The sequence below is a fragment of the Olea europaea genome, unplaced genomic scaffold, assembly GCF_002742605.1.
Source record: "Olea europaea var. sylvestris unplaced genomic scaffold, O_europaea_v1 scaffold1344, whole genome shotgun sequence".
In the NCBI taxonomy this organism is placed as follows: Eukaryota; Viridiplantae; Streptophyta; class Magnoliopsida; order Lamiales; family Oleaceae; genus Olea; species Olea europaea.
Genome location: NW_019230931.1, coordinates 190,205 through 262,293, shown reverse-complemented (window position 1 = coordinate 262,293; position 72,089 = coordinate 190,205). Strand labels below are relative to the sequence as shown.

The 72,089-nt window shown below is 34.0% G+C and overlaps 4 protein-coding genes across 12 annotated transcripts; 3 read left to right on the top strand and 1 right to left on the bottom strand.

The window, feature by feature from the left end:
- Positions 1 to 12,189: 12,189 nt before the first annotated feature.
- On the top strand, positions 12,190 to 16,720 carry LOC111375170 (fasciclin-like arabinogalactan protein 15). 5 transcript variants are annotated; one of them, XM_022997970.1, is made up of 3 exons: positions 12,190 to 13,642; positions 15,671 to 15,773; positions 16,528 to 16,720. In XM_022997970.1, the coding sequence occupies exons 1-2, from the start codon at positions 12,205 to 12,207 to the stop codon at positions 15,748 to 15,750; spliced, it is 1,518 nt and encodes a 505-aa protein (XP_022853738.1). In that variant the 5' UTR covers positions 12,190 to 12,204; the 3' UTR covers positions 15,751 to 15,773; positions 16,528 to 16,720. The 5 variants fall into 5 exon arrangements, with proteins under 5 accessions (XP_022853738.1, XP_022853737.1, XP_022853735.1 ...); XM_022997969.1 differs by having other exon boundaries at positions 16,476 to 16,720; XM_022997967.1 differs by having other exon boundaries at positions 16,472 to 16,720.
- A 23,881-nt stretch (positions 16,721 to 40,601) lies between these two features.
- On the top strand, positions 40,602 to 46,825 carry LOC111375168 (calcium-dependent protein kinase 1-like). Its single transcript, XM_022997966.1, has 7 exons — positions 40,602 to 42,193; positions 43,951 to 44,094; positions 44,333 to 44,485; positions 44,908 to 45,023; positions 45,182 to 45,349; positions 46,025 to 46,249; positions 46,469 to 46,825. The coding sequence occupies exons 1-7, from the start codon at positions 41,395 to 41,397 to the stop codon at positions 46,592 to 46,594; spliced, it is 1,731 nt and encodes a 576-aa protein (XP_022853734.1). The 5' UTR covers positions 40,602 to 41,394; the 3' UTR covers positions 46,595 to 46,825.
- Positions 46,826 to 57,761: 10,936 nt separating this feature from the next.
- On the top strand, positions 57,762 to 60,980 carry LOC111375167. 2 transcript variants are annotated; one of them, XM_022997964.1, is made up of 3 exons: positions 57,762 to 58,542; positions 58,788 to 59,432; positions 59,576 to 60,980. In XM_022997964.1, exons 1-3 carry the CDS (start codon positions 58,435 to 58,437, stop codon positions 60,650 to 60,652), a joined length of 1,830 nt encoding a protein of 609 aa, XP_022853732.1. In that variant the 5' UTR covers positions 57,762 to 58,434; the 3' UTR covers positions 60,653 to 60,980. The 2 variants fall into 2 exon arrangements, with proteins under 2 accessions (XP_022853732.1, XP_022853733.1); XM_022997965.1 differs by having other exon boundaries at positions 57,762 to 58,578.
- A 5,426-nt stretch (positions 60,981 to 66,406) lies between these two features.
- Positions 66,407 to 71,797, bottom strand: LOC111375166 (7-methylguanosine phosphate-specific 5'-nucleotidase A). Of its 4 annotated transcripts, none has more exons than XM_022997960.1 (10): positions 71,665 to 71,797; positions 71,387 to 71,549; positions 69,931 to 69,991; positions 69,635 to 69,767; positions 69,283 to 69,406; positions 69,066 to 69,122; positions 68,869 to 68,965; positions 68,448 to 68,655; positions 67,266 to 67,326; positions 66,407 to 66,809 (listed from the first exon to the last, which is right to left on the bottom strand). In XM_022997960.1, the coding sequence occupies exons 1-10, from the start codon at positions 71,742 to 71,744 to the stop codon at positions 66,753 to 66,755; spliced, it is 1,041 nt and encodes a 346-aa protein (XP_022853728.1). In that variant the 5' UTR covers positions 71,745 to 71,797; the 3' UTR covers positions 66,407 to 66,752. The 4 variants fall into 4 exon arrangements, with proteins under 4 accessions (XP_022853728.1, XP_022853730.1, XP_022853729.1 ...); XM_022997962.1 differs by having other exon boundaries at positions 71,387 to 71,525; positions 71,665 to 71,771; XM_022997961.1 differs by having other exon boundaries at positions 71,387 to 71,537; positions 71,665 to 71,770.
- Positions 71,798 to 72,089: the final 292 nt, after the last annotated feature.

The following is a 72,089-nucleotide window of genomic DNA, read 5'->3' as shown; positions in this document are numbered from 1 at the left end:
GATGATTGAACTCCCTATTTTGATGAACACGAACGGCCTTCGAATACCTGCAACAAAGGCAATGAGGTGTGTGCTCGTCCCCCCTGATGCTTAAGTCAGATAGGGAATTTAGTGTGTGAGACTATAAACTGGAAATAATGAAAAACGTACCTCAAGAATGAGCACGGGTTGTGTATTTATAGGTGTTAATGATAGAGTCCTAGAAGGATTTATCCTTTTGTGGTCCTTATCCTCGTAGGATAAGGAGTTGGTGTTTCATTCCAAGTGTTCAAACATTGTTTGAGTGGAAGAAGAAGTCAAACATGGTAAGGACTCTGGCTTAAGTAGAATTAGTGTACTCATAGGTCGTTAAGAAGTGCGTGGCGAGTTGACATACCCCGACCTCAAAGACCTGACCTTGATTTGGTAGTTTTGGGTGATATCAAGGTCGGGGTTAAGGGATCGAGTTCGAGGTTACAAGATTTGGGGTCATCACAGGCCTCCGTGTACCGAGGTAGTAGATTTTCTATCCAAGCATGATCTACGAGTAAAGATGTAAAGGCATAGACGTCCAGACGTCTTTCCACGTGTCAGGCGTTCAACGAGATGTCAGAGAATGACCTCAGATGGCTGCCACGCGCAATGTTAGGTCACGATCTTGGATGGCCGCCACGTGTCTTCGTTCAAAGGCTAGGATTAATAGACCGTTGACCTTCCAAAGTCCCCTATTAATAGTCACCACATTTCACTTTCACTCTCCAATAAAAGAAAGCTCGAGCTCGGGGATAGTGGGTTGGTAAGCGATCATCCAAAAAAGGTAAGAGTTCGGGCATTTAAGTTTTGATTATTTGATTTAGTATTATGTCAAGTAGTAGTAGCAATAGCACAGGGTCGAGTAAGAGCGATAGTAGCTGTCCATCCAGAACCTCGAACCGTAGTGATAAACCTGAGGACGTAGGTTCATCCCTGATCCCCATGGCCATTCCTGTTAGTTCTTATACTGACGACTTGGTCTATCCGAAAGAACCGACCAAGTATAAGGAACGTGTGATTATTAAGATAGCAAGAGCGTTCGGGGTTATGCCCATTTGAGATGTGAGAGCCCCAGGGTATACTGAGACCGTGTTAGGAGCTCGAAAGGGAGAGATGACCTTTTTTAGAGACGTTCTTAAGGTCGGGTTTAGGTGGCCCCTTCACCCATTCTTCATCCATTTTCCAACCTCGTACTATTTATGCCCTGGCCAACTAGCCCCGAACGGTTGGAGGTTACTGGTATACTTCTTTATATTATGTAGGTGTCTCGAGATCGAGCCTAGACTCGATCTCTTACGAATGGTCTATGATATGAAATTCTCCCTCGGGGTACAATTGTTTCGTTTACTTATCAACCAAGGGGGGGTTTAGAAAAACTGAAACACCGAGCTCACTTCGGGGTTGGAAGGAAAGATTCTTTTTTGTGAGGCCTCAGGATCCCGACCATCCTTTTAGCTTGAAGTGGGAAATTCCTAATAAGGATAGGTTTAGCGAAGGTCAAGCCTATTTCGAGCTTTTAGAGAGAGGTAGGTTGAGGTTAGTGAATCACGACCCTTTGGCAGAGAAGATCGAATATCTACTCGAGGATGACACCCTCGACCTTGTCAACGTGAAAGGCCTCGAGGGTATGATTTTTCTCTTCACTTTTTTTTTTTGGTAATGCTGTGATTTCTTGCCTGAGCATCGATCTATAGTTCAAGCTAATGTCTTTGTTATTACTATCTGCAGAACTTGAAATGTCTTTTGATCCATCTGCACTCTTGGACAACGTACATCAAAGGGCAAGGGGCCCGACGTCCAAAACCCCAACAAATGCCCCGTCCAAAGGGAAAAAAGGGACAAGGGAGACTGCCCAACCAACATAGGGCAGAGCTCAAAAAGCCCGAACCCTCCAAGCAAGCCCGTATCTCAACAACCAGCTCGAGCTCGTACTTCCTGTTATGGGTCGGACTTCCTTGCCAATGACGACAACCCGATGCCCACTAAGTCGCTCGAGGAGTATGCTGAGTGTGCTCTTATCTAGGGCATTGTCGACAAGTATGAGAAGGAGGTCGACTTTAATGAGGGAGTTCGGACCCTCGAGCTCCTTACCCTGAAGGTTTGCTTTTAATATGGCTGTTTCTACTATTGATAAGTTTTTGTCCTTGACCTGATTTCGGGTATAACACGTTTTTACAGACACTAAGCGTAGCTCAAGGTTTGGGGCTTAGGGGCTTGAATTCCTCGACACAGATAGCCGAGCTCGAGGCTAAAAGCGAGATGGCTTGCAAGAAGGCCTACGAGTTGGAAAGGGCCCTGAAGATGGCCAACGCGGACCTAAAGAAGGCCAAGAACGAGGTTGAGGTGGCAAGGGAAGATGCCGAGGAGGCTAAGCTTGAGCTCCTCCAATCCCGGAGTGCTTTTGAGGAGGAGCTAGTGAAAGCTTGGGCAGAGGCTAGAACTCAGGTCATTGAGGGGTTGAAGTAGTCTGACGAGTTCAAGACTCTTCTGGGCCAGTACGGGTCTGACTTATTACTACGGGCTTCGATTAGCTCGTTCATTTTTCCAGACCAAGCTCTCTGAGGACTTGAAGCCCGTGGTCGAGGAGCTGAAGACTGTGAACGAGCTCGCCAAGGATCTCGAGCTTTCTTCCTCAGAGGCCGATGGTGATGATGACGACGATGATGCTGTGACCCCTGACCATGGAGGCGGGAATGACCCCATCGATCTAGATTAGGCTCTCCCCCAACCCTGAGATAGACATTTTTGTAACTTTTTTCTTTTTGTTGATGTACTTTGCCCGTCCTAGGCTGATGGACTTGATTTTTTGCAATGTATATTGCTCAAACTGGGCTTTTTGTTATCAGTTCATGCATTTTATTATTATTATTATTATTTATTATTTATTTTTTTGCTATGAGATCGTGCGCGGATTTTGTGTTTGCATGTAAACACCATGATTTGGAATTTGAGCTGTTACAATTGTTAAGAGTTTGATCGTTAGTATAGATCGCGTATTGTAACCCATTAGCTCGAGTGTTGACATTCATTGCCCGAGGCTATGTAAGAGTTCGGGGGTATTGCATGTCTTAACAATACTGATTGTTGGTCGGCAATTTCTAAGTTCGAAGGTGTATGGTTATGTTCGGGGTCAACTAGTTCGTGTACTAGTGTTGGGTACTTATTTTTCAATTTGTTTATATCAAGGGGCGACCAATGGGTTGCTGACGAATTAAGGAAAAGGTCGGGCTTGTCCCTTGTAATTTAACATCACTCCTTTGAGGATAAGGGCAAGTGCAGTTACGTGAGGGCGGTTATAACATACCCCGATCTCGATCTCAAAATTCTTTGTTGGGTAAGCATTTTGGGATCAATGAGATCGGGCATTGATGCCCGATCAGGTAGGGCGTGGTTACATGAGGGGCAGTTATATCATTCCCCCGATCTCGATCTCGATCTCAAAATTCTTTGTTCGGTGAGGGTTTTGGGATTGATGAGCTCGGGGCATTTATGCCTGACCTGTTGCTATTTGAGGTCATGTGTTTGGTTCTATTGGTCGAGTGTTAGTTGCATGCGTGAAGCATGGCCTTATGCTAATTTTGTTAAGGTATTAGCTGCATGCGCGGAGCGCGGTCTTACGCTAATTTTGTCAAGGTATTAGCTGCATGCGCGGAGACGACCTTATGCTAATTTTGTTAAGGTATTAGCTGCATGCGCGGAGCATGACCTTACGCTAATTTGGTTAAGGTATTAGTTGCACGCGCAGAGCATGGCCTTATGCTAATTTCGTTTAATAGGAAAGCAACATCATAAAGAAAATCCCGTGTATTATTAGAAGGGTCCGAGGGCATTGATACCCGAGCTTATTCGAACATGTGCTCTCAGGGCATTAGAGCCCGAAAAGTAAAAAATGAAATTAAGCAAACATAAAGTGGGCATGCAAGCCTAAAAAGGGAAAAATTATAGCTACAGCTAGTTACTTGTAATAAATTTTTAGATTATCGACGTTCCATGGCCTTGGGAGCAGCTTCCCCGATGTGTCTCTGAGGCTATATACTCCACTTTTAAGTTTTCTTATGACCTTGAAGGGTCCTTCCCATGTTGGTCCGAGCTTTCCTGGTTGGTGTCCGGCGGCTTCTGGTTTTCTAAGGACAAGATCGCCAGTTTTAAACCTCCTCATATGGACCTTGCTGTTGAAGTGCTTCGCCATTCTGTTTTGGTAACTTGCATCTCTAAGTGAGGCTTGCTCCCTTACCTCTTCAAGCAAGTCAAGGTACGCAGTATTTTATCTCTTCCTATTCATCTCGAGTTTTCTTATTGTGGGGAGGCTAACCTCGATTAGGATGCTAACCTCAAGTCCAAAAGCAAGCATGAAGGGCATTTCACCAGTTGCTGTTTTGTGCGAAGTCCTGTATGCCCATAGTATAGAAGGCAGTTCATCAGGCCAGTCACCTTTGGCATCCCCTATCCTTGTTTGAAGGTCCTGCAATATGATCCGATTAGTTACTTCGACGAGCCCATTACTTTGTGGGTGTTATACCGAGGTCAAGCGATGATCAATCCCATTGTTGGCACAGAAGCTCCTGAACTGCGGATTGTCGAATTGCCTTCCGTTGTCTGTGATGAGGACTTTTGGTATCCCAAACCTGTATATGACAGACTTCCATATGAATGACCTGAGCTTTGGTTTCGAAATCGTTGTTAGTGGTTCGGCTTCTACCCATTTTGTGAAATACTCCACTACCATAGCTACAAATTTTAATTGTCCTCGAGCCAAAGGGAATGGCCCAAGAATATCAACTCTCCACTGTTCAAAATGAGCTAAGTAGTGAATGGATGTTAGTCCCTCAGCAGGAGCATATATGACGTGGCCAAACTTTTGGCACTTGTGGCACTTCCGAACGTAATCTGTGGCATCTTTCTTCAAACTTGGCCAGTAGTATCTATACCTTATCAGTTTACATGCAAGAGCTCGGGCTCCCTGGTGATTTCCACAAATGCCTTCATGAACTTCAGTCATGGCTTGAAGAGACTCGGAAGATTTGAGACATAGATAGGGGAGTGTGAAACTCCTGTGGAACAGGACTCCTTCGATTATACAATATCTAGTAGCTCTATACCGAATGCTTTTGGCAAGCTGAGGGTCTGCAGGTAGGTTGCCATTACTTATGTAATCAACTATTGGATACATCTAGGAGGGCTCATGATCGATGTCTATGACACTTGGCTTTTGAGTTATGCTGGGTTCTGCAACCATCTTAATGTGCACGGTTCTATCGAGTCGTCCACACCCATGAAGACGAGTTTGGATAATGCATCAGCTTTGGCATTATCGGCTCTGGCTACCTTCAGAATTTCACAACTTACGAACTGCCTCTGGAGGTCATGTACTTTCAAACAGTATAAGCTCATCTTCTCGTCCTTTCTTTCGAAAGACCCCTCAATTTGCCTGACAACTAGCTGTGAGTCACTGAAAACTTTGACATGCTCAAACTCAAGATTTTTCACAAGTTCCAGGGCTATGACAACGTCTTCATACTCTGCGTTGTTATTGGTAGCCTCAAATTCAAATCATAGAGCACACTGTATCTCCGTAGTCTTGTCCGGACTTGTGATGATGATGCCGGCCCCCGAGCCCGAGCTATTGGATGCTCCATCAACAAAGATCTCCCATGTTTTCAAGGTCGTGATCGTGCCCTTAGCCTGTGTTTCTGAGGATCTCGGAGTAAGCTCTGCTATGAAGTCGGCCGAAGCTTGGGCCTTGATTACAGGTCTTAGCTTGAACTCTATGTCAAATTCAGCGAGTTCAATTGCCCACTTCAACAATCTTCCTGAAACGTCCGGCTTCTGGAGTATGTCTTTAAGAGGTTGGTTAGTGAGCACAACAATTGGATGTGACTGAAAGTAAGACCTTAATTTTCTGGCAGCTATTACCAAAGCAAGGGCGAGCTGTTTTGCAAGCATGTATCGTGTTTCTGCATCGAGGAACACTTTACTTACATAGTAAATAGGTTGCTGAACTCTTCCTTTTTCCTTTACCAAGACACCCCTTACTGCATTCTCAGGAACAACCAAGTATAATAGTAGTGTGTCACCAGGTTCGGGTTTTGTAAGGACTAGAGGCGTTGATAATGTCTGCTTGAGCTCCTGAAAAGTTAAGTTGCATTCCTCGTTCCAGTCGAACCATTTATTTTCCCTAAGTAGTTTGAAAAAGAGGAAACACCTGTCCGCATCCCGGGAAACAAACATGTTCAGTGCTGCTACGCGACCTGTCAACTTCTGAATGTCCTTTTTGCACTTAGGGGCCTTCATACTTATCAGAGCTTGGATTTTATCAGGATTTGTCTCTATTCCTCTGTGCGTGATCATAAAACCCAAGAATTTTCCAGATGCCACCCCAAACGCACACTTTGCAAGGTTGAGCTTCATGTTGTACCTCCGTAACATAGCAAACACTTCTTCTAGATCAAAAAATGACTATTCATCTGTTTGCTCTTAACCACCATATCATCCAAATATGCTTTAACCATTTTCCCAATTAACTTGGCAAAGATCTTGTTCACCAACCTTTGATATGTTGCTCCAACATTCTTCAGTTCAAAGGGCATGACACTGTAGCAATAGATGGCTGAGTTTGCCATAAATGAGGTCTTCTCTTGATCTTCTTCCACCATGAGAATTTGGTAATACCCTGAAAATGCATCCAAGAAGCTGTACAGCATATGGCCTGACGTGCTGTCTACCAGATTATCAATTCGAGGTAGAGGATAACTGTCTTTGGGGCATGCTTTATTTAGATCTGTGAAGTCAATGCAAACTCGCCACTTTCCATTAGCCTTCTTGACAAGAACTATGTTAGCAAGCCATTTGGGATATTGTACTTCTCGAATGAACTGTGCGTTAACAAGTTTGACAATCTCCTCCTTTATGACTTCTCGTCTTTCTGGTGCAAACTGCCTCTTCCTTTACTTCACAGGTCTTGCTTCGAATTTACGTTGCGTCTATATACTGCAACCTCTGGATCAATTTCAGGCATGTCCTCGACATTTCAAGCGAATACATCAATGTTGTGGGAGAGACAACTTAGTAGTTCAGACATGACTGTTGTATCTAGCCCCCGACAAATTGTCACTTTCCTTCCAGGCTCGATCCCGACCTCTTCTAATCCTTCCATCAGAGCCAATCTCCCGTGATTTTCGTGCTCGAGCTCGAGCTCTACTTTCATGACGTCGTTCTTGATTTTTCGAACGCTAGTCACATAACACTGTCGGGCCACTGTTTGGTTGCCTCGGACTACTCCAATTCCATTAGTAGTTGGGAATTTCATAGCCAAATGGAAGGTTGAGACAATAGCTCGAATTCTGTTGAGCAGTGGTCTTCCCAATATGGCATTGTAAGCCATCGGCGTACAGACAACTTCAAAGGTGGTGATTTGCGTCACCTGTTTACCTTCTTTCCCTAATGTTAAGGGCAACCCGACGATACCTTTCGGGGTGATAACCTTACCTCTGAATCCTTAGAAGGGTGTTTTGACTAGCTTGAGCTGCTCTGTGAGATCCCCATTTGAACAAAGGTTTCATGAGACAGTACATTTGCTGCACTTCCGTTATCTACCAGAACTCTCTTGACTTCAAAGTTGGGGATGATGGCCGATATGACTAGAGCATCATCATGAGGGAATGCTATGCCTTTCAAGTCCTCCATTCTGAAAGTGATGTCCTCTGTAAATCTGGTCTTGAGATGACTGGAGGCTGCCTGGCATACTGTTTACGCCCGCTGCTAGAATCTCCTCCCGAGACTATTCCTCCGACAATAATATTGATAGTACCTGCAGTTGGTTGTTTGTTTCCTCGACCCTCTGGGCCTTTACCTCCGTTCTGATTATTCCTCGGGCGCTTGTCATTGCTAATGTAAGAGCCCAAAAATCCCCTTTTTATAAGAGCTTCAATTTCGCGCTTTAAGGCCAAACAGTGTTCCGTTGTATGTTTGTGATCTCTATGGAAATCACAGTACTTACTCTTGTAGCGAGTATCGAGGAAAGATCGCAATCTAGGAGGCCACTACAGTTCCCTCGAGCCCTTGATTTCCATTAGGATGTTGGACCTTGAGGTGTTCAAACGGGTAAAAGATGTTGAGGATGGGTCCTTCCTTGGCTTGACCCTAGGTGTATCTTGTCTCAAACTGGACTCATGCTGCCTTTTCTGATCTAACCTTCCTGGTAAGGAAACTTCTCTTTTCGGGGCCATAGTTACTTCCATATTGATGTACTTCTCAGTTCATGTGAGTAGCTCGGTGACTGACTTCGACGGGATCTTAGACAAGGACATCTTGAATGCTTTGCACTTAATGGCATATGTCAGAGCCGAGACTACAGCAATGATATGTAGATCGGGGATCTGAAGTCTTTCTTTATTGAACCTGGTCATGAAACTGCACAGTATTTCATTGGGTCCTTGACGATCTACATTAGTAATGCGACTGTCTTTCTGATTCACTTGCTGCTCGCAAAGAAAGCGGAGAACTTATTGGCCAAATCTGAGAAGGAGGCGATAGAATTCGATTCCAATATGGAAAACCAATCTCTAGCTGCGTTTGTGAGGGTCTAGGGGAATGCCTTGCACATTATTGCATCAGGTGCAACCTATAAGTTCATGATATCCGTGTACACATTGAGATGATTGATGGGGTCAGTTGTCCCATCGTACTCCTTTATCCGAGGATACTTGAACCTATCGGGGAGGGGATGCGAGAGGACTTCTGGAGTGAATGGCGTATTGGGGGTGAACCCTGTTGCTGCCCGAGTATTTTGTCGTATACCTGTTACTATCCTTTCTTGAATAATTCTAGCGAGTTCAGCGGAGTCCATTGTAACAGACATTGAACCTGAAGCCACTTGTGGTGCGCCTAAAGTTAAAACCCCGCCGTCATCATGGGCTGTACAATGGACTCAAGCCCGGGCGTATGCTATAAAGCCACCTTCAGGGGTTGGGGTATGCGACGGGTGCAAATTTCTCTAGCTTAACAATTGAGTTAATGCAGCCACGTGCTAACGAAGTTCCTCAAAAGCTCCGGCGGAAACAACAGTTTGAGGAGGTGCTGGCATCTCTGAGACTCCGACGATTCTTCTTGAGGGATATGGCACTCCTCAGGAGGAGGAGGGTTATCCGGGACGGATGAGCTTGTTGGAGGAAAACCTGAACGTGTATTGACCATGGCTTTTGTTAGCTCTTCCCACAGACAGCGTCAATGATGCTACTAAAAAATAGTACCGGAAAGATCTCGAACTCAATGATTGAACTCCGAACTTTGATGAACACGAACGACCTTCGAATACCTGCAACAAAGGCAACGAGGTGTGTGCTCGTCGCCCCTCCGATGCTTAAGTCAGATAGGAAATTTAGTGCGTGAGGCTATAAATTGGAAATAATGAAAAACGTACCTCAAGAATGAGCACGGGTTGTGTATTTATAGGTGTTAATGATAGAGTCCTAGAAGGACTTATCCTTTTATGGTCCTTATCCTCGTAGGATAAGGAGTTAGTATTTCATTCCAAGTGTTCAAACATTGTTTGAGTGGAAGAAGTCAAACATGGTAAGGACTGTGGCTTAAGAAGAATTAGTGTACTCATAGGTCGTTAAGAAGTGCATGGCTAGTTGACATACCTCGACCTCAAAGGAGCGACCTTGATTTGGTAGTTTTGGGTGATATCAAGGTCGAGGTCAAGGGATCGAGTTCGGGATTACAAGATTTGGGGTCATCTGGTTCAAATCTCATATCTTGCAACAATACCATGACAAAATCCAACATCGTTATATTCTGAGCAAGGACTTCAAAGACCAAAGATAAAATTCTAACAATTGATTAATTATTTGAACGTTATTCGATCTAATCACACACATTTATATATCTTATTTGTTAAAATGGGCTGCAAATAATAATATTATCAAAAAAGAACTAAAGAAAGGTCTATTGTATAATTAGATACAATCCAACTCGAGATGATGAGTATATATTTCTATGTATTTATAAACACGTTAGTTTAAAATATATTTTTGGTCAAACCATTTTTATTCACTCATTTCATAGAATTCGTGAGTATTATTTACTTCTTTGCCTCCAATTTATCCCTGTTTATAAACACTTTCCTAGACATACTCAATGAAATGTCCACCTAAATTAGTTTCCACATTTTCCGATAACAAAAAAATCAACTCAACCCACTTTACCCTCCATGCAATTTGGAGTGTTAAGTAGGTTGAGCCTCCTTCGCTTGCCTATCAAGAAACGAACTTGTGGGGTGAGTCAACTCGTGCTAGGCTAGCCACATAGACGACTACGTCGAACTCGTGAATTCAACATATCAACTCGCTTCATTTAACACCCGTAGCTATGATGTATTCCGATAAACTTAAGACTCAAAAAAAAAATAATAATAAAACCATTCACAAATAAATAAAAATATGAAAGAAAAATTAAAAGAAGAAGTCGAGAATTTCAAAGTGCAACACAAAAAAAAAAACACACACGCAAAACACGCCTGCTAACATACACACTCAGTTGGCCAATCTTCGACCATCTCCAGCGCTGCACCAAAATTTGCACAATTTTGCACCAAACCAAAATTATTGTCCAATCATTACATCAAAACTTGCACAAAATGAACAGTGCTTTATTATTTTATTCATTCTTTCGATTTTTGACAATTTATTTATTTAAAAAATTTATTTATTTATTTTATAACTATATAAATTACTAAATCATAACTTCGTTAAATTAACAAATATAATGATTACTAAATTATTCGCGTATTTTGTATATTATGTTAAATTGACAAAAATAATTGATTATATTATTAATTTACGATAAACAATTACGTTAAATTTACAAAAAATAATAAACTTAATAATATAAACTTTACATTGAATTAAACTTTATGTTAAATTAAACTTTAGACACAAACTTTACGATTTAAATTTTACGTTAAATTAACAATTACATTAATTATTATTGATTATATTATTAAAAATAATAAACTTTAATAATATAATTAATAGTGTAATTTATTAAGTAATTATTATTATTATTATTATCATCATCATTATTATTATAGAACGAAAATGACACAAATACCATTAATTATTATCTGTGAAAAATAAAAAATAGGGCAAAATGGACATTGCGCCATTTGGTGCAAAAAATGGTGTAATGAATAGTGTTGCACCAAATATGGTGCAATACTATTCATGTTAATGTTAGGGCATCTCCAACCACAATACCATTGCACCATTTTGCACCTTTTTTGGTGCAAAATTGCTCCAATTCAACACCAAACTTTGCACCATTTCGGTGAAAAATGGTGCAAAGTGTAAAATGTCAATTTTGTCTTTATTTAACATTTTTCAAATAAATTTGTTGAGGGTATTTATGTAATTTGTGCTATATATTTTTTAATAAAATAAATTATTATTATTATTTTATTAATATTAATATTATTTGTGTTTAAAATACATTTTAAATGTAAGATATAATAATTAATTAATTAAAAGACGAAAAAAATTTAAAATACATCAAACACGATTATTTATTAAAGTTAACACGAAATATATTAAATAGCAACATACCTATGAAAATCGACATTTCAGAAATTCATTGCTCGTCATAGACAAATCAAGGATAAATAAACTCACATTGCACTTCGAAATGCATTAATCGATCATTTGTGGGATAAACATATGAATTCTGAGAATTAAATTGCAAAAATTTAGCGACTTCGTAATATCATTTATCCAAATTCGAAATGCATTGTACTATTTTCTAATGGCATAATTTCATATTTTCGTTATTGCAGTATTTTTATTAATTGTTCTATGTTTTTTTATATTTATTAATGAATTTAATCTTTTCCGTAATTTAACGTACTTATTTATTTAGTAATTTATGTATTTATGAAATAATTAAATAAATAATATTTCAAATAAGTAGATTATAAAGAATAAAGAAAGGAAAGAAAATGGTTAAACACTGTTCATTTGGTGTAATTTTTGGTGTAATGATTGAAAATAAATTTTAGTTTGGTGCAAAATTTGATACAAAATGAATCAAAATTTGGTACAGGATTGGAGATGGCCTGTTATCTCATTTTGCACCAAAAATTTGGTGCGATGACCGAAGGAAGTTTGCACCAAATTTTGGTATAAGTGGGTGCAATAGGGCATGCATTGGAGATGCCCTCAGCGACCCATCTGGCCCTTCAATTTTCTTCTCGTCTTCAACACAAATCTCAACTCCAACTCCAAGTCATTCAACACAACTCTCAACTCCAGCTCCAAGTCATTCAATTCAATGGCAAATAATTTATTACTCCTTTTCTTTCTCCTTTTCTCCCGTAGGATTCAACTCGGTTCCACATTGCCGGAACAGCCGCGTCAAATCAACTCCAACTCTGTCCTTGTTGCCCTCTTGGACTCCCACTACACTGAACTCGCCGAGCTCGTGGAGAAGGCCCTTCTTTTACCAACACTAGAGCAAGCAGTGTACACCTATAATCTCACTATTTTTGCCCCCATAAATGAAGCCCTGGAGCGCGATCTCGACCCAGAATTCAATCGGTTCCTCCTCGAACCAGGCAATATCAAGTCGCTTCAGACCCTCATCCTCCATCATATCCTCCCCACTAAGCTCACTCTGGGAGATTGGCCCACAGAACCCACCGAGTCAACTCGGCACTCCGCTCTCTCTAACGACCGTATAGAATTTTCATGTAGTTTCAGTTCAAATCATTCTCGCAGTGCTAATAAATATGTAGGTGCTGTGAAGGTTGTATATCCTGACTCCATTGTTCGTCCTGATGGAATCATTCATGGAATTGAAAAGGTACTAATTCCAAAGTCCGTTGAGCACTCATTCAATAATCGGCGCAGCCTCAGATCAATTTCGGCAGTTAAACCAGAAGGAGCCCCAGAAATTGATCCAAGAACCACCCACAAATTGTTATCAAAGAAAAAGGCAAAGTCAGCAACAATCGATGCTCACACACCCTCCAAATTGTCGATATACGAAGCCATGGCACCGGCACCATCCTTGGCTCCTGCTCCGGCCCCTGGTCCAGGTGGGTCCCATCACCATTTTGACGGCGAGAGACAGGTGAAGGACTTCATTCAGACACTCCTCCACTACGGCGGGTATAATGAAATGGCCGACATTTTGGTTAATTTGACAAATCTCGCTACAGAAATGGGGAAACTAATCAGCGAAGGCTATGTTTTAACAGTTTTAGCTCCAAATGACGAGGCCATGGCGAAACTCACTACCGAACAATTGAGCGAACCCGGTGCTCCTGAACAGATAGTTTATTATCACATTGTACCAGAGTATCAGACCGAAGAGAGCATGTACAATGCCGTGAGGAGATTCGGGAAGGTAGCATATGATACATTGCATGTCCCACACAAGCTTTTTGCCAAAGAAGCTGATGGCTCGGTAAAATTCGGCGATGGAGAGGATGCAGCTTACTTGTTTGATCCAGATATTTACACAGATGGGCGAATTTCAGTACAGGGGATTGATGGGGTGTTGATTCCGCCAGAGGATAAGAAGAAGGAAGTGAAAATTGCGAATCAAAATGTTAAGAATTTAAACAAACCAAGAAGAGGTATGTTAAACTTTCAGTGATTATTTCTTTCAAGTTTTTTGGGTGGTGAAGCTAATGGCGGCCGGTAGATGGTAGTGGTGGCGCGATGAAGCGGTGAGGGGATGAGTGTTGTGACGTGTATGACTGTGTCGGTGTCGGTGGGTGAGGGCAAAATTGTCCATACTTGTTTTATTATGTGTTCGTTGCTACTGCTACACCACCTGATTCTTTTGTTAGGATGTGTAAGAAAATTTTAAAAACAAGAATAATTGCTGAAAAAATGAAAGAAAATATTTGTTGATCATTAAGGGGCTGTTTGGACCCGATTTTTTCACCCAAAAAATCAATTTTTTGACCGTTATTTCATTATTACAGCCGTCATATTTGACTTCTTCTCTCACAGGTGGACCCTATTTTTCTCCTAACGATCAAAAAATCAATTTTCAAAATCACTCCCAAACAGGCTCTTAGTCATGTCAAGTATTGTACGCTTTGTGACAAAAATCTTGATACACCCACGGTAAATAATAGAAATATAGGGCTGCAAATATTTTGTTACCTGTGTATGAGAAGTGTTCATAGAAGTTTTAAATTATAATAAATAGAAATAAGTGGTGGATACATTAGGTACATGTGAATCTCTTGAAATGTATGAGCCGAACCGAACATAGGCCCTAGACTCAATTCTGTTGTCAAATTGAAAATTGAGTTCAGCTAAGCCCCTGGACGGTTGATGGCCCCCAACCGTCCCTGGGCTAAGTTCTCATGAGTAGGTAAACCGTCTTCTAACGGTAAAAGTAAAAACTAGAAATTTTTATATTTCCTTTTTTAACGTTTAAAGTGTCTTTTTGCAGCAAATTGAATTTAACCTTATAAAAAACGACATTTACATTCCCTTTGTTATTTTATTAAAGATGAAAATATAGATCAATTTATAAGAATTTGAGTCACTCATCTTAACAATGTTGACCTTTTAAGATGAAATATCAAATCTTAATATGGTATCAGAGCATATTAAACTCTAACGAGCAATTCGATCCAATTAAAACTCAAAATGAGCAGACGAATTTCAAAATTAATCTGCTCTAACGAGCCACCATCTTACAAGGATATGTTAAGAGATAAAATTTCACATTGATAAAGATAAAAATAAAGGTCAACTTATAAGTTATTAGGTTACTCCTTTTAATAAGGTTGATATTTTAAGATAGACCCTCAAGTCTTGACATTTTCTACCTCACCTCTTCCCCTTTCCGTGCGTGTGCACCTTATGCTTTACTAGTTGAGGGATTCAGATATGCAGCCAAAAAGGTTAGGTTCCGCGGTTCCACTTGTGGAATTAGTTATGTTCAAATGGTGGTTAGATTGTCTCCCTTTTGGTATATATGAGTGAATGTGAATTGTTTACAATAGAGAAAATGGGTACTCCAAATATAGAATTGACCACAAAGGGCTGGAACCAACCACCCTAAACAGTAAGGAATTGGTGTTGTCCAACCAAATCACAGATCATTAGTATCTCTCAAGCTGTCGTACTCTCTTACCGATTTGCATGTCTACCATTGTATTTATTTGTTATACCATCACTCCATGCATGTAGGGTATGATGCAATTTCTTTAATCATATTGTCTTTTTATATACATATAATGTATTAATAGTATTTGCAAGCCTGCAATAATTCTTCGGTCCTTGTCCCATTATTAGATCCAAAAATTGAGTCAGAAACAACTTGTTTCAGAACAAGTTGGATATAAATAACTACTAGATCTCAAGCTAAAACCTTTCACAATTGTGCTGTTGGACAACCGTCCAATCAACTGTCTAGACCGTGATGAAGGATTCAAAGGAGTTTACTTTGTATGTTGTTGTTAGTTATGCTTATTTTTGACATCTTTTCATTACATACATGACTGATAATGGTTGACTTTTCACAAGATATCTTCATCTTATTTTTTTAGGTCAGTGCTTTTGATGAAGTTATGACATTTTTTAAAATCAGGGTTGACTCACATGATGAATAATGCACTCATGTAGCTCTTACTATGCAGGGAAATTGCTTGAAGTAGCATGCGGACTGCTTGGGGCATTCGGCCATGATTCCCAGTTTATCACATGCCGGGAAAAGTAAGCTGGTCGCACCAACGGGAAAAGGTAAATGTATGTCCCGATTTCTTCGTACGTGCCTGAACTTAATTCAAAATTTCCATCCGTTTTAACAGATAATAAATATCATACAACGCTTCTTGATGGTAAAATAAAATACATATATTTGAATGCTGTGTCTAATGTGGGATGGCCCTCATTCTGATGAAATTCGCAATAGGCTTTTGGATTCTGGGAAGAGGTTTTTCTTTGGTGGCTGACACTTAGGAAGGAGCTGAACTAAACCCTGCTTTTTATGTTGCAGAAATCAGCTTAATTTCTAAATGCACCAATATCATGTGGTCGTTGTCACTTCCTTTGTCCCACCCCTTAAATTCACACAATGCTATTCTTCATCAAATTCCTGAATTTCGTCAATGAGTGGCAATGAAACTTGAAATCATTTCTGTAAACTCATACTTTGCTTAATAATTTCTATACACTACAAGAAAAGTGATCTTTTGCAACATGTAAAAGACAACATTTATTAATTGCTATAAGGGTCTATCACAATGTTGTTGTTGGTTAACATAATTGAAATTTGACGATGTTGTTTTAATGCTTGATGCTAAAATACATATACCACTTCACCTAAACTTTTAAGGTGCTGGCGGAAGGGACAAACTTATTAGTATACAATAATTGCTAGTCTTTGAGCTTCATATTCATACTTTATTTAATCATAAACGTGTATTCATTGCGGGCAGGCAGATGAATAATGTACAGAATCCTACTTCAGTATTCTCTTTCTTCTTCATGGTAGATTTCGCGAGGTATACTGCAGCTGGAATGGAAAAAAGAAAAAGAAAAAGACAAGATTTTGTTACCCTCCCTGTATTTTGTGTATGGTCAATAATGCTGGGTTGGAGAAAGAAAGATATATATGTGTTTAGTGCTTTGGATTCATTTTGTGCGTTTTTCGATGGACTCTATATAAAAATGGATAATCAAATAAATATCTTTTCTTTTGGATTGGTCAGTCAAATCAAGTTAAATCATGTTTTTTGTAAAAACAAAAATTGTATCTTTTCTTTAAAAAAAAAAAAAAAGGTTAAACCCTAACCTTAAGGGTCCCCCACCACTCCTGCACTGGAGCATTGTGAGGGAGGTAAATCGCAGGTTATGCCTCCAAAGGTACAGGGCGGAAGACTGCTTGTACACTTGCACTTACCCAAGAACCAAATTCATATTTCAGGATTCGAACCCTTGACGCAGCAACCTCAAGTAAAGTTGAATTTATCCACCCTCCCCTTTTACCACTTGGAGATGTGCCCTGAGAGCAAAAATTGTATCTTTTCTTCTTGTACAAGGGAACGGTCAATTATTCATGTTTTTCCCCCGATTTAGGTATGTATAACTTTTAACATAAAACCAGAGGGACAGATTTTTGGGTTTTCTTGACATTATTTCTTTTTCAAGTTATTAAGATTTTTTATTTTTTGCCTGATATATATTTAGTTTGCCTCTTCAAAAATAATTTTAAAATATCTATTTTACGATTCAAAAATAAATGTGAATAATAAAATTAAAATTTCAAATAACATAAAAAAATTGCCTTGTTTGTTGAAATTATGTACATCATTTTTATGCACCAGAACTATGTCAATTTGTAGTGTATTATAGATGTTAGGTTTAAAGCAATATGAGCTAACAATGGCAGAAAAGTGCGTTTTCGTATTTTGTATTGAGGCTAATCCTAACAATATCAGAGCTATTACCACCATGGAGTCGCTTAAAATCACGAAAAAGGTTCAAAGATTGGCAAGTCAGATGGCAGCACTTGGTCCATGTTATGTTCAGCACATAAGTCCCACCATTTCTTCCAGAAGTATTGATACATGTAGAATGATGATTGACAAGTTTTGTTGACAATTATGATTTATCAACGTCACATTCATCAATTTCAAAATATTTTAAAAATTACTTTTTCAATTCAGATTTTGTTATATCAAACATTGTCAACCTACCTTGTCAACCATCATTGTACAAGTATATTAATTGTTTTTCCATATAATTATCATATGATGGTTTTTGGGTGCCATAGGTGCCATTGATCCAGAAAAAATTTAACACGAGCCAATACGTATAAAAAAATATTGCACATAAAAAAATAATTTTTTTTACTTAAATTTTTTTTAATGGTCATTTGGGTTCGAAGGAATGGGCTGTAACACGACCCAGTCCGTCCCTGGATCTGCCCATGCCACCATGGACTCATTGGGCTCGGTTAATTGGATTTTGTTTGGGTGTTTTCTCTAATGGAGATTTTAGTGATTGGGTCTAGCCTTGGGCTAGGGTAAGCATTTCATGTGGCTGATGTGTTTGTGGGCTAAGGGAGATAGTGAGCTGCATGATGAAGTTATAGGCTTTCAGTAGCTTGGTTCTTTGGCTGAATTCTAACGTCGCTGCAATTGTAGAATCTCCACTTAATTTTTTCTTGGACCAAGCTCCACGTATAGGAGCTCGATTCACAGGGGCCTCACAGACCCCTCACTGTAGGGGTCACGCCCCCATACGCATTAAAAAATATGTGGGGCTTGTACCTCCATCTTTTTCCTTTTCTCTTTTCATATGAATAGTAAATCATGCACAATAATCTCGTAAGCAGTATGGATAAACAGTACGTGCTCATGAGCAGTAATTTGTTGAAGAACTTGCGAATTTTAATGCATGATAAACAGTCTAGTAAGTGCAAATAGTAATATCTAATACCAAATTCGTATAGAATAATGTTATGTAGTCTTGTTGGGATTGCAACCCCAATTTAAATAACTCTAAATGATAGATTAAATGAAAAGTGAAATTATATAAGTCATTTAATTTAACTTATCATTTAATATCACATTAGCGCCACGTAGACTGAAATTATAATTCTAGTTGGACTAAGTAGCATTACTTATTGATATAAGATGCAATGAATAAGAATGAGACTTGAAAAGACGGAGAAAGAGAGTATAACTAGAGAAATTAGAGTGAGAAACACCAATTTATTCAATAATCAAGTTTAACTATTACTGTGCATAATCCCTCTTCATATAGGGTCTAAAGCAACCTAATTTAAGCAAGAAAATAACTAAAATACTATAAAATCTTAATTAAGTTTCCTAAAACAAGCATCTAAATTAAAAAGTATTTTATATAAAAATAATGTTATTCACAATCGTACACTGCGACAATCACCCTACGAATAACCACCTGTCACGTGTATGTCATGTAGGGTGACTGTCGCTGTAATCGACTACGAAAAATATTACTCTTTATATAAAATAACTATCGCAGTTTATGTACTTGAGTGTCAGTAGCATTACATTCATTACATTTACAAAACATATTTCACAAAATCATAGAAAGTTTAAAAAGTTCGCATATCAGCAATACATATAAGTAAATAAATAAGTTTTAAAATAACTTTTTTCACTTATATAAATTAGATTTGAGTAACTTGTGTTGACAGTAAGGTACAAATTACTTTCAAAATAAGTAACTCTTTTACTTAAACTAGTGTCTGGCCTTGCAATGCATGGTTTGAATTTTCTTGAAGGTGATATTGGTGTGGTGACTTACTTGAGTATGGAGTATTCGCGAGAGAGAATTACATTGAATGAATTTTTGGGAAGCGAAGAAAGTATTTAGTTGATTTTCTTCGACAAATAGACAAAAAATAATAAATTTTCAGAGAGAATTTCTTCATTCTCTTTCTCCTTTTCACATGAGAAACAGAAAAGGAGCTTTCTTAAAAAGGAGAGTATATCAAAACAATCTTTCTTAAAAAGAGAGAAAAAAAATAAATATGACATATAAAGTATCTGTGTTCTATTCATCATGAACCATAATATGAGCTATAAAGCAGACACAGCTAACACTATATTTTTATTTTCACATATGAGAAATAGGGAAGAAGGGAAAACAAATAATTGAGCATTTGCAATAGAAGAGTGTAAAAGAAGTGATAATTGAAGGAATAATTGAACAATCTATATTTTCAATCCTGGATACTCAGCAATTAATTTAAGTAAACCAGAACATCCCCTATCCATAGAGTGAATGTTTTACATTTAAAGTTTTCAAACAATCAGTAATTCTAAAAAAGACTGATTGAAATAGATGTTGCCAACTTTTGATTTCTGGTCCATTTGATTCGGGAGGTAGAATCAATGGAACTTCTTCTGGAAGTGACTTTCATGAAAAATAATCCTTCATGCTGATGTCCTTGTGTTTCACTTCAAAATCTTTATAATGTCTATTACTTTGCTTCTTCCCATCTAATAAGCTAAAACCACGTGGTGTTGTTGCATAAGTAATGGTGATTTCTGTTTATTAAAAAAAAATTCACGAGCTAGAAACAAGTATGAAAGTCCAACATTTTCATGGTTCCAACGCTGAATGAAGTGCAAGGCAATGTCTCTACAAGATGATCCTCAAAGAGTACAATGAATATCGTGTCATGGTATACAAGAAAATTTCTTTTGATTGAATTCATCTTTCACGGCATTTTGCGAAGAATTTGGTTTCGGTTCTGTATAAAATTCAAAGGAGTTAATATATATATCAAAAATACTGGAGTGCTCTACATATCTTCTACCTATTGAGAAGAAAATCAAGCCTCGACCAAAAATACTGATTAATATTATTGGCTTTTAGTTACTTACCTAGTAGGTCTATTAATGGGACGATGCTATGATTTCTCTATTTATGATATGTTTTATATTCACTATCGAAATTTGTAACATATGGTTCAAGAATCACTAAATTGAAAATAGATGTAGCATTGTGATTAAATCTATTAACCAATTGAAGTTTGACTATCGAGATGTTGACATAAAATATTTCATATATTCCAATTGATCGAACTTTGTTATTAATTCCAAGTTTCAATAGTTGCCTACAGATCTTACACGTCTTAATGAAAAAAAATATGTACCTTGGATTATAGTAGTTTTTTCCAGGCTATAGAAAAGGAGGGAAATCACCTACTTTGTGTTTAGTTGTGTCATATCGGCCAAAGCATAAATCTAGTCCTTCAATAAAGCATATGTTGTAATCCACAATGATAAGCTTTCCATGGTTCGACCTGCATGTAGCAAATATTTTATAGTTAGTAATTCGAATAAAAAATAAGTACAAAAAAATTTTAAATGTGTACATAAATGGGAATCTCCACTTAATCCGAAATGAATTTTCTTTTGAGTTCATGAACAGCGTACCACAGGTCAAGTCCAGTTGAGAAATGGTCAAGATATCGCAAAACTTAACATTTTCGTGAATGTGAAAAAGCATTCTCTTACTATATGAGTTGTTAATTTTTGAAGCAAGAGAAACTTTTTTTGTTATGCCATTTTAGGCTTTGCTATAACCAATGAAGAATTGCCTTGATTATATGGGCTATAGCTATGAGAAATGACTAATAATAATTTTTATTGCAGTTGGATTAATTCAAATTACACATTCTTGAAGAATAAAGCTGCTGTTATTCTAGATGATAAAGTTCTTTGTAAAGATTTTTTTTTTTAAAAAGCATTATATATTGAATAATATTTATTAGTTGCTGCTTTCATGACAAGTCACTTCATACGATGCAAAGCTACGAGTTGCACAATATCCTTCGCAATAGAGTCCATCTTTTTAAGTAGTTTTCCTCCCTGCACTTAAGCAAAGCAAATTATGAGAAATAACCTTTAGCACATTATTGCAGCATTATTCCAAAACAGAACTTTAAAGGAGCAAAATTATTAACACACTCAGTTTCTATCCATTAGTCACATTCTTCATCATATTTTCCTCTGCCTCCATGAACTTCTTTTGAGCATTTTTCATCACACTTTGAGCCTCAGCCAATTGAGTCTTTGCTGTAACTTTTGCATCGGCCAATTTTTCACTCATCTCATCAAATGAATTTTCAATCTACCTAAGTTCACCATATTAGAAACTATGACAATGATCTTATAACATCATAAAAATAAAAGGAAAACCTTACAAAATAATACATTTTTAGGAAATTCTAGTTCAATTCCAATAGCCTTTTTCAGACTATCTTCCTGCATGGAGGGTGAGATACTATCAATATTTCAAGCGGCTTCTTGCCATTTGCCAAAACAGATGCATGAGCAGTTTTTTCAAGCATAAACTTCAATTCAACAGCAGTTTTAGCTTGTTCGTAGATGGAAACCCACTCATTTTCTAGAATGAAAAAGCCTATGTGTTGTTGATTATCATATGGCTACAAATAAAAAATAACTTATATAATGAATCAGAATCTTAACAACAAACATGTAAGACATAAATAATGTGCACAGAAGCTTACCATATTTTCTATGTGAATAAATTCCTTAGCATTGATCATGCCCCAGTTTCCATAAACGAGCCATTTTATTAGCTTAAAAAAGTCAACAGCATGAAAATGAAAATATAACAAAACTCCTACTATTCTTCTCTCCAGTAATAGTGATATGAAAATGCTACGTAGTGATTCTTTAGCTGCATTCTAGAACTAATCTCGTGACCGAATAAAAAATTTTATTACATGAATATTGTGATTCACATATCTATTACAATTACTAAAATTTTATGAGAAGATTACCTCAAGAACCAGAATTGTCACCATCACAGTGCAAACATTGCCATCAACGTTTACTTTATGATGTCTAACTTGCTCGAGTAATTACTGCACCCACTCAATAGGATAGATAAAAAATAAATAAAATAACTCTTTCACTTGCCGTTAAAGCAAAGAAATCTAAATGAAAACCATAAACTTTATGAAAGATCATAGTAAAATTGTAAGGCAGAAATGACTTGTATAGTCAATCTCAAATGGACATTAACACCCATTTATTCCTCTTTAATCTATTCAAAGGGAAACATTTTCCCGAGAGAAAATAAAATATTATTTAAACTGCAAAGTCAAAAATTTATAATTAGTCATTTAACATTTTCTCTTATAGCTGTAAAAAAAAAAAAAATAATAATAATAATAATAATAGTAGTAGTAGTAGTAGTAGTAGTAGTAGTAATTATTTACGATTAAATTAATTTCCAATCAAATAAATTCTAAGTATTTCTTCAATTAAGAAATAAATGAAAAAAAAATTAACGAAGCAATCTAACCTTTGGGCCACTCCGCGATAATTCTGCCTAAAGCATTCTTTTCACTAATCAACAATTTTGACAGAGAAAGAGACATCGTTTCCTGTCTATGGTAACTCCCCCCAAGTGAGGACTGCACAAATTCCTGAGTGATCAGATTTTAATTCGGAAATCATTTCTTTCCTCCAAATCCTTCTTCTCTTTTAAATCCATCACTACCAACATTTTCACCATTTATTTTCTTATCATTCTAGTTATACTGCTGCTGGTGATGATGCACAATGCTAATTGTGTCATTTTTTGGCCATCCAAGTCGCTCCAATTGGCCAAGTTAACAGTGAACAGCTAACAAGGATTATGATAAAAGATTTAGAACTCCTGTAGTAAACAGAGAAATTCTTTGTTTTCAAGCAGAGATAAAAAATTAATTCACACAGTTAGTGATAAGGACAAAAAACTTCAATGTTGTCTGACAACAATATAAATGGAGGATGAGCTTCTTAAATCTGGAATTCACGAAGCACTGAAGTAGCAAGAAATGACTGATTTGGATTTTGGGCTTGAATTGAACTGCCCGGTTCTTATGAATAATCCTTCCTGTCAGACAAAGGTTGAAACATCTTTAGTAAATTCAGTTACAACCATAAAAACACAAAATAAAAAATTAAACAAATATTTAAAACCTATTACAAACTAAAGGAAAAAAAGAAGGCGAAAAATAGAAGGAATCCAGCATCATCACTATCAACTTTGTAAAAGAAACAAAAGGTTACACAACCAGCTAGGAAAGATCATAAAGCATTGCGTCCTCGGACGCCTTAGTTGATCTCTCTAAGCTAGTGTCTTCAATTTGAAGAACAAATTTGCCTCTTTTGGACCTGGCCGAGGACATCTTGTAGCTGAGCTTTATCATAGAGTTAAAATAATAAAAGTGTTAATTAATGCAATAGATAAATGTGTAATTGGAAAAGTGAGAAAAAGCATAACAAGCGATTTAATAAATTTACCAACCTTATTGAGAAATTATTGATGCTAAGCATCATCAAAATTCAATAATTTGCTCCTTTATAAAATATGACTTCATAATTTGCTCCTTTATAAAATATGGAGAAAATGTCTGCAGAGATTAATAATGATTCTACTATAGTCAATACCGATTCTGCACGTGCTTTGATTTCTTCCGATGTATGAATGTTGTGGCTGCAATCATATATATGAAATTTTCACTTTTGAAAATCAACAAGAAAAAGAAACCAAGTGTTGCTTGGATATGCTGATGGAATTAATAAATAGTTGTATGTTATTCACGGTCGAGCTGATACGGGCAATTCTCCTTTTATATATCGTTGTAATGCATTGAAATTAGTTGCAGAATGGCCAATTCCTTCTTTCATATTTGTATACCAATGAACACATTCAGTTTCGAATCTAAGGTCCACATTCAGTTTCGAATCTAAGGTCCATGATTGCATATTCTTTAGAAAGCAGGGGAGAACCGACGGTAATAAGCCTTCTCAATAGCTTTAATTCTATATCAATATGCTAGTAAAAAAAATGTAAATTAGATATATGAAGAAAAATGAATTATGATTATTAAATTTTACTTACCACAATATTTATATTTTTTGTTTCATCTAGTATATTTTCTGGCGATTGTCTTTTGTATAGATTGCCAATTCCATCGTTCCAATATGCGCTGTATAACATAATTTAAATCAATTTTAAATGAGTAAAAAACAAATTATAATATTTAAGTTAGCAACGTAAAATTAAATATCTTACCCTGATGGATTTTGTAATATCCATTATCTAATGTTTTTGTACTTATCGATGTTATGGTCTTCTAAAATATTAGTTGGCGTTGTTGATGAAGATTGTGTCTATTTTTGCTTACTTTTTTTTTTCTTTCACCGATCTTTCCACGTCTTCAATATGTTTAGATGTTGAAGGAATTTCGAAGTCAATTCGACTTGTACGAGGAGGTATATCTCGTCGTATAGAGCTGACAATCGTTTCCATGTGTGATTTTCAGTCGGATAACTGATTCTGTATACTTTGATTTTGTTCATCAATGTAAAATTTGGCTGAGTTGAAACCGGTATCCACATAAGATTGCATGCTATGGAAGTAGTCTTGTTGGCTTTTTTGCTGATGTTCAAAGAATTGTTTTTTATTGTCAAAAATCATTTGGTAGTCTTCTTGCGTTTCAAGAATTGTATGATAGCGAGTTTCTTATTTTGTTGATTTTTCAATCATTTGTGTTTTTAATCCGTCATAGAAACTAAATACATCTGACACTACTTGTTGTCTATATATGTTGAACATCTGATCTATATCTTCTTTAGTTACATAGTTTGAGCTTTCAGAAAAAGTAGATCAGATTCTAGTTGAAGTGCCTATAGTTGTTTCTTGCGTATGTATGTTATCAGCTGGAATTTGTTGTGTTATATTATTGGATTCACCATTGACAATGATATCTAGTATACGAGGTTGGTTATCAGCTGGTAGTGAAAGATTTGCATACTAGAATGTTTCTAATTCTTCTTCAGTAGAATTCAATACTGCAATTACTTCGATCTATAATTGTAATAAAATATTAGATTTATATTTTTAAATTTATTTATAAATAATTAAATACATATTTAATTGTAAATTGAAATAAATCATACATGTTGAGTAGTCAAAAATTGTTTAACGATTTGTTCTGTTAATACTATTTTGGGCTTCCATTTATGCATTCGTGGAGACTGGAAGCGTGTACGGATACGACGTCCGAATTGTCGTCGAATTTAAGGGAAAGCTTCATATATCCAATACTAAAATAAAAATAAAAGAAATATTAAAGTTTTTATATGATTAAATTATATGTAATAGGGAAAAAAATAAAAGAAAAATACCTGGAATGCAAGTAGATAACCATGTAACGTATATTTACAATCTGTTTGGTCATTTTGTTGCATCCTTCGTATTCTTTCAAGGTGTGATTCTTGCAATGAATTTAATAAAATAAAGTATGCTTTACGTCCCCATGGATACATAAGAAATTATCAAGTTGTTCAACCATTCCAAGGGTTCTGAAATCGATGTGTCTTCCATTTGGTTTTAAAACGCATTCGACGAACATAACTAATCTTAACTTGAATTTATCTTCTTGATCTTCACACATGTGAAATACTTCAGAAAGTCTTTTCATAGAAATTCTTTTTGAACCATTGAAGTATTCATCCCTAAGGCGAGTATTATTAAAATTGAGATCAACAGCTACTTCATGATATGGTAATTTGGTGATTAGACAAAATCCTTGCATGCCAAAACAGGCCACATGATCGTCTAATCGTACCCAAACTTCATTTTTTTTGCCGCAGTTGAAAAGTCTCATTATGAACTTGTGTATTAATTTGCTACTAAATTTTTCATTTTGTTCTTTATACATACTTCCATAGATAAATCTGTGAAAGTGACTGCATAATAAAGAAGCTTGATCCTTTTCATCTATAAGTTCGACAAAATCTTTAAGGTTCTGATGATTTGCAAATTGAGTAATGGTAGCAGAGAACCATTGATTTGGAAATAATATGTATTCTAACTACATCTGCAAAAATTATTAAAAAAATTATTTATTAATCATAAAATTTATATATATATAAATTTAACGTACTTTTTGTACATGGAAATAAAGAGGTATATGATAGGAATCATATATGCTTGATAATAAAGAACCCTAGTATTAAATATTTTGTTAAACTACTCTATAACAAGAAAGCAGTTTTTGTCTATTCAAACTATAATTTCCTTATTCAGACACCAACTTAGAAATAGGCAATAACAAACGTCAAAACACATCTTCATTTTCTATTTTGCGTAATATGCTAACTCAAACAAAAATATAGCTATATATATATATATAGACACACACACACACACACAAAACACATATCCCTTGAAAATAGACAAATTTTGTTGAAACGAAAAAGGAAAAGAAAAGTTACAAAATACGGGTAGCCCGCAAAGATGTTAAAATTTTTCGGAGCACTCTTTTAGAATATTTTTATGTACTAAAGAATGTAAAAACAACATTCATCACCATTTATCTAATGAGAAACCTGAAAATTGTTTGTTCAACCCTTACGAGTAAGCACATAGAACAAACATAATAACAAGAATAAGTGTGAGGAATGCTACCTTAGAAACCAACAGAGGAATTTTCTTAAACAGCTCTTCGGTGACTAACTTTTCTTCTCTTTTATATATGTCAAAGACAATCCTGCAAAGAATTAGAAATAAATAAAACTAGGTTTGAGTACAACTCATATGTTAAATATGTAGCTATAGAATTATCTTCTTATTAGAGGTTCGAGCTTTGTAGGGCCTATTTAGACCTAATACACATTCAAGAACACATAATGTGTGGATAAAATTTAAGATGTGCAAAAAATTACTCCAAATGAAAATTACTGAGTAATGTAGTTAAGTTCAACCGACACAATCTCAATGACAACGTAAATCAATTTAAGATACCGTGCTGCTTTATTAATTTGTGGGTGAACCAAAGTTATATTCAACATTATTATGTATTAAATCCAAAAATAATAAATAATAAATCTGGTTGCTTCTATTTCAGTTATCAATGCTAAATCTTAAAAATAAATAATGAAATGGAATACACAAATAAAATGAATAATCGAAAAATATGGAACCGTAACATTTAAGATGAGCACATTAGTCTGCGAAAATTTTTGTTGAACAAAAAGAAAGAAGTTGACTACTAAGGTTTGTTTCGTTAATTTGTTCAAAAATAGAATATAAGAACAAATGTGTTTCTTTAGACTTGCCGTGAAAAAAATTGAACATTTAATAAATTTATTGATTGGTCAAATTTCTCTATTCTTTGTGTCAAAGGAATTCCCCCTTTTTGTTTATCTCTAACAGCTTGGCCAATTGAATGTAATAATTTTAGGATTGGATTTGAATTTTGATTTATAATTAAGGATTTCCAAATATTAGGTTGTAGATAAATAAGGCAGACTCATTTATGTTATTTTCTTTATCATCTTTTTAAGTAGAATATATGAATCTATAATTTATAGTTCCTATCAATTAGATTTGTGGAAAGAGAAGTTTTGTATTAAAAGTTCACATTTAAGATTGGGATTCATTGCCATTTTTTCATCCATAATGCCATCTAAAAGAAGGTAGAGAGTTTTTACCCACTCAAATTTAAATCTCATATGTAAATACCATTGAAATTCTAATAGGTAAAACAAACTTTCTTTCAGTTTTTTGATCGGGATAAGTATACTTATAATAATATAAGAACCCAGTATCTCAAATCTTAATTTAGCTTCTTTACCTTGTCACTTGTGGTTGTGGATGCTTGTAAAAACTTCAAGTTCACAAAGCATATTCTTGGTTTATTTCTATGAGGTTAGAATATATAGTTTTTGTTGGTATAAAAAATTGAAACTGTAAAAAAAAACTACATAACAATATGTATATGAATACAATTACTCATAACCCATTTCTACATTTACTATGTCCTTCCATTTTCTTGAAAACTTAATTCATTCTATTCATATAACAACATTTAAGCACTTATTTTGATTCATTTTAAATGTAGACAATATTGAATACCCAATTTGACCATCAAATCATGCAATCCACTATATTTCAAAAGTTCAAAAAAGAAAAAATAGAAAGCGACTTAGTAGTTTTGTTATTTACTCAATTCAAACATACTATGGTCCAGCATGTGTATTTCACTAACCCAAAAAAGAAAGAAGGAAAGCAAATTAAAGGTTTGGCTACTTTAGCGAATTCAAACACAAAATAATTTGAAAGAATTATTACTTATAATTAAATCAATCAATCAATCCAAAGAAAACAAGCTGCATCACATTAATGAATCAAATTTGTATATATTCCACACATTAACAGATTAAAAATCTCAAAAGGAAAAAAAATAGTTTAAGGGGGTGTATTTTTATCGATGACTACAACACCGTTTCTTCGTTTAGCAACCTTTGAAGAAATTAAAAGAAATTCCTTTAATGATCTGAGATTTCATCACTATTCAACGTCGTTTCCATTTCTCTTCTTCTCTGAAGGTAAATATAATTATCATGCCTTCAATTTCTTCATTTAATGTAGATTTTCTGATTTTTTTTTTCGTTTCTCTTCTTTTGTGAAAGTAAGTTCTTTACCATAAAAAATCAATATTTTCAATAATTTGCCTTGGCAGCCAAACAAGTAGACAAACCACATAGCACTCTCTTTCATAACCATGGATATAAAAATACACAAGACATTTACACTAACAAAAAGCTAAATGACTAAAAAGGACAAAAAAAAAAGAATGAAGAATCATTTAATAAAAATTTACATATCTTTTGAAAAGAATAGAAACATGTGATTACACTAAAGTAATATTATACCTTAAAGTATAAGTACTCATACCTATTGCCAGCACAAAATGAAAACGACAAAGATCCCAAGAGACGCTATTAAAACCTTGCAAAATGTTAATGAACAAACGTGAGATTCAACTATTACGAATCGATGAAATGACAAACTAACAATTAAAATAATTTACAAGATTGAAATACAATATATTGAAAACAACAAAAGGCCAACTGTCACAAAAAAATAGAAAGATAATATTGAAGACATATTTAGGAATTTTAAAAAGTAAATCTTAAGAAATCAAAGCCAAAAATGAACGTGTAATTTTTTTCAATATTGCAAAAATAATATATTTCCAATTCCCATTCAGAAATTTACACCCATCTACATTCAAAGTGTTGAAAATTGGAGCTTTTCAAATTTTAAACCCTTTACATGAAATAGTCAAAAAACTGAATTCCCATTCTGAAATTTCCACTTCTCTGCATTAAATTCTTAAAAATTGGGGCCTTTCAAAAATAGTCAAAAAAAAAAAACTATGTAGAAAACCTGCAATAAGATCAGAAAGAATTACAACAAACCAAAAACCCCATATCTCTGTACGAATGTCTACTTGTTTGACTAACAAGAAATAATTAACAGCGAGACAGCAAAACTTTCAAAGTTTAACAATAACGAGTGATTTTGTAGAAGACGAGTTCGAAAAAGTGTGTAAAATGAATACAATATCACAAGATAAGACCACAATCTTGAAACGTGAATAAGAACCCAAGTTTCTATTGGAAATCCTAAAAAATGTGAAGAGAAGTGCCAGGGTTTTGGCTGGCAGCAAAAATGAAGAGAAGAAAATATGTTTTAACGATTGAGAAAGAAGAAGAAAAGTAAAGTATTGATAGCTTTGAAAATAGAACTAGAAAATACTGGGAAATTTGATTTTATTTGATTTTTTTTTACAATAATGTCGAAATTTTAAAAATTGATTAAAATGTGCTGTGTATAAAGTTTTAAGTTTATTTGATATGTGATTTTGTATTAAATAATTTTTTTAAGTTTATTTATTTTTGTTATTTGTATCGTAGTTATTAAGAAAATTATATAGAGGTTAAATTCATAATTCACATTTCATTCTTGAACATGGAAACTCAACATTAAAATGATAAATACAAATAAAGGTATATTTAGCGAATATTGAAGTGGAATTTAGGATATTAATGTAATTATTTAATCAAAATAAAGTTTTTACGAAAATTTTGATATTACTATATATAATTACATGTATTTGTTATAAAATTATCATAACTTTATAAATTGTATAATGAAAATTTGGTTATTTCTTTTACGAAAATGCAGTGTGGAGTGTAATTAGTTAGCACATTGCGGAGTGTCGTGCGGAGTGGCGCTCTTCCGTGATAGATGGAGTGACTTCGAGCAAAGCTGAGTGTGAGCAAGTCGCATAGCGCAGCTTGTTCCTTGAAACACTCCACGCTGCGTAGAGTGTGATCACTCCACGCATTGCGGAGTCAACTCCGCATAGCGCAGAGTATAGCACTCTGCGCTGCGTGGTGCGAAGTGTTAGACTAAAACACTCCACGAATCTGGAGTGATTTTCTAAACTTTTAACAGCGAAGTTAAAAGTAGCAGCTCCAAGTTCAACTATTTTTTTCACGTAAAAAAGTACAAATTTAAAATTATTATTTGTGTTAAATTAAAAAATCTTAAAAAAGTCAAAATATCAATTCAACATAGCCATGTAGCATGCTAAAAAAATGGATCCTAAAATATTTGAATACTTAACATTGCAGACTGAAGTTTGAATTGGAAAAGGTTTCAAGAGTATATAATGTATAAATGTTTGGCATGATTTTTTTAACATAATAGTATTTGCTAAATTTCTTATTGGCTAAACTATATATTCTTTATAGCATAAATAAATTTCAAATTTATTTTCATCAAATAAAAATTACCTTTTCTGATAGTAGAGTAGGCGGCGAGAACGGTGGTGACCTTCGATTTTGGAAGCTTAACAAATGTTTGCTTGTGAAATGAAAATGAAATGGTTGCTAAAATGATAATGGGTAAGTGGTTGAATGTAATAGTTGTCATATAATCAATGTTGGTAGATAGAAGTTGGTATGAATAAATGTTGGTAGTTGAAATATGTAAATGCAAATTCAAATTTAATATAGTTTATTTTAATTGATGTAATTAATAATGTAGTTATGTATTTGTAGTTTGTAAAGGATTTGTGTGGTTTTGAAATACAAGAAAGCTTCAAAATTTAATAAATTGTTGAAGTGTTGTATTATACATTAGCAAAATGTGATAGATTGAAATTTAGTTGTTTTTTATATTCAATATTGTATAAATTTAATTATAGAAAAAAATCCATAAAATTTTGTGCAGTCTTTAAATACAAAAAAAAATGCAAAATGTAATAAATTGTTGAAATGTTGTGTGATGAAAATATAAAGATTGTTATACATTAGCAAAAGATATTAGATTACAATATTTACATTAGAAAAAAGTACTTTGAAAGCAACTTCCTAACTTTCAAAAGTTGCAAGCTGTTTTTAGTTAACAATTGACAGTACTTGGAAAATAGACGACGCAATTTTGTTTACATTATTATTGCCAATTGATACAAAAGTAATGTAGTGATTTTCAACTTTGCAAACTTGGTTCGTCTCCCATGTCATAGCTTTTGCAAGGCTTCTTTTTAGCAGCCTGGTGTAATAATTTCGTCTGCAATTTCAAAGAGAAACCATTTGATATTTGTTGTAGTTATTTCTTTAGTCTTTGGGGAGACTATACACATCTTCTCTTTGCCTTTTGTACTTTTTTCCTTCAAATTTTCCTGCAGTTCACTTGTATTGCTGTCATCAATTGTGACATTTGAAGCACTTGTTGTTATTAAAGAGTTCAATGCAAAGATAATTTCAAAATGGTATTCTGGAGGATTTTGTCGTTTGTGTGTGACTTTCAGATAGAACTGTGCTTCATTTTCACTTTCCATTTTCATCTCTTTGTCGATTTCTACATCTGATTCCTGTAATAGAAGTAACATCTTAGAATAATAAATGTTAAAGTACTAAAATAAATTATATTAAACAATGTTGGAATTTTAATTTTACCTTTTGGAAATAGTTCATTACATCATTTGCAGTAACTTCCAAAAATTTTTCTGTCGTATCGCCGATAATGGTTGCATCCAACTATCCAAATGTGTCTTCGAGATGAACGAAAGCATTCACTCCGTGAATGACTTTTTTGCAAAGCATAGCTGTATTATGTTGTTTTTAAATAATCATTAATATGAAGTAAAAATTTAATATATATTTAATAGTACAAGCTACCTTGGAACAGCGTTTGCATGTTTGCATTTGCAGAATCGACATTTATAAATTTCTCCAAAATCTGCGTTGAATGTTTACTTGCAGTTGTTGCAAGCCATATACCAAAACTTTTTACTTTTGGAAATGATTTTCTAATATGCTTTGATCCAATAAAATTTTTTCTGGAAAAAAAATATTTAGTTATATTCAACAAATAGTAAATGGAGATAATCCCCGATAGATAATATTTCAGTATAGAATACGAAAAAAATTTATGTTACTTGTATATTAAATAAAAATATATTACCGCTAAATACAATCCTAGTAAATCTGTAATTGGCGTGAATTTGTCCTGAGTTGGAGACGATAGTTTTGGTGGGCTTACGACGACAAATGGCTTATTTTTTGTAAGCTTGTCAAATTTTTCTTTGTTGACCTCCATCCTATAAGAAAATAAATATAAAAATAGTAAAAAAATAAAATAAAATTATTATGTTAATTTTTTTTATTAATAATGAAACGTAGTTATTATTTTAAGCACCAGTTTCTATAGTTTGTAACAGCTAATAGATCAGAATTAATGAAGATGTTGCTATTGACTTCGGTTGAAAGGGTAATGCTTGCAGAACAAAAAAAAAAGTAATTAATATATAATTGCAATTTTGTGAATGTTTGAAATCAATAGGTATGCAAGATTATACCATTGAGTGAAGACACCTTAAGATTAGTAGCCGATATAATGGGTCTTTGTGCAAGATTTTCAACTATTGTAACACATTCTCAATCCACGAAACTATTCCATAAGGTTAGAATCACTGTTTGGTATTGTTTGTCCATCAATATAACAGTCTGAAGAGTAGCTTGTGTACCAAAATGGGTTTGGATAATTCGTTTTTGTTTAATGTCCACAGCTATACCTATAACACCTACAAAAAAATAATTTTCTTTATATATATCTTGCATTTAGTTAGTTTGAATACAATCATAAGATAACTGTGGAATGTGATAATAAAGTGATGTATTAGAAATCTTACTGATGTTGATATTTTTATCCATGTGTTGTTCTAATTCATCAAACGGAGTAAGTTGATACTGTGAGAAGACAAAGTTTAAGTTATTCTCACCTAACTCTTCAATTTTTGTTCTTCCTGTGATTGTCCACACTTTTTCATCGTTTGAGCTTTTAAACTCACTTTTGTTATCTTTCACTGTTGCATTCGAGATGATATACGTTTTTCTCAGGTCCAGCTGATCGTTAAATACAATAATATTTGCTTCATACAGTGTTGCTGTAACTTGGTTACCCTGTTTAACATTAGTGCAATTGAAAATAGTTATAAAATATACAGGCATAATAAAAGTTTAAAATTATGAAAAATATTATTACTTATGTACCTGTAAATCCATGAGGACAATATTCTAGTATCTGGTAGTCAAATTACGAGCAATCTTAGGCAATTGTTTTCCTATAAAGACTACTTTTGCAGACCAATTCATTTTTTAAGTTCCAATTTGTGGGATTAGTTTATATGATGTAGCCATCTTTGATATCTGTCAATAAGAACAACAAAAGTTAGAGTAAAAATAGTTATAAAAATGAAAAGGAATTTTTTCCAAGAAATGGAAAAATTACCGAAAATGTTTGTTTTGAAGAGTTGAGAAGCAGAAATGAGGTACAATATGTGAATAAACTTGGAGTAGAAATGTATGGTATTTATAAAACATCTAGAAGAGATATTTAATGGATATTTTGAATTTTTTAATATATAATTTAGGCATAGGAGAAATAAAGGTAAAGTATACTACGTGAGCGATATGTTGGAAGGATAAATTTAAAAGTAATTGTAGCACATGTCAGTTGAAAAATGAAAAATATCTATTATCAGATAAGATATAATTATACTTGTCTATTTATCATTTAATACAAATTGTACTTGTGTATATTATACAAAAGATCTGCTATTAATATATGTAATTTTGTTATACGTAAATTTTTAAAGTAATAATTATAGTAATGAAATAAAAAAATTGCTAACTTTGTTAAATTTTTTACATAGTTGTTTTGTTTTTGTTTATTTATATTTTATATTTATTAATATAGAAGTTTTAAATATGAATATTTGTAAATTGTAACTACATATATTTAAATGTATGAAACATTTTATAAATTTACTTATTTTATTTGAAAAGTACAGTTTAAAATTTTATATAACTAAAATATGTAAAAATGTAATTGTTATTATCATTTGACATGGAGGTTTTACTTTTGAATTCTTAATTCAATCATTATTATTCAATTAAAGTAATAGATAATGCAAAAGAAATATATAGAAATAAATATTGTGAGTATTACATTATCATATAGTTGAAATGCACGGGGTTTTGTTTTTTTTAAGGAAATATTAGCATGCTTGATTGTTTTATAAGCTAAAGAATTTAAAGAATTATTTAAAGTGGTTAATAGAATCATTGTATGTTTTGCTGTTGTGATGGTATAGAACAAATTTGAATAATAGTAAAAATAGTTCTATATATAGTTGTAGTCATTGTACAAGCACTCCTTAGTACTTTGGAGTATATACATTATGGAATACAAAAGACGACATCAAAATTTGTAAAAAAAACCTTTCTATGTCCAAAACATGAATAGATTATTTAATGTAGTACTAAGTAAAACGTAAGGCAAAGATAATCATTATTATTATTGAGCCAAAATCAAGAAGGGTATATATTTATGCTCATCCCAAGTTGTTTTCCTGTTTCCTTAACAATTGCTAATTGATTACTTACAAAGATTCACAATAATGAATTACTAACATAGTTGAATGATGAGACATTCATGCTAAAATTTCTTTAAAGAAAAGGATGGTATACTAAGTATATAGCGAATTTGGGTTCTATCTAACTTCGATAATTAGTGGAAAAGATTAGTTCTAAATAAGATTGGATATGGAAAACGTGCGTAATTTAGTTTCCCAATAATAAAAAAATATTGCAACTATTAATATTAATTGTGCAACTGTAAATGGTACACTTACCATTTTGCTTTAGCACAATATAGGAACTACTCATGTAGCATGTTGGTAAATGAGATACTGACTCATAGCGTGTAATGAAGTATACAGCAGCATCAAGCTTTAGTTTCTTTTTCACAAGTTATGAATATATTCTTTTATGTCTCCATCATAATTCACAAGAATGTATGAAATTTGTAACAAGCAAGAAATATTAGGGAACATATTTTGTTTATGGAATCTAATTGACATTGTTTAAATGCAAAAGAAAACTATTCGCAAATAACTTTAAACACAACCAATATTTTACACTTTCAAGTACACATGCAAATAGATGAGGAAATTCATATGTGCAGCTATTTACTTGAGTATGTTATTTTATCTTTCTTCGAAGTAAATAGAAAGTTCTATTACAAATGAAATAAATATATGGATAAAAGAATATGTATAGACCTACTTTAGCAATAATAAACTTTTTTGTAAAACATAAACCCTCGAAAACATTTAATTTTTTGTTTGATTAATGTTTATACATATGTATCATGATTCATTTCTCTAAAATAAACACAAAAATACATTTCCAGAAAAGAAAAAATTCTCATCTTAAAAATTAAATATCAATTTGATTACTTAGAAGGATAAGATAACAGAGAAAAGATGGGCACTTACGGAAATGATAATACAAACTGACATCCAAAGCATTATGAAGATACGCAATGGTATATCAAAAGTTTTAGCAACACGAGCATGTGATATTTTGAATATGGAAAATATATGTTAACAAATATAAAACTTTGAAATACAAGTCATGTATTATGAATAACAATGTAACGCAAATAATAAAGCTTATTATTCAATTTTCTTTCTTGAGTTCTAAGTCACAAATTCTGGAAAAATAATTTTACTATAGACTAAATTTTATTAAAAAAATAAACTTATTGAAATTTTATTATTTAAATACATCAACATTACAATTACTAACCATAAGTAGAGGGATTTGCAATAATAGGCTGAACTTTGAAAAATTCATCATTCTCACATTTGGCTTTGTGCATGTTGGACTACTTGAAATATAATAAAGTATAGGAGAAAAATATACAATCGTCGAATATATATAAAATAAAAATATAGAAATTTTACCACAACAACAAATGACTGCAAAATTAACAAAATTTGTCAAACTGAAGTGTGTAGTACAACTTGTTCCAATTATGAAGCCATTTTAAGCCATCAAATGTAGAAGCCGGAATAAATATCTTCAATATTAGAGAATGGAGTAAGATATCTATGGAGTTTACATTTTTTATGTTTCTTTTTAGTATTTATTTAAAGTTTTCAATGTGGAAATCTTATTTTAGATTACCAGCATTTCCTACTATTCATTCTCCTCAATTCATTCTTACCTTGTATCTTTTCTCATTGCCAACTTTTACCTACTATGAAAAATTTCATCCTTCAAAATGACTACTGCATTTTTTTGTTGATGAAGAAAATACTTGATGGTCAATAATATCTACTATCATTAAAGTTCTTCTGCACTCTCACAATTGCAAAATATACAACAACTGTACTAACCAAATTGAATGAGTCTTAGAGAATTTCTAGGGTCTTATTATTATTATTATTATTATTATTATTATCATCATCATCATCATCATCATCATCATCATCATCATCATTATTATATAAAAGAGTCGATCACTTTGCATTATTATAAGTAAGTATTACTACTTTTGCAATTCTATGATTACATATATTTTATCTAATGTATATTCCTTTTTATGTTTTACTCATTTACTTTTCCAAGTTTGTTGAGGGATGCACACAACATGATAGTACTATGTTTGATAATCGTGTGCCAAATTTTAGGAAGTTGAAACTATTCTATGAAATCATTTTTCCTTCGATATATTTGGTAAGAATATCTAAAAAAATGATAGATTATGATTGAGCAGCAATGCTTGGATGTGCCTCAGAGTGAATTCAAAATGAAAGAGAAATGTAAGAAGAGAAGAAGTAGGAGAAGAGAGCTTGGAAGTTGAAATCCTAAAATCTCCAAAAATAAAACATTACCTAATGAAAATCATAGCACTCAAAAAAGGTCTCAGGTTGAAACCTTAACTTCAAGAAAACAGGTTTATCAAAATAAAAAAAAAAAAATCAACAACACGAAAAGGAAAGTTAAAAACATAACATCCATACATGCATTAAAACGATTTTTTTTCCTATTATATAATCTAAAACAATTAACTATATGTTATACTTTTCAAAAAAAAAATGTTTCAAAATATTCAGCAAAATGAAAATAGATTTTAAGAAAATAGATCTATAAAAACCCTAAAAAGAAAATTCAACTGAGCACGACAACATTAAAACCAAATATGAATTTCATTTCTTTTGAATTTAATAACAAAAAATAAAACTTTTTTTGTTTTTTTATTAACTAAAATCAGATCCCATTAAATCAAATAAACACAAAACCATTCGTTTTCCACTATAGATCTAAAACAAATAAAAGCTACATCAAAAACCAAATTAATCATATAAAAACCAGCAACAGAAATTCCCAACTTTCTTTTCATAATTTCTAAGAATTTGTGTAAAAGAATTAATACCTCGCTCGTCCTCGTTGTCGTTGCAATTATTCTATCGTTAACTCTTTTTTTATGGATAATTGTTAGGGAGTTTAATATTTTTGTTTTGAATTTTTAACACAGAATGAAATTGGGGAAGTATAAGAGAGCTACCGATTGGATTGATAGAGTCGGCGAAAATATGCAAGTGGTTTGGAGAAAATGAAATGTAAAAGATAATATCTTGCTAAATAGTCAAAAAAGATGGGCTAAAAAGTTAAAAATAAGAAAAGGCGCTGCAAACTAGTTTTGCTACAGTAGTGTGAAACCTAAGGCTACAAAAATGAATAGTAAACTCAAAGAGACTCTTATAAGAGAAGGTAGGAAAACAATTCATACCACGCTCGTCCTCATTGTCGTTGCAATTATTCTATCGTTAACTCTTTTTTTATGGATAATTGTTATGGAGTTTAATATTTTTGTTTTGAGTTTTCAACAGAGAATGAAACTGGAGAAGTATAAGAGAGAGGCAGATTGGATTGATAAAGTCGGCGAAGATATGCAAGTGGTTTGGAGAAAATGAAATGTAAAAGATAATATCTTGCTAAATAGTCAAAAAAGGTGGGCTAAAAAGTTGAAAATAAGAAAAGGCGCTACAAACCAGTTTTGCTACAGTGATGTGAAACCTAAGGCTACAAAAATGAATAGTAAACTCAAAGAGACTCTTATAAGAGAAGGTAAGAAGTAATAAAAAATAATTTATTCAAATGTATTTGAAAATAAAAATTTACTTAAAAGTAATTTTAACTTATTTTTAAGCTTTCGCATTTGATGGATCTATTACTATTCATGGATGCATATTTATTTGCCTATTTGGTGGATATGTTTAGGGATAATATACCCTTGTTTGAGCAACATTATTTTCATAAAAATGCATTTTTGAATAGTGTATTGAGAAGAAATATGTAGTTAAAAATAATGAAAAATTTTGGATTTGCATGTAATATTATTTTGTTGAAAAATATGTTATTGAAATAATGTCAAATAATTGTTTAAGAATATATTTTTTTTAACTGTGGCTCAAACAGGGCCATAATAGACGATACTTTAGTTAATTTTCTTTGATCGTATTGTCTAGTCACCTTCACCTAACGTGTTATTCTAGATTAGAGCATTGTGCAATGGTTGCACGCTATAGTCGATTTTTATCCCAAAAATGTTCGAATCCTGTAAAAAAACAAAAAAAATACCTTGCATGCTTGTAATTTTAATCCCTTTACTTCATAAAATTTTCATTTCATAACATTTGACACATGTGAAGCCTAGAAAGAAATGGGATGAAGAGCCCACACGGGCATGATGCAGTGGTAAAGTAGGAAAGTTCTATATGGAGCATCGGATGTTCGAATCTCCGCGGCATCTAGAAGCCAACATTTATGTCGGAAGGCAGTTGTCTTGTGGAGGCAAAGTTATGGTGTGCTTTGTCGCCCCTCCGAGAGTCCTGTCCACACGTTGTAAAGGGAGGTCTACAAGAAGGAGAACCGTATCCTAAATGTCCGGTCCAAGTGTGTATAAGCTATGATCATATCCAAATTTACCTCAGTGGTGAACCATGGGGGAAGGTTGCCACTTTTCAAGATTAATCAGATGAAACTTGGACACCTGAGTTATAAATAAAAAAAAATAAAAATAAAAGGATGAAGAACTCAAATTTCAATGATAGGTAGAAATTTAAGAAGGCTCATGGTAGGAATTTTAGGTAGCCTATTGAAAAAATATATTGAATACAAGTTCTATTTGCTCTCTAAAACTAGACGTATAAAAGACAATACGGTGAAATGCTAAGTGACGCTATGTATTCTTCCACACTATGCAAAATAGCATGATAACGAATAAAAGAAGAAAAATCTATTAAGCATTGTTTCTTAATAGTTTGATATTCACGTTGGATAAATTTGAATAGCTCAAAACAAGATGAACACAACAAAATTTTGAATTCATATCAATCATAGAATAAAAATATCTCGAGGTTTTTTAATCGCTTAAGATTAGAGTAATTCGTGTTAATAAATTGCTAATAAGTTCAAATTCTATTGAGAGGAGAATCGATTATCAATTAACAAATTAAGAATAACAAATCAGCATTGAGTAGGAATAGGTAACTCATTTCTTGTCTTCTATCTCTTGGACAAAACATTATGTTATGTAATATATGAAAATCACTACCAATACCATATTCCTAAATAAATTGCATGCTAATTACAACTAACAAATTGCTTGCTTGTTTGATATTATTTTCAAGTGTTATAAATAGTGTGTTCTATAAAACATGTAAATAAAAAAATTATTAATAAGTCTTGAGTTTTACGAAATATGTGAAGAATTATAATTTAAATTTTTGTACATGCACAAGTTCGTAGATGAGCCAGGCAAAGTGAAGCTAAGTTCGATGTTTTACATATAGTTGACACAAATCCCACTCAAGCGAAAATTGTCCAACCAAGAAACTCAAGGTTGAAATATCCGGAAAAAAAACGCGTTTTTTATGCGAGTTTGTCTAGATTTTACATAATTAAACATGAAAATGCATCAATTTGCTTAATTAATTTTATACTACTTTAATATTTAATGGATATCAACTCAGGAATGTGACCGGTTCTCATCAAGATCTCAAGTTTTTCTTCATTGCAGTGTGTAGCAGCCTGTTCATATTCTTTGACCCTACTTATAAAGTAGAATTTTGCTGTGAAATATGAAATCTTAAAGCTTGTAACTTTGTTTTTTCCCCCCTTTCTTCCGATCGTTCTGTCCTTTTCTGTTCTTTTTATTATTAATTGTGCCAGTTCCTGTTCAATCAATGCATATTTTTCGCCTAAGACTTCGTTAACTCGATACTTTTTCGATTTTCGTTGTGCTTTCTTGATTGTTCATGTGAATTACAGTTGAAAGTTGACTTGTTTATTCTTTAATTTGGTTAGTTGATTTGAAAATACTTAAAACTATTGAATTGTTTGGGGTATTTAGGTTTTCTTAGTAGGTTTTCTGGGCTAATTAAAAGGTTCATTAGGAATTATTTTTGGCGAAACGAGGTGGAAAAGAAGAATTTTGATTTTTGAAGGTGATGGGTTTTTTTGGGAATGATCTTAGGATTAGATCTTATTTACTTACTAAGCATAAGATTTAGCGCTTAATGCTAAAGGGGTTCTGAGGAAATTGATTTAGGGATTAGATGGGGAACACTTGTGTTGGACCAAGCATATCCAAAAATGGTATTTTTCAATCGGTTTCAGCTGCCATTTGGCGATCCCAAATGCCAGATAATAATGATTCTTCTGTTAATGGGGAGACCGCGAAAAATGAGATGCCAACTTCTGGTAGGGAACCAGAGTCACCCATGCCAGTCCAAAACACGCCACCCGAACAAGTGACAATCCCAAAGCCGGAAACTAAACAAGAAGAGCCGGCTAAACCTAGAAAGCCTCCTCATATAAAGAGGAATAACAGTGCAGGGCTTAGGACTGATTCTGTTTTGCGGAGGGAAACTGGAAATCTGAAGGAGTTTTTTAGATTGGGGAAGAAATTAGGACAAGGGCAGTTTGGAACAACATTCCTTTGCGTGGAAAAAGAGACGGGCAAAGAATACGCTTGCAAATCGATTGCCAAGAGGAAGTTATTGCATGATGATGATGTTGAGGATGTTAGAAGGGAAATTCAGATAATGCACCATCTAGCTGGGCATCCAAATGTTATATCTATTAAAGGGGCATATGAGGATGCTGTTGCGGTTCATGTTGTTATGGAGTTATGTGCAGGTGGGGAGCTTTTCGATAGAATCATTCAACGAGGGCATTATACCGAAAGGAAGGCCGCTGAGCTTTCTAGGACTATAGTTGGAGTGGTGGAAGCTTGTCATTCTTTGGGAGTTATGCATCGTGATCTCAAGCCCGAAAATTTCCTTTTTGTTGATCACAAGGAGGAATCTCTCCTCAAGACAATCGACTTTGGATTGTCAATATTCTTCAAGCCAGGTACATAATGCAATTATTCTTTGTTTGTCTCTACACGTGAGTGAAATTAATACTTATTCACACTCCAGAAATCTGGAATTGCAAGAGCATGTAAATAATTTTTTACTAGTTAAAAGATTTTGACAGTATGGTAAGAGTGTCTTTCAATACAAGCAACTTATTGATTTAAAAGCAAGAAAAAATGTATAATATACATACATATTAGAATAATGACTAGAAGATGTTCTTTCATCATTAAACTGTGTCGTCTCAGTTTTAATTTGGACTAAAATGTGTGTGTTTTCTAGATATCATTTGTATTTTCCATTATGCCCACATGTTTCAAATCATTTTGAGATAGAGTTGAACTAATAGGCCATTCTCCCTATAGTTTTTCACTGGAACGTAGATTTTAGCTGCCTGAATTTTTTTCTATTTTTATTTGCAGCATTTATTTATTTGTTTCTTGTATCTATCACACAGTCATAACTTAATCATTGTGTCCTCAATGAGGATCCTCCAAGAAGGGGTGTTTGCGCAGACACCACTGTTACGGCACATTGGGTAGAACCCACTGTTAACATTGGCCTGTAATGCGGAGGTGCCCGATTTGCTGATAAGTTTACAAGACAGAGATTCATGATAAAGTTTTACCACATCTTGTCACCCGAAGTATCCCCCTTGCAATGTGACCACCTTTTTGTGTATTAGATTCTGCTCAACTTGGTAAAATTTAGAAAGTCAACCAAGTTGTAGACTTCAAATTGAGGGCCTTTTACAGGACACAATCGAACAAGAACGAGACTTGAGAAAGAAATGGGAAGAGAGGGAGAAAGGAGAGACAGAATCTAACTATTATCAAGCATAAGCCCTCTTTAAATAGGGCTAGATAACCTAATTTAAGTAGTAAACCAACTAAAAGAATAACATAAAAACACTAGAAAATCTTTTAAATTAGAACCTTAATTGCTTTTCCTAAAATAAACTCTAAACATGGAAAGTCTTCATTTAATATATCTTATAGGATCACCATAATTTCTCTCGGCTAAGAGAACTTGGCACGATGAGGTAGATTGCAACTTCTTATCGAAAGAGGACGATTTTTCTTCTTGACTAAATAACGATACTGATCATATAATGACACATGGAGAATAATGGTATCATTAGTAGAGAAATATATGTGAGCATGAAAACGGCAAGTGATTGGTCCACTTTTGAGAGCAAATCCTCAATTGGTTCAAGAGATTGCAGAGGATGCTGAGGAAGCTTTTTTCCATTTGTAATTAATTATTCTCCCAACTTTTTATAGGCACATAATAACATTTTGGGGACAAAACTTATGTTAAAGTGATTTTGTTTCTTTTCTTTGTTCCTTTTTTTGGAGGAAAACCAAACAAAGCAACAATGTGATGTTTTCTCTCCGTTTTGTATCTCCCTCCTTTTGTCTCTCCCCCTCCTCTTTTCTTCCTCTCTTTTCTTCTTTTCTCCCTGTTCTCGTTCCCTTCCCCCTCTCCTATAACCCTACTATTTGGTTTGATTGAGTTATACCTGAACAATTTTTTACTTTCTCATTCTCATTTGTTCTCAAGATAGCTCGTGAATTTGTTCAGATTAATGCTTTACGATATTGTTTCATGTTGATGGAATATATATTCAGATAATTTGCATCCTTGAATCAGACATTGATAAAACTTTCAAAAGCTTTTTTTGTGTTGCATGTCTTTTTCCTTTGGTTTACTTTCGTATATAACGAGGAACTGTTACTAATCAATTTTCAGGGGAAAAATTTACTGATGTGGTGGGTAGTCCATATTATGTTGCACCAGAAGTTCTCCGAAAGCGCTACGGGGTTGAAGCCGATGTTTGGAGTGCCGGAGTAATTGTTTATATTTTACTCAGTGGAGTTCCTCCTTTCTGGGCCGGTGAGAATTGTGAAAGTTTATATTCGATGAATTATGTCAACGTCTTGTCTACCTTTGACTATTCTCGCATGTTTGTACATGGTATTAAACCGTTTGGTTAGTAGTATGAACAATATTTTAGCCACTTTTCCTTTCTTAATATTGTCTAGTATTATTCAATCCGCCTCACCAAACATAACATAAATGTCATAATTTGTATTGATATGAATGTAGCCCCTCTCTTCTCTAATGACTACAGAAAACGAGCAAGGAATATTTGAACAAGTCCTACATGGCGATCTTGACTTTGCATCAGATCCCTGGCCAAGTATATCAGAAGAGGCAAAAGATTTGGTTAGGAGAATGCTTGTTCGAGACCCCAAACAGCGTTTAACTGCACACGAAGTCCTGTGTAAGTATCTCAGATGGAATTATTTTAAATTAGTATATATATTATGACGTGGAGAGTTGCTTGATTAAAGTTGGAAGAGAGTTGGGTTGCCAAAAATTTTGACTAAATAAGTTTATACTCTATTCTTGTTTTTGAGATCCCTATTCCAAATCTAAATTCTGAAATGAGCAATTTCTGCTAATAATTATTTTGATGCATTTTTAGATACCCTAGGCGTTCCTTAGGTAAAAGTCATAGCGTCAACGATCGAATGTAATGGGTTCTCTCTTTTCTTTCATCAGTTGAATGCAGAGCAAAGGAAAATATCTCATCTTTACCTTGGTCATAATTCTCATGACGCATTCCCTCTCTCTCTCTCTCTCTGTGTGTCAGACAATATTTATCAACTTTTTTGGCTCACCCGAAGCTTAATCTTTCTGCAGGCCACCCTTGGGTTCAAGTTGAAGGAGTGGCTCCTGACAGGCCTCTCGACTCGGCAGTTTTGAGTCGTATGAAACAATTTTCAGCGATGAATAGACTCAAGAAAATGGCTCTTAGAGTAAGTCTTAGGATTTTAAGGCTGCTGTTATATGTCTAACAAAGATATTAAGTTGTACAGATACACATTTGGATATAATAAAATGAATTGTGTAATATATTCTAAAGGCTAAACATACATATCATTTATCTGCTTGATTAGATATACATATGTTTCAGGTAATTGCCGAGTCCTTATCCGAAGAAGAAATTGCTGGCCTGAAAGAAATGTTTAAGATGATAGATACGGATAACAGTGGCCAAATCACTTTTGAAGAACTCAAAGCTGGACTGAAGAGAGTCGGCGCCAATCTGAACGAGTCCGAGATTTATGATCTAATGCAAGCGGTAAGTCCCCAATCAAATGTATAGCTTCTGTACTCTTTAACTGCTTGCCTAAAATTTCCTACCACTGAAGAACGATGTCATTCTGCATTTGACACCAACAGCAACAGCAACAACAATTTAAGTGTTATTCTCGGAAAATTTGGTTGGCAACTTTAATCTTTCTTCACCACTCTACTCAGTTCATTGCTAAATCTAGATGGAAATTTAAAGCAACTAGATCCTTAGCTACCCCTTCCTCTTTTCTTAGTGTGCTCTACCGAAATCAAGTCACTTTTAGTAATGGAAACCTCGTTAAATCAATTTAAACAGGAACCAACCACCAATGTTACCCTTTCCTTAGTTTTTTCCTTGATTGGCACTACATCCACATGTTGGTGTATATTCTCATTTCTTTCATCTTCTGGATATTCTGATTTCTGTAGTTTATTTGCCTAACACTCGTAACCATGAAGCATATCTGGTCAAATCGCTATTATATAGAACTTGCCTTTAACCCTAACGAAATTTTCCGATCACAGAGAATTCCTGCAGCACTTTCTGTTTTGTCCGACTTGCTCTTATCCTATGCAGTACATTCCCTTCATTCGTGTTTCTTAGATTTCATTGACCACTGTAAAAGGAGGATACTATTACCTTCTTTTTTCTGTAATATTCTCCAATTCTCTGTGATTGCAGGCAGATGTCGATAACAGTGGAACCATTGATTACGGGGAGTTTGTAGCTGCAACATTGCATCTCAACAAAATTGAGAGAGAGGATCACTTATTTGCTGCATTCTCATACTTCGATAAAGATGGAAGTGGCTATATCACCCCAGACGAGCTTCAACAAGCTTGTCAAGAGTTTGGCATGGAGGATTCGCGCCTTGAAGAGATGATCCGGGAAGTTGACCAGGACAATGTAAGTTTATCCGTTGGTATTATTTTGATCAACATGGCATATTTAATAACAAGAAAGAAAGGGCAAGTATGCCATGTTGATCAATGGCATCGAGTTCTAGGCTCCATCTTCTTACCATGTGGCTACTATATAAAAATAATGAAGCAAATAATGCATAATATGTATGCATCGTACAGACCGTGTTTAGAATTCACGACAAGGTTCTTTCTTCTTTTGCAGGATGGACGTATAGATTACAACGAGTTTGTTTGCATGATGCAAAAAGGGATTCCTATTGCTGGTGGTGGTAAGCGAGGCCTAGAGACTAGTTTCAGCATAAATTTCAAAGACGCGCTTAAATTTTAATACGGGCTTTCATGATGTTTTTGTTCCTTATTCTTTTCTTTTCTTTTCTTTTTCTTCCTCGTCCTATCGAAGATGAGGTTGGAATGGTATAGTAAGAGGTTGGAATGGTATATAGTAAGAAGCCCTTGTGGTTAAAACTCTCCTTGTTTCTCTGACTGCTGTAATGTGAAGGCAACAAAAACCAATTTTGCAGTAAAATTTACTCTTTGGTGAAGAATTATCCTCTTTTCATCTCTGTGCAATGTTTCTGTTTAGTAATTAATTAATGTGCAACTTTAACCGCATCAAATGTGTTAAAGAGTACCAGTTTGTGAAAGAAATCAATGTGAATGATGAATTATCCTCAAATATTTTTCGTCTCGTTTTTGTTATTAACTCATTTAACTGGCGTATTTTATATCTTATAAATGTTTCTGTTCAAATAATCAAATTTTAAATTACATTGAAATGAAGAGTTAAATATTTTGTTGACCTTTTATACTAGATTGGTTTTATTTTTCGTACGAATTAAGAAATCTTATTTAATAATATTGAAAATGCAATTTTTGTCATAAACTTCCCTATCTTACCCTTATTTAATTATTGACAACTAGTACTTAATTGGTTATAATTAGGTAAATTAAATAAGGGTATATTAGTAAATGAATAAAACAAAACATTCTTATTAAAGAAACGTGATTATATAATTAGGACAAGAAAATAGAGAAAGTTTGTTTATATAAATGGGACGGAGGGAATATTTATTTTTCTTTTCATGCTTATTAAAAATATGAGGAGTGAAAAAGTTCTTTATGTTCTGTTAACGATTTTTTTTGGATGAAAATCATCACCGGGTACAAAATATGCTATAAAATTATGATGAAAAATTGGAGGATACGAGTACTATAATGAACAAAGACTGAAGCCTTCATTAGAATTAAACAGTAGTGCACCAAATAAAATCTATGATGTAAATATAATTAAATTTAGCCAATATTTATGGTTGCAAGATGCCCAAATAAGTGATGTAATTATGCAATTCATGAAATATGCATGATATACAAATACAAACTCTATACAACGTTTGAATGAAAAATGTGAAGAAAGAATGACACAGGATAGACGTCAAGATGATGCAGCATGCACAAAGAATGTTTGTCATGATAAGAAACATAGTTGTGGTTTAAATGTTTTGGAAAAATTTTAATTATTACTTATGTCAATTAAAGAAACTCTTATCTCCACATTTTGTTAAATTCATAATTTATTATTCACTTATTATATTATCTACACATTCTTTAGAATTTAGAGTTTATAAGTGCATAAAACGCTTCCAAACAAGTTAACTGTAAAGTTCAACATTTTCAAATTGACAATTAAATGACAATTTTTTGAGCGATTTCTTCCAAGTTGTAGTGTGTAATTTTGAGTGCAAAAATATCGTTGTTGAAGTTTGGAAGTGGTTGAACGATGCCATTAGTTTTCATACGTTTTCAAGGATGACCGATAGAGTTCCCGATCCTAACAAAATGGCAACAAAATTTCACTACTAAAACCAATCATAATACTTTACTATTTCTCTAAACCATCACTAAATATATTACAACCAATATAATGCACATATCAAAAGTAAAACGAAGCGTTCTAGTTCTTCATTTCTTTAAATTGAACCCTCGAATTCTTGATCAAGTCTATCATGCTCCATTGAATATATATTATAGTTATGTCTAATCTTATAGTACCATACTCGATATCACATGTTACTTAAGATGACACGTTATCCTAGTATAAGTTGATGTGACGTCTCACTTATCATCACTCTCTTTATTTTTGCTTGTTTTTATGTATTTTTAACTTGAGCAATCAAGTGGGAAAAATCACCACACTTAAGATGTGATCGAACTCGTTGATTGAATCTTATTTTCAAATAAATTGTATTAAAAAAAATAAACAAGATAGTAAATAGAAATATTTCATCCCTGCTCATTGTGATCCCTAGACGGTGGTAGAGGAAGAAGATAAAAAAAAAAAAAAAAAAAAAAAATTTACTGCACAGTCACATTTATAGCTAGTCCGTTAATTGAACAACGCAAAATATAGTGTTCAGTACTTATTGGGCTTATTATTTCAGCAAGCCCATCAATATATCTAGAGTGATGCTAAAAAGTTTAACAATTTTTTTTACAGATGCACACTTGATAGTTAAACATTGCCGAAGGATAAAAACAAAGAAAGAAGGCAGACTTTTGATATCTAACGGGCTTACTTCCTTAGTGTTCTTTTGATTGACAATTTTAACCTCAAATCTCTAGATTACGAAGTGTTCTACAAGAGAAATGATTTAACAAATATTGATGTTTATCTTATGCTAAATATCGCTGAAATGATATATCAATTTATAAGTAAATAATTTATGATGGATCTAAAGATTGAATTAAATTTGATATTCACAAATGAATAATTGATATATTATATCACAAATACTTAACATAAAATGCATACAGATTCTCATTAGAACATTTTCTCCTTTCAAAATTCTATCTTACCGTTTATCAAATATCATTACCGGTCAAAATTATTCAAGGGACAACATCGTAGAAGTAATTCATAAATTTATCCATGACTAAATAAGGACTAAGACTCGACCAGGGCAAACCACCGACGCTAGCCACCGTAACTATTCTCAAAGCTCCTTTCTCTATATCAATAAAAACTACGACTATGTACATTTTTATCTAATTTCTAAAATAGGTAAATAATTTTTGCTTCTTCCATTAAAATATTACAATTATATATTTCTTTGCTTGCTAGTTTTTACATATTGAATAAATTTAGACAAATTTAATAATACACCAATAAGATTTTATTAAAAAGTCAACCAAATATCTACTTTGTCAAAAAAGTCAACCTTTTACTTTCTCACACAAGAAATAAGTGAGAATAATGGGGGCCATGGGTTGATGGTCCATACTCCATAGCATGCCACAAGTCCTAGCATGTTTTAAACCACGCAATTTTGCTTTTGCTCAAAAATAATAATTAATAGCAAAGCAAAAAAGAAGCTTTAGCAAATGCTATTGAAACGGTCAATTTTCACTCACAAAAGCCTATTGTATTAATGGTCAATCATTGCTCGAGCCACCTAAACAAACATGTCCTAAACAATCATGTGTGTTGAGTTAAAGATCGATAATTTATAATATGCCCGACTCGACATTTATGTAGATCATCTTGACCCTACTCGAAAGATATAAATGTATAGATTAAAATTCGATGTTGATAGTTAAATGTTGTTTTTTTTATTTCTATTCAAGACAATAACAAACTTCATTGAATTTTCTTCATGTTGTGTCATAAATCACTTTATGTGCATTGTCATCTAGTCTTAGAAGAAGTCTGTGATTTCTTAGTGATAAAACTTTTAAATGAAGAATTTAACATTGTATGAGAAAAACAAATATTTAGAATTTAAGTCAACCCGTCGTATATCTATAAAACTTTATGTGTAAGATATTTGACATATGAAGCAAAATTAATCTTATTTGCAATATGTTAGGAGGGGTAAATTTATTATGTCTTGAAAAATTAAAACTTTTAGATAAGGTGGTTTTTTTAATTTCATTTTTATATTAAGCGAATACTAAAAAGAATCATAGAATTAGTTTGTGAATGTTCATAAATTAATACCATCACAATTGAAAACTATTAAAAAAATTGAAAAAATCTATGTCATAATCTATACCGCCCAATTTAAAAAAGAAAAAAGAAAAAAAAAGGTGTTACACGAAATCAAATTGATCTCTTGTACACTTGATAATTCGTTAATGCATGATGTAATGGCATAGTCTTTGTTATATTTGTTTTGTTATGAAGTGCATACTATTCTATTGCATTCTCTTTCTCCAAATTCATCCACATATATCTATCATTTATCGAAGGATAATCTAGTTTAGAAAATTAGGTTATTAGAGAACAAATAAAGTCATTAGTTATTCATCGACATATTAATTCTCTTATGTGTAATTTGGACATGTGTATCTTTTCAATGATTTGGGATTTCATTTTTTTTCCATTTAATTTTTGGGGGGAAAAAATTTTTTTTTTTGTTTTTTTTTTTTTTTTTTTTTTTTTTTCCGTAGTTTTTTTTATTAGAAGATACCTTATAAATTTTATTTTTGCCCCCCTAACCCAAGTCGTCTGGGTCCGCCCCTGCATCCGCATCACATCTTACAAAATAACATTCTATAAATGAAAATTACTATGGCATTAATTGAATCTGCCTCTACACTGTTGATTTGATCCATGTTGTTAGAGAATCGCTAACAGCTCTTATACCAATTTCTTGAGAATCGGGTCAAATAATAAAAACGAGAAAATAAGATTAATATGAAAAATAATGAATCATACAAGAATACAAGGTTTATGTGGAAGAGGAGAATTTCAATAAACCAAGAATACAAAATTTGATACCCTCAATCTATTTAAATAATCCTCTCAAGTTTCTAATGTATACAACAACGATCTTATTTTTAATTGAATCTTTTAAGAGTATACACCATGTGGAGTATATATAGGATGAAACACAACTCAAGAGATGAGTTAGAATTGAAAAGTAATTCCTACTCGGATAACATTGTAGTTCGAGCATGAGGCGGGCAATAGCTTCGCTGCTCAAGGGAAATGCTGGCGCCAGATGGGTGCTAGCTCTCTGCTCCATTTTTCAGCACCAAAGCTAGCGGCTAGCTAATGAAATTACGACGACATTTTCTCTACCAAAACTCCAAAACCAAGTTTTCAATTTTTCAAAGTTCTTTTGCCAATCAAACTTTCAATTCTTGATGAACTTTGATCCCTATAGACCCTCCAAAATCACATAACATACAGCAAGTAAAAGCGAATAATAACCATCAACTGATTTAATGAAAGCTCTCGTCACTCGACCTATCTCGTGTCTCGATATTTAATTATCTATTTTTATATTATGAATGTTTAATTTTGATAGATGTAGAGGTATTAAATGGGTCGAGCCAAGTCAAGCAACTTGATTCATTAGGCGAGTTAGCTTGCTTAATCGAAGTATAGATCGGGTTGCCCCTTGACGGGAAGAACCGTTTGTGGCTTGTCAATAGTTTTTTAAAGCTTTTTTTTTTCTTTTTCTTTTTACTAAAATTACATCTTTTACTTATTATGACGAGACGGATGAATTTTACAAAAAAATTGCTACTCGACTCACTAGCAAGTCGAGTAGACGAGTTACCTGTTACCTGCCCAGTTAGAAGTTAGGGTAGGGGTGGGAATTGGGAATAATCATTTCGACAGGGGCGTGAAGTGGATTTGGTCGGTCCGATTTTGCGTCATAGTTGGGCAAAGTATGATACAAAATGAATCGCATTTGACATTTGGCTAAACGTTATCGCGTTGGAGGCGCACCACTTCACGTTCATGCATTTGCACTGTGTGGCCCTTAATTTCCTCACTATCTGATTAAATAAAAATTAGGTGATGACCAAATTATTCACATAAATAAATTAAGAATAAAAAACAACCCTAAATTAGAAATTTATTTGAAAAGTCACTTGATTTATTGCTAGATAAATTAATCAACACCATCAAATTGATGTACGTACATAGTTAAAAATATAAAATTTAATTAATAATTGGTGCTAAGCACCATATGACTTGGTACACCATACTATGTGGTGTGAGATAATAGCTGGTTATAAAACTAATTATCCCACTTACGTAGTGCGTCACGTTATCCGATGCTTAGCATAAATTAAGCATCGACACTTCAGAGATCAAGTTCGAGCGCGATTCGCTATCAAAATCATTCCTCACACTGTCAGGACTCTTACCTTGGAACCAATGACCTAGACTTTGGTAACAATCTGGTTCTACCCTTTCGGAACCCCAGAGATAATCAGAAGAGAGGAAGATCCTGCAACTTACTTGACAGCTTGAGGAAGAGAAAAATTAGACTCTATGGTTACAAGCCATACATTGAAAACATGGAAGATCATGCTTCCTGGTTTCGATCAATCTGAAATAACCATCTCGACTTTTTTCTTATGATTCTAATTATGATTAGAATTACTAGATTCAATCTGAATATCAGTATTTATAGAAAGAATTAATGATTGGAAGATGATATGAGCATAGAGATTACTAAAATCTGCATATTCTTAGTTAGTTTGATAAGTGAAGTAATTAGATAGCGTTACATAAATAAATAAATAGAAATATTTTTCATTATACAAGACATATAGCGCATGTTTGGTAGAATTTAAAATCCAAATTTTAATTTAAGTCAAAATCAATAACTAAAGACATATAGCCCATGTTTGGTAGAATTTAAAATCCAAATTTTAATTTAAGTCAAAATCAATAACTAATTTTAACCACACATTTTATAGGATTCCGAACTTTTCAATCATATAATTTATTAACTTTTATTAAAATATATTAAAAATTCGATTTTAATCTTTACCAAATAGGGGGATAGTTAGTTGTTTATAATTGTATTATAGTGGATGGACAAGAAGGAATATGAGTAATGCTAAACCCCCTCACCCCCAACCTATGCGTGGGGTTTGGTGGGGGGCTGACAGCCCCGTTCCTTTTGCATAACCCAAGTATTATATAAATTTATAAACTGTCATTCCATACATCATTATTAGCCTATGGGACAAGCAAAATAGTCAAATGGGATAATAGAAAATTTGTAAGAATAAAGGCTGTAATCACTTGACAATAAAAGTCAACGAGAAATTCATTTTTGACAAAAACTTAAAGGAGTTTCGTTTTTCTATTTTTTTTTTAATATAAAAATCACGTTATTGCAATTTAAATTGTTTACGAGTGCTTTGTCCATCCTACCATCATCCCATACATGGCCATTGTCTCCCCCATGCTCTACAGGAAACTGATGGAGGAAAAGGCTACCTATTATTGTGTCAACCACTCAACAAAAGCCAAAAAAAAAGAAAAAAAAAAGAAAAAAGAACACAATAGAGAAGAATATGCGGTATCAACTCATTGATTTCACCAAAAAATAAGAATTAATAAGTTAAAAATCAAAATAAATAATTCTTTATGCATTTCAAATATTTTTCTTTTCTCGATCGATCAATCCAATAAGAATGCATCAAAACGTAAAATATAACATAATATCATAAATTTTTATACAACGAAGGACGAGTCAAAGCTTTAATCGTATCCCCGTTAAAGAATGGACAGCATATTCCATGTAAGAGTTGATTGATCCCAATGCTTTTAGCATTTTGGGCATAATATGCAACCACCACTCATTTTCACCCATGTTTGGCTTAGCATGAAATATGCCCGTCTTGACATCATGATTTCCACCCAAGAATAAGTCACATTCCAATTTTATACTTTTTTTACATAAATAATCAATTATTTTTGTCGAGAAGACCTTTCTTTTTTTAAAATAATTCTGTCCACAATACAGTCTTAATCACGACATCATTAAGATCAAAGTGCCATATTAATCTTAACCAACATCCTTTTCGGTTTATTCGATCACGGCGTTAAGTACAATGCCTATTTCTTTGAAAATACAATGTTTTTCTTAGTTTAGTTTTTGTCTTCTCACTAGCCCTAAGAAAAACATAAGAATTTACTGTTCGTCTAACCTTAAGGTAGTGTTTGATTGCTCCACTTTTTCCATCAAACTTTTGATTGTTTGATTGTCCAAAATTTTTTCATGGAATTGAAATTCTCACCTTCTTGCCACGTCAGCATTTTCCATGAAAATCATGGAATTGGAATTCTCACCAAAATGGTGAGAAATGGAATTTCCGGTTATTGTATCAATTTTTTAATTTTTTTTTCTATTTTTTGCCAATGGAAATAAATTTTAAGAATTATTGTAAAAAAATATTTTTCTTTTATCGATAATTTCCATGTAAAACAAAGTCAAACGAACACCAAAAGATAGATGGTTTTCTTGATTTTTTTTGTTGGCAATGGAACAAATTGCATACCCAATATCAGTAAATTTTATCTTTTTAATTGGCATTTCATGTAAAATAAAGCCAAACGAACATCTAAAAATACTTTTATTTCAACATTTTTCAAGTGAAAAAGTATACCAATCAAACATAATAATTTACAATTTTCAGGAAAACAAATTCTAGGAAATTCAATTTCCTGAAATTCATTTTCAATTCAATTCAATTCAATTTCATCTTTGTAATCAAATGTACCCTAATTCTTATTAAAATAAACAAACTAATTATATTTTCTATAAATGTAAAATTGACTGATGAAATCTTATTTTGTCGCCCATTCAATTTAATGCTATATTTAGTATTTACCAAATAATATAACAATAACCATAATTTTCAGGGTAAACATTTAAAACTAAGGACAACAACCTTTTCTAAAAACTGTCAAAATTTTATAAATAAAATGAAAATTAGGGTAATTTAAGTTTAGTATTTTCCCACTTTAGTCTTCTAGGTTAAGGTTCACTTTTCTTTATAGGTTAATAACAACATTGATAGGGAGAATATGATTAAAAATGCGTTTACATTGAAGTAATTTTGAATGTCAATCAACCAATGGTTATATCTTAAACTTTTTGTTTCATTGGAAACCTAAATTAGTTGTTAAGGTATACTGCGACCAGTATTCTAAAAGGCAATGCGACGATACGTAGAGGTCAAACTAAGGGCTAAGCGATGCATAGGTGTAAAAAAGCGTTTTCTTATTTTAATATTACTTTAATTTTTAATCGACTAAAAAATCATTTAATAATTCAAAATAATACGTATCAAACATCTAAAACAGATTTATAGGAACTTTATACCTTTTTTCAAAGTTTCCAACAAAAAAATAAAAAAAAGTTTCCCATGTAAATATTAAATAGTAAATAAATAGAAATTTTTGGGAGTTTTCCTTTTTTAATGTTTCAAGCGGCTACTTTGAATCTAATGATGAAATTAGTCTTTTAAGTTCTAACTTTAAAGAATAAAAATAAAATTAAAAAAGATAATAATGCCTGCATTAGAGGTCAATGATTGCCGTTGACTGCTAAATAAGGCACTAAGCCACATGGCTTGACGTTTCTGTCGCGCATCACACCTGGAGTTGCTAGGTGTGTCTTTTAGAACATTGACGATGTCTTTAACCTATGTTATTTGGTGATGAGATTCAGCGTGTATGCTTACAAATCGATGAGATTCAGCGTGTCAGACTAAATCATAATTGGAAAATACTGTTTGTATACGTTGTGGTGTACACACAGCTTTACACCTCCCTCACATGGAGGGGGCGCACGAATATTTTATTACATGTAAGCCTCCCTCCATGTGAGGGGTGTAAACCTGTGTATTAAGCCTGTATATACACCATTTGTAAGCATATAGCACAACCCATCATAATTTTATACATACTTTGAGATTTAAACGGTTTAAATCAAGTAGATAACGTAATTCAACCATTTTTCGAAGATTATATAAATGAGTTTTATAAAATAGAGAGGGCTACATAATTTTGTGTGATTGAAAACATACCTTTTAGCCCCCGTTTAGCCCTCATTAAATTACATTTCATTACATTCTTTTTTTCTTTCTCATATTTTTAATCACACAATCTTCCATGAATGTTATACGTAAATCGAAAATTTTTCTTTCATTTTCAACCTCTCATTTTCAAGAAAAAGACTATTCCTCTCATTTTCATTATCGAAAAATGGGGGTCAAACTGGGGCTTAATGTTTGAAGATGATGTCCACTAAATGATTATTGAACCTATCACATCATGGTTTCGAGTATGGAGTCGTTAAAAGGATACATGTTTACAAAATTTTATATAATGTAAATAGTATGTTAAGATAATGTGAATAAGTCAATTAAAAATAAGTTAGAAAAACGCCGTGTAGCATTACAGGTACTTTGTGCTCGTGCATAACATCAAGATCATTGTTATTATTGAACGAACGAAAATAAATTCCGATTTTCAATTTGCATGAAATATTATTTTATTGAATATTGTATGATTGAAAGTATGAGAAAAAAAAAAATTTAAATTAAATTGATGAGTTTTAAAAAGAGCCTAATAGAGCTAAATTTCGGCAAAAAATTTTTTGGGTACTTTCTTAGTACGAATAGATATCTGCATACTTGCCCCCCGGGGCACATCCAAGTTGGCGGAACATTCACATTGAGGAGCTCTAGAACCAAGCGTGGGGAGTTCGATTCTTGGAAGGCACAATTTGAAAGGCAAGATTTATCTTGGAAGGCAAGTTGTGGAAGGCAGTGAAGAGGCTCTCTTTGGGAAAGGAGTAAAAGCCGTGTGGGAACCAACAAGGGCACATCCCGCGATTTACGTCCCTGAGCTGCTGAGAGGCCGGTGGTTCAGGGACGAGGATATAGTCTGGCGCAAGCTGGGACACCTCGTTTAAAAAAAAACAGTACTTCTTATGGCTTCACTAAGAGTCCGATGTTCATTTGTCGGTCTGTATAATGCCAAACTATTCATGTACACTTCCTCAACCCAAACCTTCCAACAGTCTCGTCCAACTGGTAAGTGATGAACCTTTGCAAATGGATCTGTTGTTGCAATCTTCCTTTCCGCAACAACTTCTTCTTCCTCCAGTGGATGCGTTTGTGCACACCACAAATAATCGTTATGTCAGCCTGTACACACCACTCCCTCAAACCAACTTTCAAATTTCCACTTATATAAGAACCCGTTCTCCAAAAATCCATCTTCTTCAAGAACACCCATACAGATTGATCCTCATCCTTGCTTAATATTGTTCGTCAAAAGTCAAAAAGGGTTTATAATCGTTTGTGCAAATCAGGAGAAGAAGAATGGTAGTGAAGATGATTAAGTGGAGGCCATGGCCTTCCATTTCATCCAAGAAAGTTGAGGCCCAGATCACCATTCATCAAATTAAGGGCCTACTCATATCTTCAGAACTCCAAGATTCTGCGAGATTTGCGGTTGAGATAAAATGGAAAGGGTCAAAGGCCAATGCTTTGAGGACTTTAAGGAGGAGTATAAGAAGGAATTTCACAAAGGAGGAGACTTTAAGAGAGCTCTTACTTAATTGGCTAGTCATTTATTGCTGAGAAGATCATGATAATAATAAATAGTAAGAGCATATCTTGTTTTTGGGAAAAATGAAGTAAATTCTTAAATTTTCTTGCATTTTGTTTAGTTTTGACCTTTTTGGAGGGAAGACGTTTGATCCCTTTAGCCCATAAGTTATTGCTTGGTGATTGTTTTGGTAAACTTTGGAATTAATAGGATGATTTCTAGGGATTGTTATAGAACTTGTTGAGTTACTATTTCAGGATCATCTTCTTGCAGTCTCCTTGAATTTTGTTTTACAGTCTTGTTCGTAGCTGGAATATAGAATGAATTTATGGCATGTTTGATTGGGTAGATTGGATATTGCTTGACAATATTAAAGAAGAAAAAGAAAAAATCTTGTCAACCATATCTTCCACTTTGTCAAGTACTGCTTACAAAACACACACTTATCGTAGGTTTTCGATCTTGTGTTTGACAATTCCTTTGGGAGATTGGTCCTACCCATGTTTCAGCTTGTGGGCTTAATTTATTTTGTTTTTTAAGAACGAAATAACTGTTATATTCTATTACAGAATTTGGTCAATTTTGTTTATCAGGACTGTTATGGCATATACCCTTGCTTTTGTGATTATTTATCATCGATAACAGGGAGAATAGGTTGAACTAGTCAGCTTCATAAACTATGTGCATATGCTGATGTTACATCTTTTTGAAGATCAGAAAACTGATTTGTTGTTGTAAATCAGGGCTTGAAGCTCGGATCAAATGGCAAGATTCCTATCATCGCTACTGGAATGTTGAACCTTGCAGACTTTATGTCTCATGTAGAAAATCAAGACAGAGAAGTCACAATTCCCATGGATATGCCCGGTGCCAACATTCATAATAGGCCTTCACTTTGTGTAAGCACCCTCTCCATGGGTATCTTACATATATGAGTTAGTCTATTCCTTTTCCTTCAGAGCATATTTGGTATGCAATATTAACCAGAACTAAACTATAGAATATACAAAATTTAACCTCGTTTTCTTTCTTGATAGTTGTCCACTACTGCACAGTCAGTGAAAAAAGCCATCAATGTTTTGTGTACCTTTTTTGTTCTGTTTGATCCTATGAATGTTTTACCGAGACTTAAGTTCATTTGCAGCTGTCTATCTTCCTAATAGAATTGAGAAATGCTGAGGAACCTTCAGGAATGATGCTGAGACCAGTTCTTTCTTTTCCTCTGTCGCCCTGTTACGGAGACATTTCCCCAACGGAAAAAGAAGAGAACTCTGTTTTTAAAGCCAGTCTGAAAAGAGTGAATATTTTTAGGGGTTTATCTAGCAGAAGGGCTAAAAAGACTGGTAATGAAGAGGAAGGAAGTGATGAAAGGAGCTCGGTCAGAAGCGATGAAATTTACCCACTTGATACAGACTCACTTGATGACTCGGAAGAAGGGGACTCCGAGGAAGGGAAGGAGGATTCCAGTGGTCGGAAGTCATTCAGTTATGGAACATTGGCCTATGCAAACTGTGCTGGGACAACAAGTTACACGAATTCTAGTGGTAGTGAAGACGAGGACTGGGTCTACTATAGCCACAGGAAATTGGATGTAGGGAAAATGTCTGAGCAGTCCATCCTGCAGAATTCAAAACGTAGAGTCCTTCCCTGGAGGAAGAGGAAACTAAGCTTCAGATCTCCGAAAGTTAAAGGAGAACCATTATTGAAAAAACATTATGGGGAGGAAGGTGGAGATGATATTGATTTTGATCGCAGACAACTAAGTTCTTCAGATGAATCCACTTTTGGGGTATGCTTCTCGTGGCATTCTTTTATTCCTTCATTACAACATATCATGATAAATGCTGGACTTCAGTTGTTTATATTTACATACCATTTCACTTTTTTTTGATGAGAAGCTTCTGACAGTGTCTATCTATCTGACCACACCAGAAAATCGAAGAAGATTCAGTTGCTAATATGCTATCAGCATGCCCATTTGGAGATGAAAATTTCGCTGTCGGTAACTGGGAGCAGATGGAGATAATCAGTCGCGACGGATATATGAAGTTACAAACACAAGTTTTCTTTGCTTCGATTGATCAAAGGAGTGAGAGAGCAGCAGGTGAAAGTGCATGTACAGCCCTTGTAGCCGTGATTGCTGACTGGTTACAATCAAATGCTGATGAAATGCCGATCAAGTCCCAACTCGACAGCCTGATCCGTGAAGGTTCGTTAGAGTGGAGGAATCTCTGTGAAAACAAAATCTATCAGGAGAGGTTCCCAGACAAGCATTTTGACCTAGATACGGTACTCCAGGCTAAAGTTCGTCCAATTTCTGTTGCACCAGAGAAGTCTTTCATAGGCTTCTTCCATCCAGAAGGACTAGAAAATGAAGATTTTGATTTCCTCAATGGTGCCATGTCTTTTGATAACATTTGGGATGAGATTTGTCGAACTGCCATGGATTGTTCTCCGACTGGTGACCAGTTGATCTATATTATCAGCTGGAATGACCACTTTTTCATCTTAAAGGTTGAACAAGATGCATATTATATTATCGACACATTGGGCGAGAGGCTTTATGAGGGCTGCGGTCAAGCGTTCATCTTGAAATTCGATAGAGATACAACCATTCATCAACTTGCTAACATCGAGGCTAACAAGTCAGACAATAAACCTGTTACGGATGAGCAAAGTAAAGTCAAGGAAGGCACTAGCAAAGGGCAAATGGTTATAAGCAGCACTAATGTGCAAGGAAATTACGAAAATGAACAGAAGATAGTCTGCACAGGAAAAGAGTCGTGCAAAGAGTACATTAAGAGCTTTTTGGCTGCAATTCCTTTGAGGGAATTGCAAGTTGATCTGAAAAAGGGATTGATGGCATCGACTCCCCTTCATCATCGGCTACAAATAGAGTTTCATTACACGAGACACTTGCAACCCGTGATGGAGCCTTCTGCTGCAGAAGCAATCACTGATATACCAGAATTACAACCCTTGGAAGTACCTGATGAATTAGAGTCTTAATCCCTTTTGTTATTTTTGTATTGTGTTTCCTTATACAAGGGTAAGAATGAAACCTTGTTTTGAGGTTTTTTAGACCATGTCTTGCATAGCAATTTCTTCTTCCCTTTTATTGTTACACAAATGAAAAAATTTCATGTGTGTAAATGAGATTAGTAAAAGATTATCCCCCTTCGTTTTGCTGATTTAACACCAAAGCTGCTGCTCTTTGGTATTACATAGAAGCATAATTCTTATCTGGGTATAGCCTAGTCCGGCCATTGTCATTGTACTTAATCAAGAAACTTTAGGAGTGAGTTTGTTATGCATTATCACAATGACATTTCGTGAATTATTGTAATTTTTTTCTTCCTTAAAAGCTTCCACCTTACCAAGCAAGTTACAAGTTTTACAAAATCGAAGTTTGTCATTCACCATAGATAAAATTGTAGAGGAACCCTCACTCTTCCCGCTCTCAAATAATAGATATAGGTCAAATTATTGTAAGCACTATGAAAGAGACAAGTCTTGATGTACATGTAGCAATGTCTTTTTAAAATAAGAATGTTGCCATTTGTACATAAAAATATTATATAAGTGGTTATCAAAAAAGATGTGGACGAAAAATATTAAATGGAAAAGTTAATCGCGTTTTAAACTAAAGTGACATATGGACATTATGTAATCCCTTATGTAAGCATTGATATACATGTGTCATGGTCCTTTAAATGATAATAATCATAATAATATGGTGAGCATATATCTACGATCAGAACCCGAGTTGAGCTTAGATAGGGTGAGCCACTTTTCGACTTGGTTCACCCCACTAGCAAAGTCGAGCAACAAGTTATTCATACGAGCCGTTTGACAACTCGATGCCTGCAGGTTCACCTAGGTAACCAGTTTGCAATTTTATTATCTTTCTGATATATCGCTCTCTACTCTTTATAATTCTACAAATATCACTTTCCTAATTTTGTAAGTATCACTCAATTTCGTAATTCGTTTGGAATTGTTATTTCACTCTCCTAATTTCACAATATCTGTAGCGGAAATCCTTCGATAAATCTTGATTCCGGACTCAGAAAACAATCAAACGAACACCAATTTACCTTGACTCGACCCAAGACTTTTACCTTCACTTTGGACTGCTCTCTTTCTCTCTAACCCCACAAAGGAGAATGGTGGTGGTGTTAGCAATCCTCAAAGGTATGGAAAGGAAGAAGAACAGTGGTTGAATCTTACTCACAACCTCACATAGCTTTCCTTTCTATCGGTTGCCTCTCTTCTCTCAACTCTCTTCTCCGTTGCTACAACACACATACACCACAAAACGGCTGGGAGATAAATACATATATATATGTTAGCTTAGGTCACTCTAATTGGGCCTAGGGTTCACTAAGCGGGCTACCAATTAACCTAAACTAATGGGCTAAAATTCAACTCCATATTAATCACTAAATGGTCCAACTAACCAAATAATCATCCAACCCAAACCCGAACCATCCAAAAGTATAGTTCATCTCCGAGTCGAGCTAAGTCCATGGTATCGATAAATAATTCGACAACTGTTTTAAATCATCGCCCGGATTATTGGGTATCAAAAAACCCAACAATAGCTAATTCCATTCTGCTGCTTGTGTTATTACACGTAATCTACGTAATTGCTAGCTTATCATTATCTCCTCGGAATAACAATGTTTTATTCAGTTTCTTGCCAAATTTTCAGAGACTGACGAGAATGTTAGTTGTGTAACAACATCCGGTAAGATTAAGAAGAACTAATGTTATTCTTCCAAAATTTGATAAATAATATATTTAGTGTATAATTATTGTGTTAAGTATTTATAGGGACGTCAATATCTGGATTTCTCTATTATAGTCTGAAACTTGTTCATAGCACCTGCGATTTTATTAGTACTTACAGATATATAGTCTATGTTGATAAGTACATTTACCTGCTTATTCAAATTTATAAAATTGATATATAGTTACAAATTGAACAAACTTCTATTAAATTTATTGGAAATGTTGTGATTATAAATATAACTCAAATTTGGAGGTACTTGGATCGAAAAGCAAGTTTCAAGCTCAATTAGAGTTGGTTTGAAGCAGTTGAAGCCCAATTTGATGGCACATGGTGGATATGAAGCATTAAGAGAGCAACTGCATAAAATTCACAAGTTTCGAGAATGAAATTTGACTGATGAAAAGTTGATAAATGATTTGCACACTTCAAAACTTAAGGAAAACCAATCATTGATGATTATAGAGAGTCGAGGACAAACATGGAAGTTTGAGCAATGTTGGGTGTACAGGGGTTCTGTTTGACGCAAACAGAACCCCTACCAACAGTCACAAAAAATGGTTCCCACACGGGACCCGTTTGCATTTAAAAAAAAAATAAAAAAATCAATCCACCCACCCCGTGTATGTGAGTGATCGGCACAGGTTCTATAAACCCGTACTTGTACGTGTATCATCACTCTGGAAGTTTATGGGAGTTACGTGAGCAATATTGAAGATTGAACCAAAAAGGACCCAAAACGTACAAGAAACCTTGAAGGGGGACCAAAATGCAAAAAGAGAGTGGTGTAATCACGGTCACTGGAGAATGGCTATTTGGCGCGATTCGACTATGATTTGCAAACTGGAATCGACCAGCAGCCCATCCATGGAATGTGTTTTTTGGCTTTTTTTTATCTGGGGGTAATTTGGTCATTTTGTGCACTTAGTTTTCAAGGCGATTTAGGGACTATATGATGATCGAATTTGATCAAATAAATGGGAGTATATATTACAAGCAACAGGAGATGTACAAGAAAATATAAAATCAATGCAAGGGTTTTCAAGATTTTGGCACAGAGAAGGCGGATTCTTAGTGGAAGATTTTCATCTTTTTCTTATTTTCCCCTAAATCCGGTGATGTATTTCAATACATTTTTATGTTTTCTTCCTTCATTATGTCTAACTAGAGACTAAACCAATACTTGGAGCGAGCGATATAACCTAGATTTGAACATTTTATTTTAATTTGCAAGGTTTGCATTGTTATTTTATTTATTTATATATATTTTTCTCTTTTCTTAATGCATGAATTATTTAATCACCAATTCATGATTTGTGAATTGTAACATATCCAGAGGTTTATTATGACTTTAGACCATGTAGCAAATTTCAGCAATTGGATAAAAGGTGGAGATACATTTTTACTATTGTTGTCGTCTTTTATTGAATTCCTAGGTGATTTATTCATATTTACATACAGCTATAGTAAGTTAACTCAATTAGATACGATTGATTTGAACTTGCAAGAGGTAAATTAATTTAATTAGAATGTGTTTGATTGCTAATATTTGCCATGAAAAATGTATTTTTCTACCAAAATTCCTGCTATGTACTGTTCAATTGATATTCTTTCTATGGAAAATATTTTCCTATCTTTGGTCATGTGACCATATTTTTCTCAAAATTAAGGAAAATATTTTCTTTAGGGAGAATATGGTTTTATTTTCCAATAAATTCACTCTCTTTCTCATCCACCTAACAATAAAAAAGGGACAAGTATAATATTTTCTATGTTGAAAATTAAATCAATCAAACACATTTTTAGTGAATCCGATTAATTACAACTATAGGAATTGAACTCCAGATGTAAGATTAAATTGATAAGTATGGTGAAATTGTAAATTACAACGTTTTAATCATCATATTTAATAGGTTTATCCATAATCTAAACAAAATACATTCTTGTAATTTCTTTTACTTATCTAACATTAGTTTTAAATAAAAACTTTTCCTGAAATTTTGTTTTCGTTAAATAAGAGATAAGGTTATTGATATTAGGATAAAATAGTCTCCTTGGAATGACACCTTAGGTCCATTTTTCTACTCGTTTAGTTAACATTATATACTTGCAAGTTTACTCCAACATCTATCATGGGAGACGATATGTTAGATTGAGATATATCATGTAACCTTGGCAATATTACTCGAATAGAAACACATGTTTGAATGCACCAATGACTGCAAGAAGATGATTGTGGCTTTCAACATCTTTTCAGATTTACAGTTACATACTACTAAGGTAGAATTGTTATTATATTGTATTTATTTCACCATCTTATTTTTAAAAAAAATTACATGTAATATTCTTTTGTATATAATTTTAATTTCGCCTACGTAATGTAGTCAGTCTCAAGTCGGATAAAAGATGAAGTTTTTACAACTTTATAATGGTTTTAACGAAGTATAATTTTTTACATTTACCTATTTCTCACAATTAGATAATTATTTTGATGAAATATAATTCCTTTATGCCTTCATTATACTTCGGGGAGTGATGTGCAATTTTCAGTTTGAATACCCAAATAAATAAATAAAATAAAAATTAAAAATAAGATGGGCTCACAAGTAGGGGCAAACTTATGTGGCAAGTCGAGCCCACCTTGGTTCAATGAGCTAGCTCTCGATCAGGTCACTACCTCACACATGAGCATGAGCCAACTCACGTGATGGATCGAGCCATGCTTATCACTGAACCGACTTGACTCAATCCATTTAACGTCCTTAGTTGAACTTCTAATGGTCAATTGTGCATAATACAACAGAAAGCTCTCTCTTTTACTTCTCTTTGTACAATCATTTTTTTATGTTGAAATCACCGACTTTTATACCTACAATTCCTGACTCTCATTATGCTCAATAAAGTAATTACTGAAATCTAGTCCATTATATTGTTCAATTTGTTCACGTATCAAATACATACACACCAATTTTTTGAATCCCACGTACCACATTCCATGTTAACTATATATTGGCTAGATGTCCCTCATAAAGTTCTAGGGGCGGGACGGTAGGAGGCCTTAAGGTTGGGGTTCAACCTTTATATATTGGCGAGATGTGCTAAGCCTCTACCGAGGGCCCACCAATCTTTACAATTCAACACAAGGCAAGAATCAATCAATAGGACAACATGGAAGACATCACACAGCCCTCGGGACATATCTCCCAGTGGCAAAGGGGAGGGCGGATAGGGCTCAGCGCGGCAGTGTGCAGAGTTCGATTCCCCGCAAGGTGGAANACAACAGAAAGCTCTCTCTTTTACTTCTCTTTGTACAATCATTTTTTTATGTTGAAATCACCGACTTTTATACCTACAATTCCCGACTCTCATTATGCTCAATAAAGTAATTACTGAAATCTAGTCCATTATATTGTTCAATTTGTTCACGTATCAAATACATACACACCAATTTTTTGAATCCCACGTACTACATTCCATGTTAACTATATATTGGCTAGATGTCCCTCATAAAGTTCTAGGGGCGGGACGGTAGGAGGCCTTAAGGTTGGGGTTCAACCTTTATATATTGGCGAGATGTGCTAAGCCTCTACCGAGGGCCCACCAGGCTTTACAATTCAACACAAGGCAAGAATCAATCAATAGGACAACATGGAAGACATCACACAGCCCTCAGGACATATCTCCCAGTGGCAAATGGGAGGGCGGATAGGGCTCAGCGCGGCAGTGTGCAGAGTTCGATTCCCCGCAAGGTAGAATTGACTTTGTTACAAGCGGGAGTTACCATATGGGTTAACAGTTTTGGCCTATCCATATGCTCTCCACCCTGGTTCCTGGGAGGCACATCCTGCGATTTACCTCCTCCACGATGGCCCAGGGCAGGGTCGGTGGGGGCTCTTAAGTTGGGGTTCAACCTTTTTTTGGAAGACATCACACAGAACAATACGCAATCAAATCAGACCCATACTCAACACTATAACCAATAAAGAATGTATTCAAACGTGCCAAATGATTTTAAAACTTAGAGAACAAAATAAGCACCCCAAGTGTTTATGCATTAGCTGTACCATACATTAAATTATGTCCAATCCTAAAATCGATAGGGTGAAGAGACAGTAGAGAAGATGACAGGTTAAGAGGACCTCAAAAAACCGACAACTCAATGAAGCAAACTTGATGAGCTCTGATTCTTCATCAAATGATCAGGCCGAGCTCCTCTTAGATATTTTATTTTGGAAATAAGAGATGGGATCCAATGAATTTATCTCGCCAAAGAACTTTAGTCTTCCGACCAGTGCTGTACTCCATTCTTCAATCAATTCACATTGAACAAAGCTGAGAAGCAAGCTTGACAACTCCCCACATGGATGCGTCGTTCTGTACACAAATATGTTAGAAATTCTAACATTGTCATTGATTGTAACCTATATGACACTGAGAAGCAGAAGAGATCTTTAACTTTTTGATGTCTGTTAGAAAAGCAAAGATAATCTTTTTCTTGGGACTAGACAAGAAGAGATGCCGCAAAATATTGTGCTCAAATATTTTAATATACGAACTCGGACTTCCAGCAATGAGATTTGCATCATTTTTTTTCCTTTTCCAGGATAAGCAGCGTTTTTTTAATCCTTTTTTGGTTCCAAAAAAGTATAAAAACAGATGAACACAGGTATCAAGATTCTAGCTTTAGTGAATGAAATGTCATGCGACAACTTTAATGGCTCAACAATTCATTTATCGATGGTACAAACATGACAGCCTTACTATCAGTTCATGAACATTGTTTCAGAGAGAGATTGAAAAACACGTGTTTATCTGAAGCTATGTACTCACCATATACACAACATCGAAGGATTTTTGGTAGCTATCCCGAGAAGTTTCAATGTTATCATTCCTGCAACAAGTATCCAACAAGGTTAAGTAACTACAAATATACCACTAATCATCAAGAATGACAGAACTTCTGAATACTAAAATGATAAATTAAAGATAAAAATTTCTAACACCTGGATATACTGACTCAATATGTTTACAGGAGACAATATCTTCTGATTATGCCTAGACAAACTCGTATTCTAACAGATTCCACTTTTTAACCATGCATCAAACGTTTACACTGATTTATAAATAGGCCAACAGTCAAACGTGCTTGTCTGCCTGTGTAGTCGAGGACCATTTTGTTTTAACTTTTGGTGTTCAAGGATACAGGACGTTCTCCCACACCCATCAGGTCTCAGACAGAGACTGAGAGCTTTGTAGGGGATATTTTAAAATTTTAATAGTTCACATTTAACATCAGCAATGTGCTTGATTACAAATTTAGAGATTTAGCTGAACAAAAAAATAGTATGATGGTTTTAAAAAGATATTCATCAATCATCAGCTTAATACTTGGGTTTTGAGAATTTACCTCCAAAACAGGATACATTCTTCATGACAAAATTTTGATACTTTCAGCAAAATAGTCGAGGATTCTAAATAAATTTAAAATAAAAAATAAAAAATCTAGTAATAGAGGACAATAAAATGGATGTTGGCTGCCTAAAAGTACAAAAGAGAAAGAAAGAACTGACCTTATGGTCAGTTTCTGCCAAATTAGCAAACTGAAACCCATTCAAATTGCAGTATCGTGTCAAATTTTATTGTAGATTCACAATCGCAAGGCCACTTCAAACACTAAGTCAATGTTGCTGATTTAATTGTTTATAAATAAATTGAGGAATTACTGGCCCAAAAGAAAGATGTGTGCACAACTTAAATTGACAAAATGTTCTTTTTAACAACTTTTAAAACAAGATGAAAGTGTATGAAGATTTAGTCATTGGTGACTGCTAACATTTTCCCATTTTATCCAAAATAAAACACATTTTAATTCTCTTAAGAAATGAAAAATCAAAATTCTGACGACCATACCAACTGCATGCTAAGACGACAGGTTCACTGTAGTAGTATAACTGAGAACATAAACTCCCAGGCATTGCTTTCTTGGATTTAAAGGGAGAAACTGTTACTCACAAGAATCCCACAGAAATTCGTGTTTTGTAATTTAGACCATCAGACATTCCAAGATCTCCAATGTGATCACCTAGGAGTAACACATTAGTTCTCATTTTCACCGAGGAGGGATCATCAGCCAATCCATTGACATCACCCAGTTGATCATGAACAGGTGCAGCCATATCAATTGAATGCTCATTCTTATTCAGGACATGGATAGTCTTCCCTGTAGAAAAAACAGACATTGGTTAATATTTTCTACAGAGGGAAATTGGATCTGCAATCAGCCTTAGCGAAGGGTGCTTTCTCAATGACTAAGTAATTGTTGGAGTGAAATCACCATATTATTTGAAAATCACTTCCAGTCAGGTTGATTAGAGAACACGCTCATAGTAGCACAATGATTAGTTGATACCCCCTTATAAAAAGTAAAAGATACCTTTAAACGATAATAGATGGTCATTCTGGTCAAAAACCATCCGGTTAGATACAATTTTAACATTCTTAAAAGACCTATGAAGTTTCTGCCTCAGCACCTGGTAGAAGAGGTGTCACACAAAAGTGGCAATTAGATTTTTTCGTAAGATTAAACATCTATAAGAATCAAATAAGACCATCAAAGTTCCAAAGGCTTGCCTCTTCTATTATATCTGCAAGGCCAGCAGAAAATATGAGGACAGGGACATTGCTCTTCTGCAAGTAATTAGAGAAAAAATGTAAACTGGGTCCCTTTTTAAAATTCCAGTGGTATTTTATATTACAACCCACCTAATTTGCATTTTTCTTCAATATAGTCCCATAGCACTCATTCTAACATGTAAACGAGAAGCCCCAGAGTGTAAATAATGTTTACCTCCAAAAGTTCAAAAAGTTCAATGACTCCATCCCTGAATGCAATCCTGGAGTTAGCCACGGAAGTCTTTATAGCACCATATGTGAGTCCTCCCTCAATAAGGAGACCATGTGTTTTCTCCCACCTGTGTATATAGAATCAAACACTTACAGCTATTTGAGAGCCAACCACAATTTGTTTAGAGAAACCTAAAATCCAATAGAAATATTTATAACAGCCGACAGACCCAAAAATAAGGGACAAACTGTCAAGATTAAGAACTAATTCTTTAATTGGAGCTAAGACAGAATAATCTTGGTCATCTTATAGGTAGAATAGCCAGCATCCGTTACTAAATGGTTAAATCACATACCACTCTTCCATGAGTTTGGCTTTCTCATAAATAGGAATTGTTGGGTCAATTTCTAATGGATGATAATATTCGTATAATTTCTGCCTCTTGACATCATACTCTGGATTCCCCTGTTGCAAAAGGCCATGACTACCTACATATTTTTATTTTAATAAAAGTCAGTAATTTAATTCCCATAAAAGGAGTAAAAATAATTGAACAAGCCTTTCTGTATATGCCAGCATTTGATACTACGAAATAGAATTGAATTATAAGGAACAAGAGAATTATCACAAAGTGTAGAAGCAATAACATACTATGCCCTCGCTGACCATCGACCCAATACTTGGTTAGTGTAGCATCAAAATCTGCAATAACCTATCATTTTGAAGGAAAATGTATGCTCAATAGTACATACATGATCAAGATGAAAAATAAATGGAATTTTAATTTTACAATAACATAGACGTAATAATATTTAACAAATTACAGGAAACAGAATTCTACAATAGCCTTGATGCAAATATTGATAACATTTTGGAAGTCAAAATTAAAGATTATCAGTCCAAAGACAATAAGTACTTTTGCTCAAAAAAGTGCTTGTGATCATCTGTTTTCCCATCAGTTTGTTACTTTTCATTAAGTTTAAGAGTTTAGTTTGTCACTTGCAGCTATTCAATAACTTCACTTCACGCCCTTTGGAGTCCTCAGTCATCTAGATATGACCTAAAAATAATTAACAATTAGTTCCGTACTTTAGACCTTAATCCGATAGAAAAAATTGCAACGCCATCTTTAAACTATCCTCCCACTTTTGTCATCAATCTTTATTTCTTTCATTCTTTGGGGTTCTTAATGATAAATACCTTCCAAAAAATCTATTAACTTCACTTCACGCCCTTTGGAGTCCTCAGTCATCTAGATATGACCTAAAAATAATTAACAATTAGTTCCGTACTTTAGACCATAATCCGATAGAAAAAATTGCAACGCCATCTTTAAACTATCCTCCCACTTTTGTCATCAATCTTTATTTCTTTCATTCTTTGGGGTTCTTAATGATAAATACCTTCCAAAAAATCTATAAGTTGATAGTAAGAATATTAATTTGTAGCTCTGTCGACACTTCTAGTAAGTTAAAAGTAAATAGATAATAGAAAATTAAAATTAGAAAATGAGTCATCTTCTTCAAGCTGACCACTCACCCTAATAAGAGTTTTTTCTTAAACAAACTATAGAAATCAACAGATGAACGATTGGGATGGTCGTGCTTAGAATTTTGAATTAACATAACGTGTTGGGTTTAAGCATCGTTAAAAAAGGCCTGAGGCGGGGGCAAAAGTATTTTCCAATGAACCATGTTCCTTGAGATTTTCTTTTGTAACAACTTGCTTCCAAATTCCATAAAACATTTCTTTCATTCTTTTAGAAAGAAAAAGTTTTAAAAACTATTTTTCAAGAGAAATGTTTAATCCGACAAAATGCTGAAACAGGGTAACATAAAATGTAACATTAATTGCTAAGTAAATGAATCACAATTAAACATTACAGCAACATTCCAACTAAACTCTGTATAGATTTTTTTCCAGAAAAGGTTGCCCTTTTTATCAAATTGTTTCGGGGAGTTTATAAAACAAGGCAAATACATAAAAATTACCCCCCAATTACTCAGAAATGGAATCAACATTTAATCGCTGAAATTGATCAATTTGAACAATTAGGCCATGCTATAAAGAATCACAATTTCTATAAAAGTAATAGTACTGAGAGAACCTGAAGCTTCGCAGGACCGTCGAGTCGAATATATGATATTTTCTTTTGCAGTAATTCAGTGTCCCCCACCATTACTTCTGCGCCATCGGCCACAACTTGTTCCATATTTTCAGGTCGATTTATGTTCTTACGATCACCGCTGCACCAAACCCTACAGGTATTTCTGTTATGCAGTATCTGTGTTTAATCTTAAGAGTCGGTCGTCGAATAACAATCATAAAGATTTGTCAGCATGCAAATGTAGGCATGTTATGCGTATAATTTATGCATAAACTGACCTGAATTTGAAGTGAGAGAAAATAAAGCGAGGCAGAGGCTTGAAAATGCCAGTCCAGATGGGAAGGAAGGCATAACTCATGAGAGCGAGGACAGAAAGGACACTATTTGCCACGGCATGGGCAATGTTGGGATGTCTGGGTCGGTTCCGGATTCGGATCCGACCTGCCCAAACCCAATTTAAAAATTTCCCGGGCCTGATCAGAATTTTTAAGATCCAATTTAAATTCCATCCCATTTGGACAGTGCAGACACTCCTATGTACATAAATTATGTACACCAAAATTTATCCTTTAAAAAAGTAAATTTAAAATTTGTTTATACAAAAATTAAATATTAATTCAAAGCTTTAATACTAATAATATTCAATATCATCTATCTTCTCTCTTTAAATCATAATCACCTAAATCCTAAAAATCTCAAAATC

Coding starts and splice junctions, on each gene's coding strand:
- LOC111375170 (XM_022997970.1), top strand. CDS start 12,205: ATGCATTGGAGATGCCCTCAGCGACCCATCTGGCCCTTCAATTTTCTT. Junction 13,643..15,670: donor TTTAAACAAACCAAGAAGAG/GTATGTTAAACT, acceptor CTTACTATGCAG/GGAAATTGCTTGAAGTAGCA.
- LOC111375168 (XM_022997966.1), top strand. CDS start 41,395: ATGGGGAACACTTGTGTTGGACCAAGCATATCCAAAAATGGTATTTTT. Junction 44,095..44,332: donor AGTTCCTCCTTTCTGGGCCG/GTGAGAATTGTG, acceptor TAATGACTACAG/AAAACGAGCAAGGAATATTT. Junction 45,350..46,024: donor TTTATGATCTAATGCAAGCG/GTAAGTCCCCAA, acceptor CTGTGATTGCAG/GCAGATGTCGATAACAGTGG.
- LOC111375167 (XM_022997964.1), top strand. CDS start 58,435: ATGTTGAACCTTGCAGACTTTATGTCTCATGTAGAAAATCAAGACAGA. Junction 58,543..58,787: donor ATAATAGGCCTTCACTTTGT/GTAAGCACCCTC, acceptor GTTCATTTGCAG/CTGTCTATCTTCCTAATAGA. Junction 59,433..59,575: donor CAGATGAATCCACTTTTGGG/GTATGCTTCTCG, acceptor TGACCACACCAG/AAAATCGAAGAAGATTCAGT.
- LOC111375166 (XM_022997960.1), bottom strand. CDS start 71,744: ATGAGTTATGCCTTCCTTCCCATCTGGACTGGCATTTTCAAGCCTCTG. Junction 68,966..69,065: donor TTGCAGATATAATAGAAGAG/GCAAGCCTTTGG, acceptor CTCTTCTACCAG/GTGCTGAGGCAGAAACTTCA. Junction 68,656..68,868: donor CCATCTATTATCGTTTAAAG/GTATCTTTTACT, acceptor TTTTTTCTACAG/GGAAGACTATCCATGTCCTG.